This window comes from Phragmites australis, chromosome 11, assembly GCF_958298935.1.
Source record: "Phragmites australis chromosome 11, lpPhrAust1.1, whole genome shotgun sequence".
In the NCBI taxonomy this organism is placed as follows: domain Eukaryota; kingdom Viridiplantae; phylum Streptophyta; class Magnoliopsida; order Poales; family Poaceae; genus Phragmites; species Phragmites australis.
The window spans coordinates 20,216,300-20,287,237 of NC_084931.1; the positions used below are offsets into that span (position 1 = coordinate 20,216,300).

A 70,938-nucleotide genomic window follows, 5' to 3' on the forward strand; every position below is an offset into this window, starting at 1 on the left:
ACCTCGCTGCGACAACGCTCTGGCCGATGACCTCTCCTGCCAGGCCTCTGCCCGGGCGCTCGTCCTGGCCGAAACCTTTGAAGAAAGGCTCACACGGCCATCCGTCCTGCCTGCTGACCAGGATGAAGGGGAACCCTCGAGCTCAGTCGGGGGGACCCAGGCTGCACCCTCAGTGGGAGGTCCCGTCAGGGTGCCGCTGCCCGACGAGCACACTACGCTGGCCGGTAGTTCTCAAGAATCCTCGTGGATCGATGAGATCCGAGGGTACTTGAAAGAAAACATCCTTCCCGGGGACGATGCCTCTGCAGAGAGGATTGCACGACAGTCCATAGTAGATGGGGATCTCTACCGGCGCGGCACGGACGGTGTCCTCCTGAAATGCATCACCCAGGCAGAAGGCAGTGAGCTCCTCACTGAGATCCATGAGGGCGAGTGTGGTGGCCGTGCATCATTTTGCACGCTGGTCGGGAAGGCCTTTCGGCAAGGCTTCTACTGGCCAACAGCCCTCCAGGACGCTTCCGAGCTGGTTCGGTGCTGCAGGGCGTGCCAGTTCTACGCAAAGCAGATTCACCAGCCAGCTCAGGCTCTTCATACCATCCCCCTGTCTTGGCCCTTGGCGGTCTGGAGGCTGGATATCTTGGGTCCATTCCCCCGAGCAATCGGGGGCTATGAGTACATCTACGTCACCATCGATAAATTCACCAAGTGGCCGGAGGCGGTCCCAGTCGCCAAGGTTACCAAGAACACGTCGATCCAATTCATCCGCGGTATCACAAGTCGCTTCGGCGTCCCAAACAAGATCATCACCGACAATGGCACCCAGTTTACAAGTGCCTTGTTCGGAGAATACTGCGAGGACCTTGGGATCAAGTTTTGCTTTGCCTCTGTTGCTCATCTTTGTAGCAACGGGAAAGTCAAGCATGCAAATACCGAGATACTGAAGGGACTCAAAACCCGAACCTACGACGTGCTCGCAAAGCATGGGAAAGGGTTGATCGATGAGCTACATGCTGTGTTATGGGCCAACCGGACCACGCCAAGCCGGGCCACCGAGGAGACGCCTTTCTTCCTCGTCTACGGTGCCGAGGCGGTCCTCGCCTCCAAGCTTACGCTCGGCTCCCCTCGGGTGAATGCATACTCGGAAGGCGAACAGGAACAATGAAGACGCGACGACGTCGAGCACTTGGAGGAGCGTCGATGACGAGCCGCCGTCCGAGCCGCCAGATATCAGCAGAGCCTGAGGTGCTACCATCAGCGCCACGTCCGGGCCCGCTCACTCGAGGTTAGGGATCTAGTTCTCTGACGCGCTCAGATGCGCGAAGGAAAGAATAAACTCTCCCCTATGTGGGAAGGCCCCTTCATCGTGACCGGTGCCCCGCGGCAAGGCTCATTTCGGTTGGTCACAGAGGACGTGCAGCCTCTCCCAAACGCGTGGAACATCGAGCATCTACGCAAATTTTATTCATAAGTGGGCATGTTTGCACTCGGGCCAACCAGGATAGGGGCATTCCCCCTGCCCAAATTGGCCGAGGGCTGCCACCAACCACGTAAGTTAGCACCTGCTATTTATTTTCGTCACTTCTGTACGAATCATTAATATACGCCCATATTACTCTTGTTCCAATTTTTTTCCTCGGGAATCCATATGTTTAATCTGCTTGGTGAGATGCTCGACTTGTGCGGGAAAAACACGCTCTCTCTCATTTTCCCGCTGATAAAAACGGGTGCCGGTCGGTATTCGGCACAGGTAGTGATCGCTGACCTAAGTCTGTTGTGGTAGGCTGTGGTGCCCGGCTGCATGGCAGTACCCTGAGCACTACCGAGCCTATGGGGTTCTCGGGTAATCCTACCGCTCGAACATGAGTAGTCGGGACCGCCTAGACCCCAGGGGCGGGCTGTCGGTGCTCAGCCCAGTCAGTCCTACCCTGGGCACTACCGAACCATTGGACCTCTTGGTCATGTCTCTGTCTGTACACTTCGCCGGTCCAGCCATTCGAGAGGTCTCGGGTCAAAAACGAGAGTAGGCTATAATGAGTACTGCACTGGCAGAGTGCACCAAGCAAATAATCTTTGCCTATTTTTCAAGCTTATAGATAAATGCTTGAAAACCAAGCATCCCGATCATAAGGGCCTTTGTGCCCAGGGCGCTACTCGAACCTCCGGGGTCCTCGGGTAATCCTACCGCTCGGACATGAGTGGTCGGGACCGCCTAGCCCTTGTTTCCATTGCCGGGTTTGCAGTGCTCGGGTGCGAAAAGGATGTCCTAGGGGCTTAAGCGCTCTACACAAAGGAATACATGTTCGTGGGCGCCCCGAGCTCAGGGCATCTACCCTTTTCTGGCCTGGTCGGCCGGAAGACTAACACCTACTCGGTGAGTCACTCAAGTCATATGAATTTTCTTTCATACTTACACAATAAATTATTGTTTCCGAGTTATCCTCGGGCCCCTCGTATGCTAATCTGTTCGGCAAGGCAGTCTCCTCGTGCGCAAAACCCCGCCCTCGTGTTCGCTTTTCTGTAACGACAAAGACAAACAGTAGTCGGTGTACCGCACAGGCGGCGATGGCTGACCTAGGTCCTTTATGGTGGCAGTGGTGCCCGGCCGGCTTGGCAGTACCCCGAGCACTACCGAGCCTCTGGGGTTCTCGGGTAATCCTATCGCTCGAACATGAGTGGTACGGACTGCCTAGACCCCAGGGGCGGGCTATCGGTGCTCGGCCTGGTCAGTCCTACCCCGAACACCATCAAACCGTGGGGACTCTTGGTTGCATTTCCGCCCGCGCGCATCTCCGGTCTATTTGTTTGAGAGGTCGCAGGGCGAAAAGCATTCACTGGTCGTGGCGTGACCCGGCCGTGGTTGAAGGCGACGCCAACCTTCTTGAGTTCTATGAGTATTGTGCGGGGAGTATCAGGTGGTCACCTGAGCAGCAAGGCAAGCATCTAAGCATATTGCACTCTTTGAATGAATTGTGGAGCCTAAATTGATAAATTATGCTTTATGTATGTTCGCATGTTTAGTGAGTTAATGTCAGGTTGATGTAAGTAGAATCTATGTTGATGCATGATTTCTACCTTGATTTATTGATGAATCTGTATCATTGTAACCTGGGCTTGATATAATGTTGTCAATATAAAAGTGATATGAGATGCTTAGCAATGCATAGGTCACCGGTAGAAGTCGAGTGGTGGAATGTTCCATCACTCGCTAGCTATAGGTTTACTTACTGTTCATACTACAAAATTTGATGATGGTTGGATGAGTGGTGAGGATGAGACGAGATGTGAGTGGTGTTAGGGGTATCATCTGCCCTGGAGGAGGTTCTTGGGGTAGTTCAGGGAGGGAGCCCGGATACCATAGACCGCTTTGCATCGGTTAAGCACCGACCGTTGGCCGCCGTTGGCTTAAGCACTTACCGTACTCATCACATGCTGATCTAATGGTAAGCTAAGCCGAATACCTCTGGAGCTGTGATCATTTGGGCCTGAACATCGACGGTATGAGCGGACGGGCTTGTAGAGGTATCTAGTTTGCTCCGGGAGTAGTTCTGGATGCCTCCGTGTCAAGCAATACATGTATCAAATGGTTGGAACTTATTAGGAAAGGTTATCACGAGTACCCCCTTGTGTGGACTTTAGCAGGTTGCACAAGCCGAATGGTCCTCATGTCATGTGGGTAAAGGAGTATCCCCTGCAAAGTATAAAAATATTTCGAAATATTGCGCTCTCGGTCACGAGCATGCTTTCTGTCCATGTGCACCATCATAGAGTTTTGTTGTGGGTTAATGGTGGTATGGGTGCTGGTTGGAAAATGTTAATGTTGCCTCTAATATATTACTTTGGTTCCTTTTACACTCATATACCAGTTGTTTGGTTCCAGTTTATGTTGCTTAAGTGTAGGTGCTCACACATATATTTAGGTTGCTTAATCATATTAATGTACTTAACCTTGTGACATTTTTTTCTTGCTAATGGTTCAATGCATGATCCTTGGAGTCGTTCTATGTATATGTGACCTTAAGTCTTGTGAGTACCTTCGTACTTAGCTGCTTTACAGGTTTTGCAGGTGAGGAACAGGTAGTGTTTGGCTACTTTACGCCTGCCGAGGGTGGTGGCAGGCATGAGTAGTATATCCTACTCTGCTGGCATATTTTGAGGTGGAGCCTAAGGGCATATGGCTCCACCCATCTTTCATTATTTAGCTTTTGTTTCCGCTGCATGGTTTCTCTTTTGTCTAGGAGTTGATCAGTTTTAGTCTCCTTCTAGCTCTTTTGTTGTAAATTGTAGAACTTGTAAATGCTTAAGAACTTGTAATATAATGTTAATTACTTGCTCTTTCTTAAACTCTGTTGTGATGCTATATGTTGTAAAGGTATTTGTTTCGATCCTGGGCACAAAACACATGCCGGGACTACCGCAGCGGTATTATGATTAATCATTGAAGTCGTAACAGGTAAATGATCAACTTAATGATTAATTAGAATATTGTTTGCACGGTTCCTTACAGTAATATTTTGCCTTGGTGGCATGGTAGCTCATCCGGCTTAAGGCCTTAGTGGCTCAGAAGCCTTGATCGGATGCCATTCGGGAGTATATCCTTGGTGGAGCTCTAACGTAGACTAGAGGTGGTATTTATACCATCGATACCATATGATAAAAATCACTTGTGCCTAGTTTGCTTTCTGTACCATCTTTACGCTTCCGCATTTACATTCTTGCAATCTACTGTTGTGCTTTACTTTTCTACAGTACTTTGCTAGGATTACCTATAGGTTGTAAATCTTTTAAGCGGTAGAATAGATACACTACATAAACCTAGAGCATATTTAGATAAAAATTAATATAGATTTATCTTGTAGAGTTTTTAGAGCCAATTAAAATAGTTTTTAAGTTTCCTAATTCATCCCTCCTCCCTCTTAGGACGTTACCAAACCTTACACCGGTTCTTGGTGTGGACTTGGATGAAGTCGACGCATGTTGTGTGTTGAGGATTCGGTATCTTTGGTTATTATCCTAACGGACGATGCCAGTTGTGTGACGATTCGTGAATCGTCGATCTTACGAATACGTGAATGAAGTAAAGGATACTCTCAGTAGCTGAATCACACGTCACACACAGAAATTTATACAGATTCAGTCCTCCTTTAAGATAATATCTCTACATCATATTTATCTTATATTAAACTTCGAGAATGTTTACAAGATGATTTTAGCTAGCCTAAATAGATCTAAATTTAGTCGAGAACTCCCTTCGTGTAGTCTTAGATCGTAAGTGTTGAAGACTCAAAGCCTTAAGGCTTCTGTAGACTTGAATGGTTTGAGTGGATATGTTCTCTGCATGGTCCCTAGCTCCATATATATATGAAGATAATCGTGTGGCCTCTGGACTTAGTTTTATCATCTTTAGAGATAAATTTATCTGTTTACGAGATATCTTAGTACTTGCGGATAGTTGTCATATGTTTAGAGATTTTTTTCTAGATATGAATATATGCTACTGAGAAAATATAAAACCTAAAAGACCTACATGTGTATAAAATACTAATATACAATAATTTTATATTATCCTATGGTCGAGGATTACTATTAGGCCTAGTGGGCAGCCAGGAGCACGAGATGTGCCTTCAACACTGGTACAGTAGTACTACCCTGAGGTTTGGGCAATGCCCGCGGCCTAGACCTGGTAGATTCTGTGTGGCCCGGCCAGAGCCTGAAGCCCAACCCAAGCCCAGCCGAAACAAATCCGAAAGTGCAGGTCTGGAGTAGCTTACTAGACGGGCCGAAACAAATCGGGACTAGGCTCACAAATAATTGGTTTATTTATTTTTGGAAAAATATAAAAACCCCAAAAAGTCACATGTTTTTTGACTTTCCTCCCCAAAAATTATTTTTGTTAAAAAAAACCCTAAAAATTTGACTTTGTTGAAAAAATCCTCCAAAAATTCAAAAAATAAAAAATCACAAAAATTTCTAAAAAAAACTAGAGACAATTCTAAGACCTTCTGTGAATTTTTTTTTTTAAAATAATATCATTTGTATCATATTTCATGGAGAGGAAGTTTAGAAGAAAAAAAGAAAATGTGCAACTCATTTATTAACTAATGTTATTTTAACTTTGTTATGTCTACCATTATTTTTCCTACACAAATAATTGTTTAAATAAACTAATAAAAGTGGTTTCACTAATTTTGGGTGTTATGGATTAGTTAAATTTTGGGTGTTATGGATTAGTTATGAATTAATCTATCTGCAACACATTTACTCAATTCTGCACGTTACAATAACTATTTCAAGATTTCATATATTTTTACAAGATAGAGGATCATGTAAGAAGACTAAAAAAATTTGTTTCATGATTTTTGGATTATTAAATAATTAACTATGTATTTAACTTGAATTAATAAATGAGCTGCATGTTTTTCTTTTTTTTTCAAACTTACTCTCCATGAAATATGATGCAAAGGATATTATTTTTGAAAACAAATTTTACAAAAGATCTTAGAATTGTCTCTAGTTTTTTTTAGAATTTTTTGTGATTTTTTTAAAATTGAATTTTTTAGTGCTTTTCAACAAAATCAAACCTTTAGAGGTTTTTTTAAAAAAACAATTTTTAGGGAGAAAATTAAAATTCAAATGACTTTTAAGGGTTTTGCATTTTTCCTCTATTTTTACGTGATGGCCAGTCGCAGTCAGGGCCCAACCCGAGCTTGGCCCCCGATGGGCGGGTCTGGGCATGGATTTTAGGATCCTAAACCAAGAAACAGGATATGGTCCTCTCAAAACCAAGAAAATAAATAAAAATGAAACAGGAACGTCGGCGGCGACAACACTGCAGAGAGATAAGAGGCTCAAGAAGAGAAAAAAATGGAAGGAAGAAGGGAAGAGAACCATGGATTGCAAAAGAGCCTCAGGATCCTGCTTCTAAGATGGACAATCACTAGATCTGAAAGATAAGCACAAAATCACCTAGCTGAATAATGGTTTAGTGCACAATGCTGGGTAGTTCTTTTTTTTATCTGCCCAAAAGTGGAGGCTCTTTGGCCAAATCTTTTAGTATTAGTGATTTCCTCATGGAAACCACTGATCCATCCGAGTCACTAAAGAACCACCTAGCAATCAGAGAAGACCACTGAGTCTGTTTGTTGCCTGATTGCACTCTTAACTGTGTTAATAGATAAGCCAGTTCTTGTGTTCACCCTGTTCTGATCAGATCAAAATCTCAAAAAGCAAAGAAGAAACGAAGAGCAGTGGAATAAGACATAGAAACATAGCAAATTTGATAATATCTACATTTCCCTAAAGCTACCAATTCAGGTTACAGATGAACAGCATAATACATCGATAACATGACTTGTACCAGGATGAATATTACAACTCAGTAGAAATTATTTCTGAAGAGAAAAATCAGGAACCAATGCCTGGCCTGCTCTGCCCCTCATGAACCTTCTCCCTGCACACATCTTCAAACATGGAAGCTCCCTTCTCCAAAGGCCTGCAGAGAGAGACTGCTCCACCTCAACAGCAAGGGTAGATGGTGACGCACCGCCGCCGCTTGGGCGGTGTGCAGAGGAGAATGAACACCAGAGCAATGACGGCCGCAACCAGCAGCCCCAGGAGGTTGAACCCGGCCTCCTCCTCCGACTCGCTGCTGCAGCACAACTTGCCCATGGTAGCTGGTGCAGTGGAAGCTGAATTCCTTCCTCCTGGTACTACGCAGGAGATGGATGGATGGTGGTTAGAAGAAGAAGGCTTCTTGGTACTGGTATGTGCTTTCTCTCTTAAACTTTGGTGATGATTCTTGGCTTTGAAGGCATTGCACACCCAGTTGTTGAGGCATCGCTATCAGGTCCCCAATGATGCCATCCCCTTCCACGTTCCCCATCCTCCCAAGATGGAGAGGGGACAGCTCAGCTCAGCCAACCACGCCCACCGGTGGCACTTACACCGGAGTTGGACGAAACTGTTAGGCAGATCAACTGCTCAGGTATATATTTGGTAAGTAGATCTTGTCATTACTCTTTCAGTATGGAATGTTCTGAGCTACTTCATCTTACACTTGTCGCGCTTTTTCGATGGCGATAGCGATGAAAACTACAAAAATATTGCGTTAGGGTGAGATGGTTGAAAACTTTCATGAATCCACCTAGCGATGAAAACTACAGAAATAACTGCTGTTCTCTTTTCTCTGTTTAATGAATGGGTAGAGCTCCTGCCGTCGGTTTCGAAAAGGATATGGGTGAAAAGTACACTGAATCTCTGGTATCCTGCTGCTGAAATTCAGTATCGATGGCTCCTTGTCGCAGCCAATGATTGATGGCGATACCGAAAACTAGGTCGGTAACGTAATTTTTTCTGACACTGATGTTCTTGGCTCTGTGAGGTAAACACTTGTCCATCAGCATTAGGCATTGTGGTACAAGATTAGGTGACACATGTTGCTTATCGGCTGCTTGGACTTGCTGTGAGTTGTCATTACATGATGCGGCACATTTTCTTTGCAATGAATAGCCAGGCAAGTGGCGATGTGCCTTGTTTTTCCTTGCAGCTTCGTTTGACTAGTGTGTAGCTTTCTGAGTCTGTTTGGGATCACAATTCATTTTTCATGATAGGAAGGAACAGTTAGGCCGTCTGGGTTCACTGTATGAATCAAGATCTTAAGCTGCATTTGAATCCAAAAGGGGTTTTGCCCTTAGTTTTCTTGGGTTAATTTTTGCCCGGAAACACTCTTGTAAAATCCCATCTTTATTAATTAATACAATACAATTACAATACAATAGGCAACCCTCTCGCCTGTCCATTTCGAAAAGGAAACGGAATCAAAGGGGTGATGAAAAAGAAAGATGTGGAGTTCTATCGTCTGGGATTACATTTTTTTGGTTTTTTGTTGCTTGGCTTTCAGATTTCTAGCACTAGCACCTAACCGTATTTGCCGACGCCATGGCGCATGGGCGGATGGCAGTGGCAGCTGGCGTAGCATAAACAATTTAATCTCGTATGTGTTTAGAACGTGCGGATATAAAAGATTAAGGGTCACTACCTACTCACTACTACAGATCTACAAATTTTGCTGCCAACTGGGGGTTGAAATCACGATCTCTCGGATGGCACAGCTCTAAGGCCCCCCCAACTTAACCAGCCGGCCACTGCAACTCTACTAACGCATTTGCCATGTCAAATCAAACAGCCTTATTATTATTTAGTATAGTAGGGCTGTATCATTACCCCTTTTGTACGAAGTTTCGCGGCTTCCTACTTTCCAAATTCCTTACAAGATTTGTCAAAATCTTGAGGGAAACATACATGGAGGGGAACTTAGAATTTTGCTGCCTTTTGTCACCTTCAAAGTTGATGTCTCTCTGACGTGCTCCTTGCAAATCGTATCTTTTTGTTTCTCGAAACTACCGATATGCCTTTCTCTCATGTTCTCGGAATTCCTCGCTGAAACATGACGCGTTGGTGACCATGTGAGCACCGTCCCTGTTGCTCGAGTGACGATCGCTCATTCGGTTTAGCCGGCCCCGGCCCCCACCGCTTCACAGCCAATGGAGCCTTTGAGCCCTCCGTCCTCTTTTCCCAAAAAAAATCTTTTACCATGGATGAGGGAGAGGAAGAAGAAAAGAGATGGAGAAGAAGAGGAAGAAGAGGAAAAGAAAGAAGAGGGAGGGAGAGGTGAATAAGTCTCATACAAACCTGACTCATCTGCATCCGTCACTAGCCATTTTGTCTCCTTTCTATCCACACGGGTCCCTCTTTCTTGTGGCGAAGTGTTCTCACCCAATAACAAAAAATGAAACTAACATACTTTTATTATGTGATCAAGATCCACAAGAATGACCGTTCATGGCTTATTTGGATATGCATGGATTACACGATATTTCTCTGTTGGCTCCAGGACTAGAATGGCAATTTAATGGATCCCTTCCCGTTACTTATTAGAAAATTTCTCCATTATAGGATTGCCATGGGGATATTTTTCCCACAACATAAATGAGGATTTGTTGGTAATGTTTTTGCAAGGAGCCTCTTCAGGTGATTTGAGCACCACGGGTGGTGGGCTAGCCACCCCAGGTTCAACTTCTACCTTCTTTAAAATTGCTAGAAGGGACGTTTTTCCCTTTCGATCACACTTAGGGCTTGTTTGGATGCAAAGAAGGAATAACTATGTGGAGCTAAATCATGACGGGGAAATTTAGCATGCAAATGACATCCCCATCAAACCCCATGGACATCCCCTCTTGACGTTTGGGGGATAGAGGATGAAAAATTCTACCCAAACAAAAGAAATCCAAAAAAATTTGACAAAAATGAAATAATTTAGAAACGTTGGAGGAAATTCAGAAATTGCTATACTCTATGCAAACATTCATCAAATCCGTGCATGCATTCGATCCAGAAGTTATAGCACTAATCATATCCATTAACATCCCAAGATAGAATCAAAATAAAAAAAATTGAATTGTTTCTCCATAACAAATTGTGCGGCATCACTCGATGTGCTTGGTGGTGGAAGTGGAAGTGGAACTCGTGGAGGAAGAAGCCAGGCCACCGCCAGCCTTGCAACTGCAATCCAAGTTGGTCACACCTTCACCGGCTCGGAGGCCGATGGCTAGGTCGGAGGAATGCCCAAGGGAAACGACAAGTTGGGAGACAAGATGCAATATGGAATGACGAGCATGATTTACCAAAAGCCAATAATCAATTACAGACAAAGGCAGCCCACGCTGAGATCCCAGTCATGCATATGGATAGCTGGTTCTCGGTGTTGTCGAAGCTTGTGGAGCTCCCAATGAAGGCGATGCCCGTGGATCTCCCAACGGCAGCTTGCAAAGCTTTTGATGATAACAGAGCTCCTAGATCTATCGACGAAAGTCACAGAGAACCAATGGAGGTTGAGAAGCACCTGCTGCAACTGACGATGAGCTTGAATCTAAATCAACGTCTCCTACCAGGATTATGCTACTCGCCACCAAAATCAAAACTCTGCTGTCAGGATCCAGCTCCACTCCACCCAAATCGATGCCCTGCCACCGGGATCCAGCTCCTTGCCGCCCAAATCGACGCCATGACGCCGGGATCCAGCTCCTCGTTACTCGAATCGACGGCTTGCTGTTGGGATCAAGCTCCTCTCCGCTCGAATTCGTGTGCTACTACCAGGATCTTAGCTCTTCTGACGTGGGATTGAACTTCTCTTCACAGGGTTCAGGCTCCATGAGGCGAAGAGAGAAAGAGGAGTCATGGGAGAAGTATGTGTTGCAACTAGCGAGATGGAGCGAGCGAGGGGGAGAGAGAGACGGGGAAAGAAATTCACGAGTGCGGAGGAGTTTTTTTCTTCTCCCGTGGATTGATATGGATAGTGGTGGAATGGGCTGGGAATTTTTTAGCCCGTGAGCTATGCAAATGGCCACCGTGGTTTGGCGAGGGACCAAAACCATGGGCTGAATTGCCTCTAGGGTTTGGGGTGGGATCCCAACGGGGTTTGGGGCACCCAAACAAGCCCTTATAGTAGTGCATTCTCCATCCCCGCTATAACCCTGATGTACACTCATATATAAGTAGATAAGTACATTTACGTTTCTGTGTGAATCGTAGGTATTATGTCTCTAATCTTGTATGCAGATATTTTTATAACTACGGCATATAACTTATTTAGCATTATTCTACCATCTCACGTGTTACTAATTTCACGGTGGGGGTGAGGATAGGAGAAAAATGGACTCCAACAGCCAAACAGGGACGAGAATGGAAAGCATCCGAATTCCGGCCCGGAGTGAGCTATAATTTGGCCCAGCCAAACGAGGCCTAAGAGGTCATGGATTGATTCCGCGTAGACACAGACGAATTCTCCATCATTCGGATCTCATCTCTCTTCGCTCGGATGCATGCGTTGAACGTCTCCTCGCCGCCTCCTAATTGATTAGTTGGCCGGCGGTTCGCTTGAGGCTGCGGCAGCGGCAGTTTGTTCGGCGTCGGCGTCCTTCTTCTCCGACGACGACTCCGAGACGGCCACCTCCTCCACCCTGTGCTCATCGACCGGTCTGGCCTCCAGGGGCTCCGTGGTGTTCTGCTGCCCAACTGATTCTCCTGCAAATTCGTTGCATACACACATCAATTTTGATCTCTCCACTCTCCTGTGTTCTTGTGATCGGCAAGATCGATCCACAGACAATATGAACAAATTCTTTAATTTGGGGTTAGAGATGTTAAATTCTGATTGAAAAGAAGTGTTAGATCGATGTGCTCAGTAAACTTACCGTCCTCATTTGTCGGAGCAGGAGACGTAGCCTTCTCGACGTTTTTGCTCTCCTCAACCTTCTTCTCCTCCTGATGGTTGAGTGCTACTTCCTTGGCCTCATCAACCTTGGGCACCTCCTCCACCACCGCCTCATTGGTCATGGTGGACTCCGGCAGCTGCTCCTCCACCACCTTGTTGACTTGCTCCGATTTGGGCATCGGTGCCGCCACGGCCTCGGTCACCATTGCATCAACGGCAGGGGCAGCGGCAGCGACATCCTTCGTCACCACAACCACCTCCTCTCTTTTCTCCTCAACGACAGCAGGGGTGATGGACTTCTCGGCGCATGTCACATCGACGATGCCCGCTTTGGCCTCGCCGGCGGCCGAATCCTTCACGACGTCCTTGATGGCAACGCCGGTGTTGTTGGAGGAAGACGAGGAGATGTTTCTGGTGGAGATGGAGGACTTCCTGCGGAGCAGCTTGCCGCCGGCGCTGGCAGTGGTGTTGCTGGTGGCCACTTCCGCCTTAGAGCCACCGCAACCCATAGCCAGCACTGGCGACGCCGACGCTGACGCCGACGCCGGCGAGACTGAGGAAGAGGAGGGGTAGAGAGAGAGAAAGCCAGGAGAGAGAACGGAGGTGAGGAGTCGTTGGGCGACCGCGGTGGCACGGGCACTCTTATAGTACCCGACGTGCTCGCATGCAATGCAACTGCACACTGGCATGCGTGGAAAAGTCAACCCGACGCGTGGGCAAACATAGGGGCACAAGAAGTTTTTTTTTATACGTGGACGCCGACAAGTTTGGGAAGGCATGGGCAGATCGGCAGCAAGCAGACCTGCCTATCGGGCCAACCTGTTATGGGGCCGGTTAGCTAAGGCTTGATAAGTCTGATAAGGTTAATAGGACGTGTCGTGTCGACTCGTATACTACTTCCTCAGTTTATAGTATGGCTCGTCAATTATCGTACCGTGTCGGGTCAGTCTGGATACGATTGTAACACGCTGGGTATGACAGCACGGCACGGCCGGCCGGTAGCACTCAAAAATAGAAAAAAAATCAAAAATAGTTACAAAATTTAAAAAATAAATAATATAGAAAATAAATAAAAATAAGTTTTATTGATTTGTTACCTTGTTAAAAACCTTTCTACGAGAAGAAAAAAAGAGTACAATATATGCTCCAAAAATTACAGGTTTTATTAGAAACTCTATTTTTTTTCTTGCAACATGTAATATGCTTTCTCAAGTGTCCCATTCCACTTATAGACTTAGCACATAATTCATGGTCGTATATATTATACTTAGCAAATCTTACATGTTCCTCATTTATTTCTCTAAAGATCTTTTCAAAATATTGACATATTGATGATTATGCACACGAGCTATCGGTGTCTTGATCCATGAATGAAAATATGAAATTGATTTGTTGAAGTGGGCAAGTGGCTACTGACTAGCAAGTAGAAGAAGAGAGATTGGTGGCCGATGGGATCACCGGGAGTTTAGGATGATGAGTATTTATAAGCCAAGACAAGAGGTAGGTGACGGGTCATATTTAAAAAAAATAAAGAAAAATAAAAAATAATATGGACACATAATTAATTTTAAAAATGAGTTTTATTGATAGGTTGTCTCGTTAAAAAACCTTTCTAGCAAAGAAAAAATGAGTATAACCTAGCTTAGACAATTTAAAATTACACGTTCTCATCAACACATAGATACAATTTTTTAATGAATCTTCAAACTTAGTGTTCTCTATAGTGTATTGCATTCGTGTTTCAGTTTGTTCCTAATCTTTTACTATTATGAGTATTTTTATTATCTCACTTGTGAGATTTATTCTTCTCTCTTCGATTATCCTTTCAGTAAGACTGAAGTCAGCCTCAGAAAAAACTGTAGATACGGGGATCATTAACAAATCTCGTGTTAACAGTGAAAGCACTGGATAATTCATCTTGTGTGCATGCCACTATTACATTATGTTGAAATTTTCTTGTTCGTGGTTGATAACGTCGCTATCGATGAAGGTTGTTAGCTCCCCTCCAAACATTGGAATTTCGACACTACGATTGTGATGAAGAGTCTATACTTCTTGATGAATACACCAAATATTTTTCCCTATGTTGTCATCTTTTTACTTGTTGTGGGTGCTAGTAGAGGTCGTTGCAGACAAATTCTAACATAATTTGTTTCATATTTACTACAAACATCAAATAACTTAGAACACATATTAGTATAATAAGTAAAATAATCGTGGCCAAAAACATCACTTAGAATTGTGATAACTCTACAGAAATATGTAATTTAACTATAGGAACTAAAATAAAGGCAAACACATACAACAAAGAAATTTCTTTTCAATATTTTAAAAATTTAGATTTCATAGGACTACACAATCTCTTAGAAGATTATCATTTTCCTAGTTTTTTTAAATAAATAGCAATTTTAATAATATTATGCACTATTAAACAAGATGCTGGATAATAAACTAATGAAAAATTCACAATTGAATCATAAAAAAATTTAAGAAACTTTAGTGTCCTTTCAGCAACATACTAATACGCTTTTACGAGTAAAGTTTAACCCCTGTACTCATGATAGTATGTATGAATAAACACATCAAATGTGTTCTTATATGGTATAATATTTTTAAGCATCAAGAAAGTGGAGTTCCATTTTACTGGCATATCCACAGAAAACTTACATAGATGTACACCCATTGCAATACAGTATTGCTTATATGCTGCAATTTGTTGGTTAAAGGAGTTCACAAAATTTATTACAGTACAAAAATCATCTAGTTATTGCTCCAACCTCTTTAAACTGAATTTTACTATAAGATTGATAATATAACAAGTACAACATTGATGTAACAAGAAAGGTTAAGCATATGTACTAAACAATAGAGTAAAAATATTTATTGCTCTAGATTTTGCACCAGCATTATCTAAAGTAATAGAAAATATTTTATTTAGGAGCCAAAAGTCTTCAACTACTTGAGATATTTTTTCATCAATATTTTCACTGGTATGCGCATTGTCAATCAACCAAAAACCTATTATTTTCTTTTCTAGTTCCCAATCATTATTAACAAAATGAACAACCATACTAATATAATCCTCTCTAGCTCTATCTACATATATGTCCGAGGTCAAAGCAACTAAAAATATACATATTTCCAACATTTCTTTAAGATTGCTATGACACACATTGTAGTATTTTATTCATCCCTAGTAGTTGTCTGTCTAGAAATATATGTGAACCTAGAATTATGAGCTTACTTAATGTAATCTTCAAATCCAGCCGACTCACCGATGTTGAGTGGTAGATCCGCTCTTGCAATGAAGCGGCATAACTCTTTTCTAGCATTGGTGGAGTCATACTTCAATGACAAACAGAGTCGTCGGGGTTGTCCTGCAGCACTGTCTGCTTCATGATTGCTTCACTTTTTCGCTTGCAAGTTCTGGCGTGTCTCATCAAGTGTCTTGTTCCACCTGAGGACTTTGCAGATAATTAATATTTGCAAATATAACACCTATCATACCTGACACTTACCCCATCTTCCTCTCTGTAGATCCTTTCGAAGTCTTGCTAAACTTCGAAAGTAGCTGCTTTTGATCTTTTAGAGTCGGTGCTTACTGATATATGTGCACTTGTAGAGTCTGACAATGAAAGTACTGCTACATGTGAACCAGCTAGACATTCACCGTCGAGTCATTCTTCACCTACAACACTGCTATCAAAGGGGTTGTAGTCCCCTGAGAGTCATTGAATAAAAAAATCATGATCGATAGATGTATTATTATGACCATGATCACCGGCGTCTATGATCAATGTCGAATGGCACTATAAAAATTCAAATATTCAAAGATAGAAATAATCAAATAATAAAACAAAGAATGGAAGAAGAAACAAGAAAGAACAACAATGCAAAAAAATTACCAAGACATTAGGATGACTGTGTTAAAATTTCTCGAATTTTTTGCAACAATTCAAAGTAATTTTGCCAAATTATCATAAATTCTCAAGAACTTTAAGATAAAAATATGAGAAAGAAACAAGAGAGCAAATTTTATTGCTGGTGTGGAATAGAAGGGCATAGTGGCACTCTATTTATAGGTACAAATAGTGATTTTTGCAAAAAAAAAAATCAAATTATTTTAGCCTAAACGGTCACAAAACAACTCAAAAATTCAAAAGTAATAAGTTAATGGGTTAAACGGGCCAGACGCAGCCCATTCAACCCGTTAACCCGGGAGTGCCCCTGCGTGCCTGCCCGTGCCCAGCCAGACCGACCCCACACGCCAACGGCTAGGCGTAGGACCAAGCGTGCCTAGCCAGGCCAATGGCGTGTCGGGCTGATCGAGCCTCACTGGGCCGATGGCGTGTCGGGCCAGGCCGTGCCCGTGCCGACACAATGTGCCGTGCACTCAGCCCAGACACGGCCTGTCATCGCGTGTCGTGCCTACAATAGTAGGCCTCAAGCTGAGCTAGTAGGCACGACCTATTTAGACAACTTTAGCAGCAAGTGTTGAGTAATTGGGTTAAGTCTAGCAACTCGTGGTTGCATGATGTGCCGCCCAATTTCCTTCCTTATAAACTCAGTCGGTCGGCATGCTAAACCTAAGTTTGTTTAGGGTGCTTTTGGTCGCAAGGTGAGGTTGGATGGGATGCAGCTATCCTTGTTTTATATGATGGGATGATTCAATTTTCTATTTTATTGGTATGGATAGAATGAGCCAGTTTCTTATTTAGTTAGTGGGATTAGAGTAAATAAGATAAGCTAATTTTCTGTTTGATTGGATGGATCAGATAAGTTAAATTGGTTATGATGCTCTTTCAATGAACTTACCTTATTTAGATGAATTTATGCATGTTTGAATTTGTTTGAATTCAAATTGAATTAAAAAGAAAACAACACATGAAATGATAAAAATGCATATAAATAGGGTATTATAAAGGAACTTACTTTTTCATCAAATAATATAGGTTTCAAAGTATTTTTATAAATTAGCACATCATATGAGAAGAATATTAATGAATTTTTTCAGATTTTTGAGAATTAGCACATCATATGAGATTTTTTGAGATTTTTTTTAAATATTGGCTTGGGTTTTTTTATATCAAACTAATTAAAACAGATTTATATTAAGCTCTAATTTACTCATAAAAATGTTTAGCTTTTGTACTCTAGATAAATCAAGAGTTAAATAAAAACATAAATACATACACATAACAGATATAGACAACGCACGAACCATGGATGGCTCGGTCTGACTGTTTTTGACTGGATCGACTTATCTAGGATATTAAAGAATATTCTCCAATAGCTACCTCATCCACCCCATCCATCCAACGAGAAACCACGAAAAATTTAATGACCATCTTCCATCCATCCATCCATCCAAACACACCCTTAGTCATCCAAACACACCCTTAGTCGCCACCGACTCGTCGTTCGGTGAGGCTCATTCGTCCTCTGCGAACTTCACTGGCCAGCAGGAGGCCATCCAATTATTGGAGTCTTGGAGATGCATATTTAGAAAACGATATTATTTAGTATACAGTACAATCATAACAAAGTTGTATTTTTTTTCATTTTGAGGGAAATCACAAAGTTGTATTCATAGCAACCAATCGTCAGTCTCCTCTTAAATGTCTTAGTTGATTAGTTCCACAAATTTTTCTTCTATAATAGTTCTATACAATGTGAAATTAAACTGTTCTATACATTCCAGTTATTAAAGCAACCTCAGCTGTGTATGTACCTATGGACCGATGATGTGACGATCATCACACGGCAGTAATTCCTCTCTGATTAAGTACCGCAAGCTTACCTACCTCTCAGACTCCAGAGTTTCCAGGAAGCTCAGCTACGCCCAGGTGCTTCATCTCCAATACGCCAATTTCATAGGTGCAATATGTAACCGAGTGACATGCCAACAACAGCCATGTAGACGACAAACAGCAGCGGAAAACCGGCCTGACTCCGTGCAGTGCCAGCCCTTTTGAAGAATACCTATTCAAGAGATGCATACTGTCAGAAACAAACGGTTGAAGGGTAAACTTGTGAATATGTCCAGTGTTAAACAATTGTAAGGGAAGCAACTACGGATTGTAAAGGACAGCAAACACAATCTGTATATGGATATATACAAGCTCATGGTCGTGAAGTATGTTCTGCCCTAAAAAAAGCAAAAAAGTATGTTCTGCCTCCGCTGGTACTTCAGAAACATACATAACTAACATGCAAAGTACGACATAGACAACTTGGCAACAAGTCTTCAAAAGTTGCCTAAATTAGAAATTTGAAAGCTATGAGCACGAACTATAAAATAACATTTGGGTATCAATCAACTCTGCAGTTTACAGACTTTAATTTGACTCAGATGCTAGCAGTCACCATTCAATATAAAACATGATTCCAACTTGTCGATAGTAGCCATTTATTTGGGCTTGTGAATTCTGATCACAGTGCCAATTTATTAGATGTCAGTAACAGAACTGCAGGTTTTGGTTATTGTTATGAAGTTTGAATAAGAGGTGCTTTCCTTTGGATAGGAATAGAATGGGTCAACACAGTGATATGGACTGTTTGGCTATGCAAACTGGAAGACCATGCACCACCACTAATGACCTAGATGTATTTGACAAATTTTGCGCCATGTGTCCATCATTTGGCTTAATTGACAGATGAAAGCAAAATATGGCAGCCCCTTGCCAAAGTCAAAAGTGCATATACAGGAACTTAGAGTTGTTCTTTCAAGCTTCAGTTATCACAACAGAAGAAAGTTTCTGCGAAAATGGTGTGTATGAACGTGCAGTTAAAATTTTACCATCTCTTTCCTTAGTTTGTCCCGCTCTTGGATGGTAGTTCTGGTCTCTTCCCTCAATTTTACAATCAATGTTTCAGCCTACAGAAAAAGACGATCCGACAACGTAGCAGTTCAGGAAGTGCCCTCAGAAGAGATTCAGTAATCCCTAAACTCAACTCAAAATGTTAGCACTAAATACTTCTTACCTCCTCTAGTTTTGCTTCAAGATTATTAAGCTTCGACTGTAAATTCTGAACATCTTCGGTTATCTGCTAAAGAGTAACAAACATAGTTAAACAGCAGAATGCAAAGTAAACACATCATTGTCGATTAATAACCAAGTGACTGTATTTAATATTCATCACCAAGATAAAATAATGTAATGCAATTTGTTGGGAATACTTGTCATGCACATAGCTAAATGAACTCAAGAGTATCAAATAAACGGTTTAAACGGCAGATTTGGTTCAAGAATAAGCTAAAAAGAGTTAGCAGAACATACACAATACTTGAAAAGGAACCTACATGAGATAGATGAAGATTCTCAGCATTGGCAGGCCCTTTATCACTTAAAATTGCAAATTCTCTTGGAGCAGGAGTATCTTTCAGTGGTGGAGATTCGTTTAAGGTTGCACTTGTTTCTGTTGAAGAGTAAAGAGATCCAACAGAGACAGCAGAGGTTTCTTTCAAACTGGGAGCAGATTCTGTCAAAGTAAATGGAGATTCTTTTGATGGGACTAGAAAATCTCGCAGAACAGTAGGCCTTTCTTTCACAGGGGAGGGAATGTCACTCAAAATGGCAGGAGTTTCTCTTAAATGGGGGTAGCTTGCCTTCAGGGGCTGATGAACTTCATTCACCACATTAGGTACTTCATTCATATTATCCAGTATCTTTTCTGCCACAGGAACCTCAACTGTTGACTTGGCATGGGCAACTCCAGTGATGAGTTGCTCTTCTTGAGGCTCTTGAGGCTGAGTCGTGCTGACAAGGACAACTCTCAGCTTATTCTCCTCGATATACCGGCCAGTTTCTTTGGAAAACTACAAAGGAGATTCAGCCAAATTAGAAAATTAGCATAAAAGATGCAAAGCAACATCACATAAGCCAAAAGCATAAATTGTTGCATACTTACAAAAGCACGAACAATGTCTTCATCAGCTGTACCAAAAGGAACAACTGTTGTCTGCACAAGGAACTTGTCTTTTATTTGCAGATCTGGTGGAGCATTCTTTTGCGCTTGCATAGTAACTACATTTAATGAAACAAAAGTTAAACAAAATACAAAATAAAAAGTCAACAAAAATCACATCCAAGAAAACTAAATAAACTGGAAAAAAGGAACAAAAAATGCATAAAGCCTTTTTCTCTTCATCAAAAGCAAAGCATGTCATGTTGTTTTAATGAAATGACAGGTGCTAAAGTAGAAATCAGCTTATCACGATTACATCATAAGAGTCAAGCAATGGACTTTGTCTCGGCAAGCTATAAATGCTAACTTTGCATAACTGGAAAATTAGCATATGAGTTGATTTCTTAAGAAGAATCCACCTATATCTATTAGGAAAAGAGAACATCTAGCTTGCATGACAGTCTACTGCAGTCACTTCTGAATATGCCAAAACGCCATTTTCACTGTCAGCCAGTAGAAGACAACATTTACCTACGAAATGACAGGATGCCCTTGGAAGAATAACTCCTACATTTGGCCGAACACAGTATCTTTTTGGAGAAGTTGTTTTGATCTGGCAAAATTTCGGTAGCAAGATTAGAATTTGTACTAAATGCTCAATCGATGATAAATATGAATAGTTCCATTTTCACAAACCAAGCCATGTAAACAAAAAAAAAAATGATAAGTGCAAATGTATGAAATCGTTGGTCCACAATTTTCCAAAAAAAAAAAAACCTAGGTGTGAAGGGCTGACCACACATAGGGAGCTTTGGAATCAAGCATTACCAGACACCAGTATGAAAAAGCTTGCGCTTACAACACAAAAACATGAATTAGAAAATAAAATTGCATGACCAACCTTAAATGCAACATACTGATCTGATCTGTTCGCTAGATGGACAGAGCATGAACTCTGCTTCTTCACCTCAACTGATAACAAGAGAGTCAGATATATATTCGGAGATGGTATAAAAGTAATTCACCGGACTACATGACAATTTGAAAGTATGATCTAAGACTATATGAAATTCTAGTACACATTCACTAACCTCTGAAGAATAAAATGCCAACACAGTCACAGAAGCACAGCTATAGAAAACTAAATCCTATAAGCAGTGAGAATTGCTAATGCAACAGCGTTCAATATACCAATAAAGAAATACAGATTTTGGCTTTCTTCAAATCTGTTTGCAGACTGGTGATACTCTTCTGTGTAAATGAACCACTCCATAAAGCTGGTAACTGTAAATCGTAACGTTTCTCAAGGATAAACCAAGGGCAATTTACAAAGTCTTGATGCTTACGAATTGCTTGAGACTACAAAACAACAGAAGCAACCAGGATTACAACTTCTAAACAACATACAAGAAACAAATACTACCTGAATAAAACAAATGCCCAAAACATTGAATGGTAACTGACAGCACTGTAGGTACCAGTACCCACGAGGAAAACATGAACAGTACAAACCCAATTCCTCTTTCATAGCCATTCCAATTTCTCTAATCGCCAGTACATTGCCTTAGTAGGTATTTAGCATGTGACAGTGATCCCATTTATTATATTTCTAAATCTCAGGCTGTACCAAACACCATTTTCGGATTTTCCCAGTTGAGCTTCCACAAGTTTCTACATATGAGGCTTCTCCTTTTTTCTAGTTGAGCTCATCGCAGCTGTATACATGTACAAGACTACTATCAGCCTTAAGCTGCTAACCACCCTAGTGAATACTGAAAAGTGAGAGAGTAAATCCAAATGGAAACACTAAGGTTCCAGCCCTCACCCTAGAATCATAAACACAACAGATAATTTTGGATAATATGATAGACCCGAGTTTTCTATGCAAATATGAATGACATGCAGTTTACACCCATTCAACAAAAGCGCAATCACTTCCTTCTCATGAATATATAGGTCATTTGCACAGAACATCTTGCATGTTTAGACACGGTCAACAATACACCCGTATGGTACAAATACAGAAATAAACTAGACGGGTCCCATATTGACACCAGTCCTTAGCACGTAACTAAATGCAGTGTGACTGAATACAGCAGTCAACTAGAGTTCTTGCTACAACAGTACATTGCTTGACTACCTCACCAGCACTACCAGTCTTCCACCAACACAAAGCATTCATCCTCCTGTGATTCTTCAAAGGCAATATGAATCCATACTAGAAACGTTAACACCCTCAGAAAGTTGCTAAAATTTGTATATATAAACCTTATGCATGGTGTGCTTATTTATCTCTCTGAAAGAAAGAAGGAGGGAGTACATCAAATTTTCTAATATTGCAAAACAAAATTAAACAAAAAAAAAACTAGCAAACAAAATGCTGTATAGCATGGCACAGACAATCAAATTCGTTCTAGTTCTCAACAAGCCTGATAAAATACATTGGTTCACATTACCAAAAAAATCAGTGGATCTTCCTATTTCTCAAACCTGTTCTTGAGGAGATCTATTTTCAAAGCTTAGCCAGACATATTACACTCTGTCACCAAGGATACACTCCAGTGGTCCAGTAACATTTCGTTGCCAGTCCATTACCTTTTCAACACCTGTATGTTGCCAAAATAGCTATCTTGTATTCTCGCAAGTTTGAACGAAAATTCCATCTATTCTATTTCTGCATCCTAGGTTATGCGTAACCTCATTTGTCCTGTTGAGCCTTCTTCACTTGTTTCTACTTCACTGTGTTCCTTTGTTTGAGTTTACTTCAACCAAATTCGTATAGACAGACCACTCTAAGTCCTAACCATCTTAGTGGCACAGGACATCAAAAGCAAATACACAGTTCGTTTCCAACCTATGCCCTTGAATAATAAATTAAACAGATCGATTTGGATAAATCTGATAAACCCCAAGTAATCTAATTGGGCACAGCCAGCAAGTGGGGTTGCTCACTTTGTCCTAACCTTTTGCATCACATAAAACAGCATGTCATGTTTCACCACCTCTCTGCAGTCTAAATTCTAATGCATACAATCAGAATATGTACAGCACAGAGCACACTATGTTCATCTACTCCTTGTTTTATCACAGTGGTGAGTAGTGAGAAAACAAGCAAGGCATCAAGAACTAAATTTACATATGTATCAAGCAGATATCACGTGGCCACTCACCGCACATCAGAACTACTCGCAGCACAGGAACTACAACTTCACAAATGACAACCACCTACTAGCACTAGCACCACCAGAATGCACTCGACCATCCATTAAAAATACCAATCATGAAGGGGACAACAACCTAAACGGATTCGGATGCGAGTACAATTTATGTTACAGAATGCTAGTTCCACGGTAAGTCCCTAAAATTTGTTTGTATAAACCTTACATAACTGAATGTTATTGCTGTTTTCTGTTGCAGTAAGTGGGGAGAAGAACTTAATAATCTAGTATTCTCCCTAGACTGTTGTATTCCGAAAGTACCATCTGAACCCCGAAAAAATCGCTAACCCGCACCAAAAATTAGATTACAACGGTACAAACGCAAAGCGAAATTTCAAATTAAAAAAAAAGGAACACGCAGGGCAATGACCAGATCGCATGACATTGTAGAACAATTTTCGTACATTTTAGGCGGTAAATCGCAATGGAAGCATGGTTAAACCCGCGTTACCCACCCGTCAGAACCCCAATTCGACCCAAGCGGGAGAACACGAAGGGATCAACCGAACTACACATCACCAACTAATCAGCAAGCAATCGGAGATTCATCTGGCCGAGCAACCCATCCTATTGCGGATGGATCACGGCAACTAGAGCCGTTGGGTTAGAGAGGGAGGATGGGGGGGGGGGGAGCGAGGGGCGGCACGTACAGAGAAAGCGGAGCTCGCGGGGGTGGATCTCGACGAGGTCGTCCTCGCTGCCCATCGCCGCCGCCTCCCGCTTCCCGGAACAGTCGGTGGTGGACGGCTCGCTCGCAGTTGGTGGAAGCGAAAACGAAGGCGACGCACGGGGACGGGGACGGGGACGGCGACGCCACTCCGCCTCCAACGGTTTCGGTTCGGCCGCCGGAAAGTAATGGGACGTGCGTTTAGGTGGGTACGCTCTGATGGCAGCGGGCCGGGTAGGGGCCTGCGAGTTTTAGACCCGGTAAGGGTGAGGACGGGTATAGAAACCGTTCTTTGGGACTATTGGATCAGACCCTGATTTGAGTTGGGTCTGGGCCAAGGCAGATTCTGCATCCGTGGATGCCCCATGGCCCTGAGTACAGCTTAAGTGCCCACGGGTCTCCATGCATCCCGGGCCGGTCAAGCACGTCGTGCCCATTAGCACGCACATGGCCACCAACCCCAGCCGCCTTTAGACCCACGATGAAGTCCGACACGACCGGTAGCTGATGGAGGCTAGACAGGACAAAGCATGCGCCCATCGAACCTATGGTCTAGCACCTCTATGAGGTCAAACGAGGTGGGGATGTCGGATCAGTCCCACTTTGCACCCTGCTGGTATACTTGTTCAGTCTTCCCGCTGATCTCCATCATTCTTCCTATAACCAGGATCGCCCATGCATTACGCCCCTTCAATGGTTGCACATCACCCGCTGCTCCTTCTAGGGCCAAGCACAGCCAGGCCCCTAGTTGCTCCTCCCACAGTGATGGCACTGGGTATAGGAGACAACAACATGTTGCGGAGGGGTGGTCTATCGCGACGAGATGTGAGACAAGACAAGTGGAAGAGACGCTGGCGATGACATGGAAGTGAGGGGGTGGACCTGGTGGCACTGGATATGTGGAGGCGGGGGTCACACACGAAGGGTGATGCCACCAGTGGGGGAGGTGGAGGGCGTGAACACCAGCGGGGAAGATGACAACTTACACTAGGTGAATGAGGGAAGGGATTGAGAAGGATCGAGTGAGACCGAAAAGGGGGGTTAAGAGATATGTGGTGGGAGAATCCGATTGCAAAATTGCATGAGGATACGTGGTGGCCAATATTCTTTCATGGAGAGATCCAACGGCTCATGTTTTGATGAGAAACGTGGAATTGCATACATATCAGATTTTGGGTTCCCGTCGGATCTCGGGTCCCCACCAGGGTCGGGACCAGGGCTAATGGTGGTTTTGCACTCAATATGAATTTCAGAGCCAGGTCAGGTTTGATGTTTCAGGTTGGGTGTGTTCTCGCTCCACCCGGCCCTAACCTAACATGTTGTCACCCTTAGTATGCTCCTGGCGACATAAAGCGGGAGGGGTGACTTAAGGCCTTGAACTTTTTTAAGTACAAGGATGTACACATGCACACCACACTCATACTCACGCACACCTATGTGAGTGCGTCCTAGAACACACTTAAATAATATTAGAGGCATATCTTCATATAGCGTGGGCACGCGTGACCACTAACACACCCATGTGTGCATGTACAATTCCTCTTGGGATTTAATCCTAAGAAAATACGAGCATCCGTATTGAGTTTAAAACTCAAACCCGGGTGGGCAGTTTCACCATAAAGACCATAACTAATTGAACTATGCTACTTTTGAGGTGCATGTTTTTTTAGTGTTTTTTTTCAGTCGATGAACCATCTAGGTAGTGATTGATGGCGCTTATCTTTCTTCTTCCTCTCTCTCGCAGGCGCTTATCTTTCTTCTTCCTCTCTCTCGTAGATGTTAAAGTTGTATCGAACTTCTCATACCATTTCTTAAAAGATTGTTTAAGACTATACAAAGATTTTAATAGCTTACATATCTTGTCCTCATGACATTCTATTACAAATCAATCAGGCTAGTCTATAAATTTTCTCATCCAACTCTCCATTAAGGAAAATTATCTTAATGTACATATGATGAACGAGACGATCATATGAGGCAGTTAAGGAAAGTAGAATTCTTATCGTGATCAGTCTAGCGACATGTTAATAAGTATCAAAGAAATTTCTGCCTTTCTTTTAGATATAACATTTGGCCACAAGCCAAGCCTTATACTTTTTGACAGTACTATTAGGCCTAAGTTTCTTTTTGAACACTAACTTATCGATGGTTAGTCCCTGACAATGATTTCATGATATGTTGGATAGTGGGTGCATGAATGACGTTCAAGAATTGATGTGTGCGTGTAGAATGGACTCAGGGACACAGGGAGTTATACAGGTTCAGGCCTTCCAGAGGATAATAGCCATACGTCCTATGTGTTGTGTTATGGAGGATCTCAATTAGTTACATAGTTAGTTCTAGCTGGCTGCTAGACTTGATCTCCCTTTTCTTACAAACGGGGTTCTCATCCCTTTATATAGTAAGGAAGAGGAGAACTTACATGTGGGTTCAAACAGAAGACCCTGCTCATCCTAATATCTAACCCAAGTCATCATTACGGAGCACCGTCCCCGACCACTTGCTTGATCGGCCTGCTGACAACGTCCCTCCTGTCGTGCGGTGCCGCGTCGACCTACAACAGTCCTACTCCATAGCATTTAATGCTATGAGATGGGACAAGACCCCTCTATGCTGTCCATGACTTCGTCCACTGGAGTTGGCGCCTGAAGGAAAATACTTGAGTTGATGTCAATAAATATGATTAGTCAGGTTGTGTCAAATCTAGCCCTGCGACCAGTGAGGTTGATCATAGGTTTATGTGATGGTGCAAGGAGACTGGTCGCATATGCCTTGTACTGGTCGTGGGAACCATACCCTAGTCACGCGACCGGCCAGTTTTAGGAAATATACATATTTGGCCGGTATATCCCTCATAGGCCCGTTTGCTAGGGTACCCCTTTACTCAATATATCTACAATAGCCCCCCGAGCTTCCTCGTGATCATGGCCTAGCTTGGTCACGCCACTTGGGCTCCGAGTAGACGTAGTCTGCCTAGGGAGCTGTCATTGACGTCGTCAGTCCTCAGAGTGCAACTCTGAACTCCGCGTCACATGGGGAGGCTTAAATGTCCCAAGAGGGAAAAAAAGAGAGTACGAGCGAGAGTGATATTGACTGCCGCTAGACCTGAAGGACTCTTGGTTCCTTCTGTATGCCCCCTCGGATTTCAAGTAGTTTGAAGGCCGCATAGGTTGGGTTGTCGCTGTGGTTTTTTAAGAAAGAGGAGTGTTTGATGGCCTTTCGAACCACCCCCTTGCCTTCCTTCTCACCCTCAAGCTTTTAGTGCCTAGAGTCCATTTGCCTCCATCACGTCTTGCATTTTGCTCCGTAGTGTCTGCAGGCCCTGAGGCCATGACATATTCCCCTCCCTCATCCCCAGAGAGGTCGATGACCTCGGATGGCTCGGTGGGGGCAGAGTCGGCTTCGGTTCCAGATCTGCTCGTCGTGTTGCTTCCGGAGGCAGCGGTTGTTGTGGGTATGCTTGCGAGGTTGAAGTCAGCGACCATCGATCTCACGCCCTTCCAAAGAAGGCCGCCCCCTTCCGGTCCGTCTCGATCTCCTGCCCGGGCGGATCTCTCAGCTGAGGTCATCGATATCTCCGATGATGAAGAGGGGGTTTATTGGGACCTTCTAGAGAAGGAGATCAATGAAGAGGAAGAGTCAGAGATGAAGCGGAAGGAAAGTCTGTAGGGTGCACCGGTGGCGGTCAATAGCCCCAGCAGGGTCTTTGCGTCAGTCACCTTCCCTGGACCTTATGTCGATCATCATCCGATCCCCGGAGTGGTGAGCTGCTATTCCAAGGAGAAGTACATGAGGTTCTTTGACTCATTCAGGGGCAAATAGAGGCGAGAGTTCGACGGACCCTTTCTGTCAACTTTGCACTAGCCGCTTCAGCCAGGGCTATGGCAGGCATGTAATAGGGTAATTAGTCCAATTGGATACAACTAGTCGGAATGTAACCTAACCTTTCCATGAATGAAAAAAACATGAGGGTTGAACGTCTATTCTTGTTCTATCCGCACACTAGTCAGGTTCTTTGTGCGTGGAACAAGACACAACTTGTCCAGTCCGTCGGGGGCGAGTAGCGCTAGGCACTAGTGAGGACTTGTGGCTTGGTGGTCGTTGTCTCCGGCCTCCTGATCGTTTGGCATCTTGGTCACTAAGTTTCATAGTGGTCCTTGAGTGTGGTCGCGTGCTGTGGTCGGAGAATCAATCTGTTGAGAGCCCATGGTCTCGTTGTGAAGTCCTGCAAAACAGAGAGTCTATTTTTTTTTAATTTAAGAACTTACAAGCTATATTCCACGCTCGTCCAAAAGGTCCTACAAAATAGAAAGATAAGCCCATCTTTGAGTGACCCTACATATAGAACCTGCGCAATAAGGCGATGTTCCAAGAGTTGTGTAATTCACAGCTGAGACCCTCCATGGCTAGCTTGATCGCGCTAGGTCAGGTGATGACAACCACTTTGTAGGGTCTCTCCCATTTAGGGGAGAGTTTATTCCAACTGGCCTTATTCTAGATTTGCCTAAAGACGAGGTCGCCTACGACTAGTGCTCGCTTCCGCACCTTTCGGTCATGGTAGCGTCTGAGGCTCTGCTGATAATGGTCGGCTCGAATTAGAGTGCGATCGTGGAACTCTTCGATCAGGTTTATGTCATCCTCCCGTTGTGCCACCTGGTCGTTATCCGAGTAATTATTGACTCGGGGCGACTAAAGGGTGATTTCAGAAGGGAGCATTGCTTCGACACCAAAAACCAGGAAGAAAGGGTTTTTGGCTGTGACCCAGCTAGGGGTCATTCACAATGACCAGAGTACTGTGGGAAGTTCATCCACCCAGCGTCTCTAATAGCTTTTAAGCTGGTCAAAGACCCAAGTTTTGATCCCTTGCAGTATCATTCCATTTGCCCTTTCGACATGTCTGTTGCTTTGGGAGTGAGCCACAGACGCATAGCAAACCTTGGTCCCGATCTCTTCGTAATAGTCTTGAAAAGCACGACTTGTGAACTAAGTTCCGTTGTCCATGAGTATGCGGTTTGGACTGCCAAACCACATTACCATCCCTCGTTTGAACTTAATCGTGGATGTAGTGGTGATCTTCCTAACGGGCTTGGCCTCGATCCACTTAGTGAATTTATCGATTGTCACAAGCAAGAACTCAAAACCGCCTGGGGCTTTAGGGAATGGTCCCACGATATCGAGCCCTTAGATAGCAAAAGACCAAGAGAGTGGTATAGTTTGCAGTGCCTGGGCTAGTAGGTTGGTATTTCGGCCGTAGTATTGACACGGCTCGTACCGTTTCACTAGCTCGCAGGCATCCTAGAGGGCAGGGGACTAATAGAATCCTTGCCGGTATACTTTTCCGACCAGGGTGTGGTATGAAGTGTGGCTACCACATACGCCTCCATGGATATCAAAGAGCACTATGTTCCCCTCTTCCCGAGTGATGCATTTTAGTAAAAGGTCATTGCTCCCTCGGCGGTAGAGGTGTCCCTCTACCAGGGAGTATCTGCGGGCTTGCCGCGAGACCTTTTCTGCTGACGCGTCATCGTTAGGGACTACTCGATTCTGATGGTAGTCCAAGATCTTATCCATTCAGGTTGTACCTGAATCGAGCAAGGCGACCATATGATGGTCGCCCGAGGTCAACAACACCGAAGGAGGCATTTGTAATAGCCCAGACGGCTTAAGTATGTCATTAAGCATCATAAACATCATTGGCATCATGCTTAATTGTTTTAGTGAATTATGAACATGCATTTTCAATTAAACATAAATTGTGAAAATCGATGTTTTTGGTGCATTATTAAGCAACTCACAATGTTGCTATACAACATAGGGTTGGAAACAATTTTAGAAATTAGTCCATCCAATATAAAGAATATAAATGAATTTTCCCAAATTTTTGGGGATGGTATTGAAGGCATAAAAATTACCACATGTTAGAAAAGGTTCATGTTTGGGGAATTTTAGTTTGAAATTGGCTCAGGCATTATGGGTCAAACTAGTTAAAATGGGTTGCACATGAATTGTAGTTTCACACAAAATTTGTCCCATAATTTTTGGACCATGGGAAGGTATTCTTTTGAATAGAAGAAGTGGGATGGATATTTTATTGGTCGGCTACTGTTCTTCACCCATCTCTCCCGCTCTCTCTGCGCTCTCTGCCTCTGGCCGCCGTTTTCCTTGACTTTGGAGGCCAGCCACGTCGTTGGTCGAGTCGAGCACGGCATCGTGCTCCTTCCTGAGGTACTGGGCATCGCCCTTATCTTCTCCCCCCTCGCTCTCTCTGCTCTCCTCTCTCTCTCACTCAGCCGCCCAGCACAGAGCAGCAGAGCAGAGCGCACCGCAACGCCGCCGCCCAAATCCGCTGCACCCGAGCATGAATCCGTCGAGCTCGAGCTGCAAGAAGCAAGAGAGAGAACCCAGGGAGCATCACTGACCGCCTCTCACGCGGATTCCACCTTTCCTCGGCCCGATTCACCGCGCGGGCATCGTCTTCCTCGGCACCGGCCAAGTGGCTCCGCCCCTCACAGTCGAAACCTTCGGTTTGAAACTTCTCTACTTGACCGATCATGTGGTGAGCCTCTCCTTGCTCACCTCTTCCTTTTGCGTGAGTCCGTTTCCTTTGGGCACGACGCCGGCGTGGCTCTTCGCGAGAGCCAAGCGCCATCACCCATGGCCGCACGTCGCCGGCCGTGCTCCGGTCGGGCCCAGCGGCTGATGAGCACACAGTTGAGTCCACGTGCTTGCGTAGATGCTTGACCGAGCCGCCGCCAATGATTGCCGCCGTTTGTCGTCGATGGTCGCCCTCCGGTCGTCGCCGGCGACCACACAACCCTCAACCGAGTCCCCCGTGTCATGCTGGTGCCGCCGGTGCCCTCCGCTGATTGCGTCGTGCTGCCATTCGCCGGCGACGAGTTCGCCGTGCCACCGACACTGTGCTGCCCCGACCCCGTCAATTTTGACCCGAGTCAAAACCCGCCGGGCCCGCTGTAGCATCTAGGCCCCTAAGAAAAAGGTAAGAGTTTCGGTGATTAATGACAATCATATCATTGTGACTAACATTTCAGCCTTTAAGCAGCATAAAGGATAAAGAAAAACTTAATTGTCAATGATGCCTTTACACTCTTGCCCGTTAAAAGACTTATATGTTGATCAAAGGACCGGAACTTGAAGGATAAGGATCTTCTAGATCTAAGTGTCACAAGGAGATGAAGGACACTTAGAGTAGTATAGGTTCTTTTTCTACTTAGTCTTTTGACCGTACTATAAAGAGGGGTTAAGAGTTGTAGCTTGACTTAGGAGAGTCTAGACATAGTCGATGCACACTTGTGACTTTCCATTACTAGGCTAACCTCAAAAAATCATTGGTTCCTAATCTCGAAGGTAGAACTCAAAATTGTTTTGAAATAGATAAAATCAGCAAAATTTCAGTTCACCGGATGATCCTCTGTATCAGAGTGAGTTCGCCGGAGTAAATTCCTAAGAGTTCTGACTTGAAAAATTGTTGAAGAGCACGCCGGATAGTCCGGCGTTCGATAGGTGAAATCACCGGATAAATAGAAAGCAATGAAGTCCAGAACTAATTCTACACACCGGATAGTCCGGCGTAGCAAAATATGATCACCGGATGAATTTATACAGAGAGGTTGTAAACTATCATCTGGCCCATTTCAATGCGCCGGATGATCCGCTGTAGGACAGGATTAATCACCGGAGGTTTAACGGCTAATGGAATAGTTAACGGCTATTTTGTCAGAAGTATTAGCACCGGATATTCCGTTGTGAAGCGTGTTATTCACACTGGACCTTCCGGCGTTAAGAAAAAGTTTTGGGTTGTTAGGCAACGGCTAATTTTCGATCCTTAGCCTATAAATACCCACTCATTTGGACCTCTCTCCACCTCTTGCGACATTGTAGCAGCTCATACACTTGGTGTGTCATTTAGAAGCAAGAGATAGAACACTTGTGTCAATTCCAAGTTCTTAGTTGAGGATTAAGGACTTCCTTGAGTGCTTGAAGAGTAACAAGTGTGCATCTAGCTGTTGTCTAGGCTTGGTCTTTGTCAAGTGAAGCTTGAGGCTTGTTACTCTTAGTGGTTGGCAATACCTAGACGGTCTTGATGATCGGAGGATTTCTCGGTGAGCTCTTGGAGGAATTGTGGGAGCCCCGGGAAAAGAAGATGTACTTGGTTTGATACCTACCAATCCGGAGATGGAGAAGGGGTAATCAAGAGAGAGCACTTGAGCCTTGGTGACTCAAGGGGGAGCTACATCCTTGGTGGATGCTCCAACGAGGACTAGGGGGAAGTGCCAACTTCTCGAAACCTCGGAAAAAAATCGGTTTTGTCTTCTCCAACTAATTACTTTCTCGCATCTTATTTTGAGCTTTGTTACTATTGCAAGTTCTTCTTTAAGATTATCTCTCTTGGTTATTTTTGCTTAGTTAGTTATATTGTCCTTGTTAAATCCCATAGTCGCATTTCCTTTTAGTTTTATTTGCTTAAGCGGTAGAAATTTTAATTAATATCCCAATTCACCCCCCCCCCTGTTGGGCTATTCGATCCTTTCAATTGGTATCAGAGCCTCGTTCTCTTGATAGGCTTAAAATCCTAGAGAAATGACTCCGGGGAGCGGAAGTAGCGTGCCAAGGTTCGAGGGAAAGAACTTTGCCTATTGGAAAGTTCGCATGGCGAGCTATCTTGAGGCTATTTCCCCCGAGTGTTGGCAAGCAACCTCTGTTGGGTTTGATCAACCTTTTACCGAACAAGAAGTTAGGTGGAATGCTAAGGCTAAGAATGCTATATTTGAGGGAATTAGTGAAGAAGTTTTCTCTAGAGTTAGAAGTAAGGAATTTGCTCATTACATTTGGGTCGCTCTTTGTGAAATTCATGAGGGATCTAGGAGAATTCGTGAAGAAAGATATCATGTACTTATGAATGCTCTAAATCAATTCCAGATGCTTCCAAATGAATTATGCAATGACATGTATTCTCGTATGAACATGCTTGTGGAAGAAATCAATTCTCTTGAACTCACTCAATTGTCCGATGGAGACGTTATTCGTAGGATCTTGATGGTACTTCCCAAGCCACAATATAATATTGTTATCTCTCTTCTTCATGAAAGGGACATCAATGACATGACCATCATCGATGCCGTTGGAAAGATATGTGCGCATGAGATGTTCTTGTTTGGAGATCATGAGTCTTCATCCAAGAAAAACCTTGCTCTCAAAGCAAAGATGGTCGACAACAAGAAGAAGATCAAGCTTCCATCATCATCAAGTGAAAGTGATGAAGATGACGATAATGATGAAGATGATGATGATGACTCCGACACCGAGCTTGCTCTTCTCATGAGAAGAACCACAAGGATGATCTCTAAGTTTCAAAAGAAGGGCTACAACTATGATCCCAAGAAGAACAAATTTCGTCCGAAGAAATTTGACAAGTTCGGTGGTGGAGACAAGAAGAAGTGCTACAATTGTGGTAATCTTGGTCACATATCATATGATTACCCTCATCCTGACAAGAGAAACAAGAACAAGTCCAAGAAGCTTGATGCAAGTGAGGATGAGGACAAGTACAAGAAGAAGGATCAAGACAAGAAGAAGAAGAAGCTCTTTAACAAGAGAGGTGGAGGACGTAAGGCCTACATTGTTGGTGAATGGGTCTCCGGTGAGAGCTCAAGTGATGACTCAAGTGATAATGATGACAACAACTTCGCGGGTCTTGCAATCGTCAATGATGATCCACCTCTACCTCCACCACCTATGTGCCTCATAGCAAAAGGTAACAACAAGGTGAGTAGTGAGGAAGATGATAGTAGTGATGATAATGGTCTTTCTCCTAATGATCTATCTAAGCTAATGAATGACTATGCTACCATTATCAAAAGGCAAAAGGCTAAAATCAAGTTGCTTGAAAATGCTAATTCCATGCTTAGTTCTAAACATGATGAGTTGCTCACTAAACACAATAATTTGCTTAAAAAATATGATGAAGTAGTTGAATCTAACAAGTCTCTCAAAGCAAGTAACTATAAGCTAAAACTTGAGCATGATGGCCTAATATACAAACACCAAGAACTTGAGTATGCCTATGATGCCATTGATCGTAGCTTGGATGAATTGGTTGATAATGATGTAGTTAAGGTCAATGCATCTACCTCTTGTGATGATCTTCTTGATATATCATGTGATATTACATCATCATCTAAGACTAACCATGCAAGGGAGCAAGAGTTTGAAAGTGAGATTGCAAGTCTCAAATCTTGTGTGGCCCGGTTGACTAAAGGGGAGTACAAGCACAAAGAAATCCTCATGAAGAATGTTTTGTACTACAACAAGAAAGGACTTGGATGCTTCCCCAACCCGGTAAAAAGGGTCATAAAGACACCGGAGATCAAGAATTGTTTCATCAAGGAAGTTGGTTCATATTACCAACATTGTCAAGTCACCGGATACCACACAAGGGAGTGTCCAATTCCTACTAAACCTCTCTACCTTGACTTATTGATGAATCCTTGTAGCCTTGATGATATAGTTGGTGTCTAGCTTCAAGGATTATTCAAAATGCTTAGCAATGCTTAGGTTCTCGGTAGAAGTCGAGCGACGGTGCTGCCGTTGTTCACGAGCCTAGGGCTTAATCACTATTCATAGATACAAAGATGAGGTTGAGATGGATGGTTGAGGTGTGAGATTGAGACGAGATGTGGGCTGTGTTAGGGGTATCTTCTGCCCAGGAGGAGTCCTTTGGGTAGTTCGGGAGAGGAGTCCGGGTGCCATAGACCGCTTGCATCGTTTAAGACCGTCCATCGGTATAGTTGGCTCTAGCACTTTCCGTACTCACCACATGCTGATCTAATGGTAAGGTAAGCCGATTATCATATACCGTGCTGACACTTGCCTTGCGGCTCTATGACGCATAAGAGAAAAAGAAAAGGAGAAGCAAGGTCGCGGGAAGCCGGAGGTGTCTAGGACACGCTCGCGGTAACCCCGGTGCCATAGGGGTATTGCAAGTGGGTGGTTCCAAGTATGAGAAAGGTTGACTCGAGTACCCCCTTGTGTGTACTTTCGTGAGTAGCACAAGCCGAATAGTCCTCAAGTCGTGTGGGTAAAGTTGTACCCCCTGCAAGGTGTAAGAACAATTCGAATTGCCGCGCTCTCAGTCATGAGCATGCTATTGTTTCATTTGTATCGGTCTTAGAGTTTACGAATATGGGATAAGGTTATGGTATAATGGTTTTGGTTGGTGGTTTGTTGATGAGGTACTATGGTTACTATACATACATGTTCAAGTTGTGATTTACAGGGTAGAAAGGTAGTTGTTTTTTAGTTAAGTATAAATGCTCACACATATGTGTCTAGGTTGCTTACCTCATATGTTTTACTTAACATTGTTGCCTACTCTTGCTAACAGCTCAATGCATAATCCTTTGAGTCGAGCTAGTATATGTGCTCTATATGGATTAAGTCTTGTGAGTACCTTCGTACTCATGCCTATGCTTTCAGGTTCTGCTGGTGAGGGTGATGCAGTGTTTGGCTACTTCGTGTCTGTCGATGCAGATGGTGGGCAAGAGTAGTGCATCCTACTCTGGTGAGGCGTAGCTGTTGGGGTGGAGCCTAAGGGCATATGGTTCCACTCTCCTTTTGTTGTGGTTAAGGTTTTATTTTTCCGCTGTGTAGTTTCTCTTTGTGTAAACTGTTGCAAATGGTTGCATGCTTAAGAACTTGTAATATAACTTTAACTACTCGCTCTTTCTTAAGCTATGTTGTGATGTACATGTTGGAAAGGTATGTATTTTGATCTTGGGCACAAAACACGTGCCGGGACTACCGGGATGGTATTCTGATTAATCATTGAGGTTGTATTTATGAATAATGATCCTCCTAATGAATAATTAAAATACTATTAGGACGGTTTCTCACAGTGTTGCCTCCAAAGGTGTTGCCTCGGGTGCTCCGTTTCTGAGCAGAGCATCCCCTTCACCTTAGTACAAGACCGCGGTGGTTGGTAGTGAGAGTCTTTCTTCAAACATTCCAATCGGGACAGGTTCACGAGAAGAAGCTAGATGGGCCAGCTCATCGGCTAGAAAGTTGTCCTTGCTAGAGACGTGCTTGACCTCAAAGCCGACGAAGCGTCGCTCTAGTTTTCTCACTTTGGCGATGTATACCGCCATTGTCAGGTCAGAACACTAAAATTTCTTTTGCACCTAGTTCACGACTAGTAGCGAGTTCCCTATCACCAATAGTCATTTAATTCTAAGTGTGGAGACTGCTCGCATTCCGGACAAGAGGCCCTCATATTCAGTAGTGTTATTAGTGGCTAAAAAATATAATTGAACTAAGTACCTGAGGATGTCGCTGGTAGGTGAGGTTAGAATCACTCCAACCTCGGCTCCCTTTAGTATAAACGATCTATCAAAGTGCATGGTCCAATGTTCGTCTACCTCTGGTCGTTGTACCTGCTCGGGCTCAAAGGACGACCACTCGACTACAAAATCGGCCAGCGCCTAGGACTTGATAGACGTTTAGGGGATGAACTGGAGATTGAATACCCCAAGCTCTACTGCCCACTTTGCTCTTCTTCCTGTCACATCTCTATTATGGAGAATTTCCCTAACTGGGAATGAGGAAATCACTTTGATTATGTAAGCCTGAAAGTAGTGTCTGAGAATGCGAGAGGCTATTAGGATGGCGTATAACAGTTTCTGAGCCTGTGGGTATCGAGCATTTGCGTCATGCAAGATCTCACTAACGTAATACACAGGTCGGTGAACTGTGGTGTTGAGGCAACATAGAGCAAAAGCTCCTTATCACGGTCAGTATGGGAGGGGAGGAGAGGTACCTTTTGAGCTCTTGGAATGCCGCCTCTGCCTCCAACGTCCACTGAAAGTGGTCATTTTTCTTTAGGAGTTTGAAGAGCGGCAGTCCCTTCTCCCCTAGCTTGAGATGAACCTTCTCAGAGCAGCAATGCATCTTGTTAGTTTCTGAACCTTCTTTAACCTGGTCGGGGATCTCATCTAGTTGATGGCCCTGATCTTATCAGGATTCGCCTCTATCCCTTGATGAGACATGAGGAATCCGAGCAACTTCCCTGATGGAACCCTAAACGTACACTTCTCTAGGTTTAGCTTCATGCGGTACTTTTGGAGATTGTCGAACGTTTCTTGAAGGTCTGCGATCAGGTCTGTCTTGGTCCTGCTTTTGATGACCACATCGTCCACGTATGCCTCGATGTTTCTTCCAAGCTGTGGTAGGAGAATGAGTTGAATACACTATTGGTAAGTGGCACTGGCACTTTTTAAGCAAAAAGGTATTTTTACATAGCAAAAGACCCCAAAGGGTGTAACAAAAGCCGTATTTTCCTCATCTTCCCTAAACATACTAATCTAATGGTACCCCAATTGAGCATCAAGAAACATAACAGATCGCTGCCAACCATTGAGTCAACTAGCTGGTCGATTCAGGGAAGAGGGAAAAGGTCCGTTGTGCACGTCTTGTTAAGGTCATTGAAGTCGACACATATTCTCCACTTGCCAATGTGCTTTTAGACCATGAATGGGTTAGCCAACCATTCTGGATACTGTACCTCCCGAATGAAGCATGCTTCCAGGACCTTGTCAATCTCCTGACGAAACTTTTCCTTCTGGTTGGTTGTGAATCAACATGTTTTTTGCTTTATTAGTCGCGCGTCTAGTCGCACAGACAACTTATGCTCGATCACATCCCTGGGGACTTCGGGCATATCAGACGGACTCCATGAAATGACATCCGCATTCGTCCGGAGGAAGGTGATGAGCATGATTCCCTATTTGGGGTCCAATGTAGCCCCTATCTGGACTGACTTAGTCAGGTTGATGTCATCCAGGCTCACTGCCTGGAGCCGATCGTCTGGGCTGGTGACGACATGGACCTTTACCAGTCACCCGCTGGGTTCAGCAGTCACGGGTTGCGATCCGGGAGTCGGCTCGACCATGTCGATGCTCCTCTTGTCACAGTGAAGGCTGTTTTGGCGTTACCAACAATGGTGATGGCCCCTGTTGGCTCAAGGATTTTTATCACTTCGTATGCATAGTGGGCAATAGCCGTGAAATGGGCCATCGTTGGTCATCCGAGGATCGTGCTATACGCGGTCCCGAAGTTAGCCATGTCGAATAGGACCCTTTCGGTTCTGAATTTGTCCAATGAGCCAAAGGTAACGGGCAGCTCGATTTGTCCTAGAGGCTTAGCCGAGGAGCCCAGGGTGATCCCAAAGGGTGGAGATGGCCTCAACGAGCTCCTCGGAATCTGTAGGGCGTCCAGCACATCGGCAAGGAGTAGGTTGATCGAGCTCCCCCCATCAATGAGTACTCGGCCCAGCCAGATGTTCTGCATCGTGGGTTCGACCACAATAGGGTAGTGACAAGGGCGTCTAATGCACGTGGGGTGGTCAACCTACACCTCGCGGACCACCGACTTGTATTCCCTGTTAGAGGAATATGTCGTGGCGCCTCCGAAGATGTGGTGGACCATGTGACCGGCCAGCTGGTATCCCAGTGTCGACTGGTCAGGGAAGTGAAAGGACAATGATGTCGCCTAGAGGGGGGTGAATAGGCGTTTTACAAAAATTCGTCCCCTTTTACCGTTGGCCTAAACATGCAGTGGAATATAAATTAACGGATTTTTCACAAGTGAAAAACCTAAATATGCTAGACTCAACTAGTGCACAATCACCCTAAATAAGTGTGGAAATTACAATCCTAAGGTGACAAAAATTACTCTAAACTTGCGAGAGATATGCAATAAAACTTAAATTGAAAAAGGCTGAGAATGCTGTTCATATGCTTAGAATTACTGTTCATACGGATACTCTGGTGAAGACCGGAGTCTCCGGGTTGTACAGGTCCGGAATCTCCGGTAAAGTCCGAATTCTCCGGATTCTGTACAGAACTGAGCCCGAAACTGAATATAAAGGATGGGTAGAGAGTTCTAGCTCAAACCAAGTGATGTCGTGTGTTTCCGGAGATGATTCCAAGTAGATCTACGGAGAACCTACACTCAAATATACACAAACAAGTAGATCGAGCAATATGCACAAAGATTTGAACAATAACTCAAAAGTAAAGAAACAAGAGAGGAGAAACAAGATTTGTTTCCCGAAGTTCGAATTCATCACCGTGAATCCTACGTCTCCGTTGAGGAAGCTCCAACGAGCCGGGTCTCTTTCAACCGCTTTCCTCGATCCACTCTTGATTTCTTCCCTTGCGGAGGCAAAATCGATCCCTTCACAAACTTCCGCGGCAACCCACAACCTTGGATGCTCGTTGGCGACGCCTAGCCTCCTAGGAGGCTTCACCTCCAAGAGTAACAAACATGACGACGAACTTCTTGCCGAGAACTCAAGTGCTCAAGATTGGATTTTAGCTCACTTGCACTCAATCTTCCAATCTCTCAACCCAACTCACTTTTCTTCTCAAATCAGACACTAGAATGGAGTGGGAAGGAGTTTTTTGGCTCTAGAGGATGTTCTTTTCGTGCCCTTGCAGCTGCCCCAAAGGATGGGGGTGAGGGGATATAAATAGCCCACTTCAAAAAACTAGCCGTTAGGCTCTTTTTTGAACTTTACCGGAGTATCCGGCCTACACCGGAGTCTCCGACCACTCCAGGTACCGGAGAATCCGGTCTTCACCGGAGTCTCCGAGTACAGCACAGCTGACCTCCGAAAAATGGTGATAACTTTTGATCCCGGAGTCCGATTTCGACGATTTTGGACTCTATGAAAAGCTTATTTAGAGGGCTACACATCCCAAATTAATTCATGACCTAAATCACATAGGATCAAATTAGGAACACTCCAAAACCCATTTTGGACACTTCCACACTTTCCGCTTCGGACTCTTAACAAGAAACTCTCACTTTGGGTTTGGTTGGGAACTCTTGAGCACTGAGACGCGATAATTAGCTCACGTTGCATCCCTCTTAATAGTGCGGCATACCTATACTCAAATTCAAAGATAAAACTCGTTTGAACCACTTTGAGCTTTTGAAAAACTTTCAAGTACCGCTTCTTTCTTTCAAACCATAAGGGTTGCCAACTTTCATATATTCTTCACTCCATCTCTTCTTGATTCTTCATATGATTGATGTGAATCATTCATAGCTTCCCATGGCCTCGCACGGTCCATCGGCTCAAAGCCTTTACTCGCTCTTCACCACCTCCTTGGTCCTTCGGCGCCAAGCCATTTGCTTGCCCTTCACCACGGATGGTCCATCGCAGTCGAGTCTTGCTTGCCCTTCACCGTCTTGCCATAGAAAACCACTTTGTATTCGACATCTTCAAGGAATTCATATTATCAAATATGGAGTCCACTCTTGTTCTTCTCTCTTGGCATATATGATTTCAATTCAACTTATGCCTTCTTATGGATCCTAACCCCAACTCACTCTCAAGCACAAAGCACATGGGTTAGTTCATAAAACCTAAATGACAATATTTATACCTTAAGTTACTTGATCTCCACAAGTAACTTATTAGCCTTCATGCATATTGTCAATCTTCATATAGAACCTAACCCCACTCATTCTTAAACACGTAGCACACGGGTTAGTCCATAAAACTCTATTAACAAGTCATACCTTTAGTTACTTGATCTCCACAAGTAACTTAGCCTTCAAGCTTATTGCTAGTCTTACTGAGCTTCTTCTTCTTCTTATGAGCATCACCAAAATCTCAATGACTTTGATGCAATTCTTTGGACTCATGGCATTTCTCAAAGAATCCATGCTTCATCATTTATGCATCTCCTATGGAATAACCTAATAGCAATTCTCAATATGATTGTTAGTCCATAGGCATTGTCATCACTTACCCGAGCATCACCTAGAGCTCATTCATCTTGATGCATTTTCATTCTCCCCATTCACCTAAAGCTCATGCATATCTCTCATCCATGCATCACCTATGGAACAACCTACTAACAAACTCAACACCATTGTTAGTCCATATGTATTGTCATTAATTATCAAAACCACACATAGGGGCTAGATGCACTTTCAGGGAGGCCCCGTCCTCATCATCCTTGTCGTGCTTATGCTTACGCTCCCCGAGCTCCTAGTCGATGATGCCTCGAACGACCTTGCACCCGGTCAGGTCGTGGGCATCTGTATGGTGGATCGGGAAGTTCGGCCTTGTGCTTGCTCTTCTTTTCCTTTCGGCCGACCCCTTCGGAAAAGGTGGGCTGGTCGAAAGCAGGTCACGGCATGGCGTCAATCTGCCACTCTCAGGCCTCGGTAGCCTGTGCGCACTTGTCCGTGAGGTCGAAGAGCTCGGTTGTGCTTCGGATTACCCGGGTGGCCAGCTTCTCGACCATTTTCTAGTCTTTGACCCCCCCCCCCCGCTTGAATTCTATGATCATAGATTATCTCGTGATCCTTAGAATGGTGTTTCTGTGCTCGGTGAAACGCTGTATGAAGTCTCGCAGCTACTCTCCTTGTCGCTACCGGAGCTGATATAGGTCATCCTCGACCCCTGGTCGGGTGTAGATCCCCTGTAAGTTGACGATGAACTCGTCGCACAGGTCCTCCCAGGAGTGAATGTTCCATGGGGGGGTCATTAGCCAGGATTGGGCAAAACCGGTCAAGACGGTAGGAAAGTAGTTTGCCATGACCATCCCATGGCCTCCCGCAGCCTGTACCATGGTAGTATAGATATGCATAATTCCTCCGGGTTGGTTAAGCCATCATACTTTTCGGCTAGGACTAGTCGGAACTTGTCTGGTCAGCGCACCTCCCTTAACCGGGCGGATAGGGTGTTGCACCCTGTCCCGTAACAGGGAGACACTTGTTGTTGGGCGGCGGCACGAGTCCAGGGGGAGAGACGGCGGTCTTGGGGTTTCGGCGACAGGGTGGAGCCGTCCAATGCCTCCCTGCAGGGGGAAGGAGTGTGGTTGGTTTGCTTGCCCCCTTCCTGCTCTCGCCTATCTCGGTCCTCATGCTCTTTAGTGGCCACCTGGCTCTGGATCACGCCACGAAGGTCACATTGGCGTAGAGAGTCGCGTAGGTCGGAAGGTTGGCGGTCCTGACGTGGCGGTGGTCCACGAGTACCCCCTGTGGTTGAGGGAGCATGGGACTTATTCCACTGCGGGCCTTGTCGTGACCCTTGGCAACCATGACCCTCACTGGCCTTTGCGATGGGCGTAGTGCATCTTGACGCAGTCTGGCGTCGGGCGGTATTGTGTGACCATGCCCTTCGCTCTGGCCCCAGGAGATGAGCGAGCGCGCATGTGTGTTGTCCTAGTCATCTCATTCACACATGCTATGTGGGTGAATGAGATAATTCTTTTTTAGTTGGTCTCTCTCCACCTCCACTAACAATATAAAACTAAAAGATATACACACCTCCATTTAGTTAGGCCTTTAAAATTCATTTTAAATTCCTCTTGAATATTACGGGCTAGGCCCATATATATCTAACAAGTACCACATTTGCGACCTGGACAAGGTGACAACCTGTATAGAACGATGTATCTACATGGGAAAAAAATCTAAAATTAGATAACATATGCGACCGTATTTGCCAAAATAGACAATATAACATTGTATTTACAATTTTAGCATCCGTATTCGGCACCTCATTTACCGAAAACTGACTTTTGGTACACCGTACGCTGAAAAAACACGGGCTCGACCATTCGGCACACGAGGTGCTGAATATGGCCTGTACCGGCTGTGGGCACTTTGATGCTGTCATTTTATATCGAGAAGTGATGCATCACGTAACACTTCGTGTTTTCTATTTTATGCCGGGACCGGCTGTGTCACGTAACATCCGCCGATAGATATAGAAAGAGGCATGTTGCCATTTCATGTTTGAAGCTCTGTTATGTGGTCACTCCGTGTCTAAAGATAGAGTCAGGATAGAGGTGTTGTCATTTTATGCTTAAAGCTTTGGTCACTTCTTGTCTAAAGGCTGAGTCAAAACACTAATGTTAGCAATTGCCAAGTATCGATAAAATTAGAAATTATTTGCTAATTTAAATGTACATTTCAAAAATCTTAATTCACCATGTAGTCTCAAAGGCTGTAAGTAGTCTTAACACTTAGCCATGTTTGAAGATGCACAATTTAAAATGTAGTAGTGGAAATATTTCTCCTTGTATCATTGATCTCAAGATGCATAGTGCATAGCTGTTGATTACCTAGATCATCTCAAGATAGCGGTAGAAAGTGGCGACGTAAACTAGTGAAACAATGCTAGTTGTGCCAGTCCATGCTATCAGGGTAAGATGGTGATTGGAAGATGTGAGGATGGGTATAAGCAAACCCACCATAATCTTCAGGATCCTCAGTGTCCTCCAGAGATGGAGACCTCGGAGGGAGGGGGCGTTGTGGCATGAAATCATTGTCCTCGTTGTCATCTTGAGCTATCACGGTAGGAGCACGTCCTATTTCCTTGTTGGTCGTACACCATATCGATGTGGTGCATGAACATCCTCTTGTAGTATTCCTTGAACCTTCTCTGTAGTGCTGCTGGAACATCGAGGCATTGGTGACATGAAATCATCATCCTTATCAGCCTCGTTATTTTCTGGTTGAATAGTAGAGCGTTCCCTTGTACCTCTTAGGTTCGCTGATCTTCGTCGTCTTCTACGCGAACCAGGCATCGCACCCCCGCTGAAGAGCATATACATCACCAAGAAGTTTGAGATTTCTTTGTTAATCAACTTAGCGTCTTTCAGGAATGCCTAACGCAAAAGATGAGCATTTGAACCAATGGAAAAAAGATAAGCATGGTGACCAAATAGAAAATGACAAACCTGGATGTGGGATGTGAGAAACCAAGTTGAAATGTGCATTGGTTTTCTTGTGATGAGTGATTGACATTGCCATTTATTTGGTTTGATGATCTTCGGTTTTTGCATGAGCTTTGATGTGATTTGAATTGATTTGAGAATATGGATTTTGGACTAATTGGAATTGGAGTTGGAGATATGTGTTTGCTTGTCTCATGGTGTGCAGGTGATGGATGCAACTTGGTGGTCGACGGCGGGATGATCGGGGCCAAGCGGAGTGCTTGGTGCCAGACGATCAAGGAGGCCGGACGGAGTCAAGGGTGATCCTAGCTGAACACGTGGAGGTCAAGCAAAGCATTGAAGGTGGATGGAGACGGCGTGTTGACAAAGTCAAGCGAAGGGGATATCGATGCAAGTGACAAGGCGGCCCGAGGGATCGGGAGCGGGAGAGACTTGCCGGCGGTCAGGATCGCATGACGGAGTACACGCGTCGACATCGAAGCGCTTGCTTAAGGTGTAAGCAAGGCGGTGAGTCACGCTTTGAGAAGCGTGCAGGCGGTTTTGCGGTTTGGCCTCAAAATCGTGGGAGGACTGGAGGAGTATGTGGCACCATCGCAAAGCTTGCGTCGAGACAAAGCTAAGTCGTGAAGGTGCCGCGACCGTCCGATGAATGGAGAAGAAAATAGATCAAAATGCCCTCGGTGGTTGGTAGGAGTGCACTACAAGAGAGGGGTATTTTAGGAAAAGCTAGGAAACTTAAGGACCAAGTTTCATAGGCCTATAAATAGAGGGGTAGGGCTAGAGAAAGCTTTGAACCAACCACTTGAGCCCCCTTGTGCCACTCATTTGAGAGCCTTAGAGCTAGGGTTTTAGAGGAGAGAATGATGAGTGCTTAGCCTATGTAATAGGTGAGAGTTTTGAGAGATAAATCTTTGTAATCCGCCTAAAATAGGGCTGACCTCTTTGAATAATTAAGTTTATGTTGTTGCATATGCTTGAATTCTCCTTCTTCTAGTTTCTCTCTATTGGTTCCCTTGCAAGTTTGCAAGTTTTTCGATTTTCGGTTTTGATTTTCGTTTTGGTTTTTCAGCTGAAATTTCAGCACCTTGTGAGATCATTCTTCTTGTTGCTAAAGGTATAAAAACTCACATACGAGTGTATGCTCATGGGTCTTGAGTCCCCTTGCCACTAGACTATCATCTTGGAGGATAACCTTATCCGGTGTCCATCTTATCTAGTTTCTTTGGAAGTTGCGAGTTTTTGTACACAAAGACACATGGAATGGTCCTGAATGGAACATATGGTTCATATTCCATCTGTGGAGTCATGTTGACATGGAAGTAGTCTTCTTGCTTTGTCTCTTTAATTCTTTTGCTTCCGCTTGAGCGTTTTGAGGTGCGTTGGGTGAGAAATAGGAAAAGGCCATCTATTTCGAAAGAAATTTGTTGAGGCGCCTATTCACCCCCCCCCCCTAGTCGCCATTCTCGTTCCTACAGGATGCATACTACTTGGGCAACATCGCCATCATTCTTTGCCTCATAGAGAGAGACCTAGCATAAAAGGATGGTTGGCTAGTTCGTACACTCTGAGATACATTTGACGTCACTCATGCAAGAGGGCCATAAGGTCGTCGGTGGTTACATATTGGAGCGGAGAGGTTAATGCAAAACTGAAGGGTCTTGCATACAATTTAGACACGACTTGGATTAGGTTGTTCTCCTTGAAGGGATGATCATTCCCTCCATGCACAACCTGTAATGAGGCATTTAATGCTATATCGATCGTTGTAGGTGTTCACGAAAAGCATGTACTAGAAGATCCCGCTATGGATTTATTGTTCCTTGACTACAACGTTCTGGCTCTGCACTAAAGCACGAATCCCTTATTATTTAAGAAATATTAAATATCATAATTAATATGTAACAGTGCTTAATAAATAAGAACAAATAAAGTTATATGCCATAATTATTTAACAAACCTTAAATAAATTAAAAATAATTACATTAACAATACAATGAATAAGACATAATAGAGATGACTACGAAAATAAAGTGAATAATATATGTGTCATGAATAAGTACAAGTGCACTGCCTACTCAACAACGATGACGCCGCACGCAATCCCCAAGAGTGTAAACGTCCGACGGGTGTGTGGCCCTCATCCCAGTGGCATGCGTTGGCCCCTGCCACGTGTGCCCTTGCTCGTCATCGTCCTGCCCTATTGGACCCCCACTGAACGTGTATCCAGACCTACTAACTCGGCTCTGCATGTACCATGATGAAGGATCCTCATACGAAAGTGTGGATGCCTCTAGTACATGCTCCGATGGAGTCCGATGTGTCAAAGTCTCACCATGCTGGTACCACTGCAAACCCCCAGGTGCATCGGGATATTGGGGGTACTAGCCGCTTAGAAGCTCAGCAAAGCTACCAGCCTGCATTGCAGTAGCGCAGTCAAAATCATGTGGGCCACTCCAGTTAGGCGTCTGCTGCTTTGAGTCAATGACATCCTCGTGATGGGTCGATACTACATGCGGAGGTGTCATCGTAGTCTGAGGAGGTTGTGTCCACTACGGGGGCTGCGAACCCAGTGTACACTGCTCAGGGATAAGGTACACACTTAGGCCCCTCGATCGCTTTTTAGTTGCTTCCGATGTTGAAGGAACGCATATTTGGAAGCCATATACTCCTCAATGCATCGATCATGAAGTACGGTGATACATACTGTGACCTGTCGTTGCTGCCTATGTCCCTGCAAGCGACGAAGACATGGGAGCACGAGATATGGTGCAGTTTTGGCTTATTGCATGTGCACTTTCACCTCATGAGGCCCAATTTGACATTGTTGCATAGTGTCCCCCACGCTATACCTTGAAGCATACCTGCAACGGCACATGACCTCAAATTCATTATTGGCCAGGTCGTAGATCCTAGTCCAATGAAAGTGTGCCTTATTCCTTCTTCTAGATATGATTTCCTCCACCTTATGTGCGAACTGTGTGCTGCACTCCATAGTAGCTATACCATAGTCTCAAAATTAGTCCATCATTCTATAAAATGTGAGTTCAATGATGGCACACAATGGGAGACCCCGTACACCCTGTAGTACATTGTTGAACGCCTCCACTATGTTCGTTGTCATTATGATGTACCTAATATGGGAGACAATAATTTTAGAAGGGATATTTGTATAACAAAGGGTAGAATACGATCATTAAAATGTTATGTGCTAACCTGGCACTAAGAGTGTCATGGATTAGGGCCCAACGCTCCATCGGCTTTCCCGGTATTTACTGGCTAAACGTAGTACGTGAACGACTAACGATAGTTTGCCCCCCCCCCCCACTATTTGCTTCCGCGGATGGTCCTCATGTGCTTCTTGCTCTACCATCATCTTGCGAGTAGTCTCATTTGACTCTCTCCATATCTCGTTGAACTTCGCCTGCTGGTTCTAAAGACACAACCCTTTGAACCTTATAAGAGCTTTGTTGTGGTACCTTGTGTATAAGTTCGCACCCAAGTGTCGCATGCACCATCTTCTCTCCACACCAGGCTATACAATGGAGTAGTTTGTGTTGTCATGCAGCACATTTAACATATGCAAAAGGCCCTTGTTACGGTCTAAGATGATGCAAACTCGTTCCCTATTGGCCATGACATGTATCCTCACAAATGTGAGAAACCACAGCCAGCTATCATTATTCTCACTCTCAACCATTGCAAACGCGAAAGGAATGATCTGATCGTTTGCATCCGCCGCCATCGCTGTCATCAGGTTACCATGATACTTGCTGCTAAGAAATGTGGTATCCACGCATCAACCGGCTTGCAATGTCTGAAAGCTTCAATGCACTGTACAAAGGACCAGAAAAACCAAATGAGGTATCAGTTAATGGTGCTATATGACCCATCCTCCAGCTTGATCGGCTCATCCTCCATGGCCCACTGAGTCCCTGGATTCGTCATGGCAATCTTCTGCAGCAGCCTCAGAGCATAGTTGTAAGACTCTTTGAAGCTTCCAAACAACATCTTCAACGCCTTCTGCTTCGCTCGCCACACGGTGTAGTAATTGATCAGCATGGCCGTCTTATTTTGTACCTCCTCCATAATGGATTTTGGCAACAAACATATGTTTGTGCCAACAAGGATGATGAGGAGTTGGGCTATGAACCTCGCATCAATGGCGTGGCTCAAATTCCTAATAGCCTCTTCGCTGCATGTATGTAGAGTGTGCCTACTGAGCACAAAATATTTCTTATATTTTGGCTTATGTGCTCGTACGAAGTAAGGACAATTCGGATGCTTGATACACCTGACCTCATACTCTGTAGGGTTAGACCGGCCACACTTGTGGTCCCTTCTTGTGATTACAACATAGTTGCTAATAAAGTGGATGACCTCCTCCTTGTTACAAAACTGTGGTCCGACCTGGATGTCGCTATTCCGGTATCCCCAATTGGATAGGATGTTATACTCAACGATGACACGATCCAGCAATCCAGCAGCCTAGCATCACGAAAGTACTGGATCGCCGATACTGGGTCATCATTGTTAGCAGCTTCTTTATCCTTATTACCACCGGCTCTATTATCCATGCATCCCCCATCTACCTCAGAATGGTCCACTCCAACTCGCTCTGCACCGGAACTACCCTCCCCGACATGCCCTCCCTCCTCTTCATGCATCACATGCTGGCCTGAACCTTCCACGCTAGTCACTGCATCACCTTGCACCAGTTGTGACACTATGTTTATGTACACCCCTATTTCAAAGTTCTCCTTCAATGTCTTGTGTGAGTACAAAGCGCATACGTTGTTCCTTTTCATCTCGAACAACGTATAGACAATGACCGAACTGTTTGGAACAAGTCGTAGCCGCACACCCTCTAAGACAACATTATAGACCATTGGTTAACATGTAAAAGGCTCATAACATGTGATTTCAAGCCATCTAGATAAATAGGTACCTCAACTGTACTCTCTATGTGCTGGTAGTTTTGAATTGATACGAGCCTCTTGTGCAAAACAACGGGACATTTTCCATAATAAATATGGATAGTCATAACGTATCGGCTAAACAAACATACATGTAATAAAATAACTACTTAGATATATATACAATACACAACTAATTACGCCCCTGAATAAATAATAAATATATTAACTTAAGTGATTAAGCTAATTAATAAAATTAGTTATGTTAAACTAATTATTCTAATTAATTATATAACTCTAATAACTCTGATTAAATTACGTAAATACTCTAATTATACTGGTTAATGACATGCATACAATTATACTAAGGAAATAATCTAATTACACTACTTAAACTAAATCAATAATATAATTACACTGACTAATTAAATTCATATAATCAAACTATTCAAATAATCTAAATACTCTAATTTATCAACTTAATATAATTTAACAAATTAATCAATCTACTTGCTTTAATTACTATTACTAATCTAAGTATTAATTACCTACATAATCTAAGTACTCTAATTTATCAAGTTAATATAATTTATGAAATCTAATTGATATGCTTAAACAATCTACTTACTCTTATTATTATTACTAATCTATATTAATTACCTACATAATCTAAAGTACTCTAATTTATCAAGTTAATATAATTTATGAAATCTAATTGATATGCTTAAACAATCTACTTACTCTTATTATTATTACTAATCTATATTAATTACCTACATAATCTAAGTACTTACTATAATTGATCTCGCATTGCTGCTCCTACTCTCCTCGCGTTGCTGCTCCTCCTCTCCTTATTATGTTGCTGCTCCTCGCCTCGCGCTGCGCTGCTACTCCTCCTTGCCTCGCGCTCCGCTGCTTACCTTTGCTGCTCCTCACCTCCTCACTCCTTATTTTATAGTACAAAATGGCGTAACGACGCACAAAAAAGAAAGCAACATGCATGCATATCGGCCATTTACGCATAAAGCAAACACCGAAGCGACGGTGACGCGACAAAAGCAGGACATGACAGCCGGTCCCGACCATATTCGACACACGAGGTGCTGAATATCGCACCGTAGCCTATATTCGGCACCTCATGTGCCAAATACAACTGATATTCAACACATGAGATGTTGAATATGGGATATAGTGCCATTTTCAGTACCTCGTGTGTCGAATATGGCCGAGCCAGCTTTTTTGGCATATGATGTATCAAAAGTCAATTTTCGGTAAATAAGTTGCCGAATACGGATGCTAAAATTGTAAATATGATAATATGTTATCTATTTCAATAAATACGGTTGCGTATATTATCTAATATTGGATTTTTGCCATATATATATATATATATATATATATATATATATATATATATATATATATATATATATCAAGTGTTTCCTAGGTGTTAATCTATGTATTTCTATGTGTTTTCTAGGGCTGAAAATAGGTTAAATTTTTCCCGCCCACTCGATCGTCCTAACCATTTTAGATGCTAATCGGATCTCGGATAACAGATATTAAAAAAATATCAGATACCGAATTGGATCTTAGATAGTTGTATTGGATATCGAATTCGGATATAGGAGTCAGATATCCATATCGGATATCAAAAATAAAATTGGATATATCCGAAGACTATGCGATAACTATCCGAACCTATCTTCTGAAGCTTATAACTTCTCATACGGAACCGGATGGAGACGATACTTATATAAAATTTTCAGTTCTGGATGAGATTTACAAGTTTGTAGTTGATTCTTTTTTCATTTAAAGTTATTAATATGTTTAAATAATTAATAGAAGCTTCAGTCAATATATTAAGTACTCATAACTTCTCTGCTTTTGCTTAAACATAACTCATTTCATGAAAGTATATTACTTATTAGCTTCATTAGATCTCTAATGTAGTTGAGTTTTACATACATATATAGAATGATAAAACATCATAACGTATGCAATATATATGATTGTTGATTTTACTCAATACCTAAAGAAATATTTGTAACCGATATTATCTACATCTAGCTCATCATATATTCAACCTATATTTATAACCGAAACTATTTACATTCGTATCTATATTTGATTTCATCTATGTTTGGTTCTGATCCGATTACAGGCTGGTGTTTCCTGCGCTTCAGAGACTGAAATTTTGGCCGTTAACGTCGGTTGAGGTGTGCACTCCTGTTTTCATCCTTTCTCTGGAGGAGATTACTGTACCTTTTCTTTTTGGGAGGAAATTGTTGTCGTAAGTAGGATCACCCTTGCATGACAATGAGACATGTGCAGCTTAATTGTCATGAGTGTTGGTAATCAGGTTTGCGAAAAAGGTAACTTTCTTCGAAATGGTAAAAAGATAACACATGAAGAACAGTAATCCAGACTACCAACTTTATATGGATCCTTAGGTCATCTCCAGCAGAATCGGCATTTCTAAGATCCAACTGCTACAGTGATTTGCAGGGTACTGCTCTAGCAGAGTCGGTATCCGGTACTGTTTACAGAGGCTGACAGCGGATCCGGAGAGAGAAAAAGTATAGTAGAAAGTAGAAAATAGGTAGATGCTGGAGATAAAAAAATAAAAGATACTGTAATAATGATAGGGGATACTATAATAATATTTTAGAGGATGAAAATTTAAAATAGCTACTAGAGATGATCTTACCAAATCGTCGCTCTATCTCTTCGTATATTAATAAGCCAAGTAATTTTCACCTCGAAGTGAACAACGTTCATGTGCAGTGAGCTGCACGGACTACTTTTGCTGGTCATACATATCCACATTGTGAGTGTACGTCAACTTCGAAAGATCAACCCACAATTGCTTGTTTCTTAATCCTAGCAACCCAGTTTCGCAAATCCCTAGGTTCTAGCCATTTAGTCCACTGTAGTCGACAGTGGGATTTAAGAAGTTAACATTCATTTTATTTTATCTTTCGGAACGAGACGATTGGCTATTGTTCAATTTCAATGCAGGTGGGGGTTAGCCCGGATGAGTGGATATGTATTGTTCAATTTTAAGCATATATAATCCCAGCCCACGGGTTTCGATCCCAGCAAATTCATATAAAACAATGGACAGGCATAGTTCTCTGGGAATTTCTAGAACCGGATATCCTTAGCTCTAAACATTCATAGAGCTAAATATATACGTACATCAAAGCATTCGGTGAGCTATTTTATAATAGAGACTTAGCCTACAAACTCTGTATCTAGAGCTGAGAGTTGGAACTCTACCAAATATAACCTAAATAACCAACCAAACTTTAGCGGAAACCTGACTTCCATACTCAACTAGATAAGTAAGGTGTCCCACTATTAACTTGGGCTATGCAATGTCCAGGAGACATCTATACTCAGTTTAACCTTATACTATTTTTATTCTTTTTTACTTGTCGTTTATGACATTGTATGGTCTCTAACACATACTCATTCCGATTGTAAATATAGGTTATTTTAGACTTATACACAATTATTAAGAAAGTAGACCAAATGATTTTATTGTCTTTTATTTATTCTGTATTGAAAAAGATAACTTATTTATTTATGAGAGTAGTAGTATTTATTAAAAAAAGATAATACAAGAACAAAAGAGAAAAAAAATGCATAGAAGTTTGAGAATAACTTATATTTAGAAAATAATTGAGGAGACTAAAATGACCTACATTTGCAACCAGAGGGGGTATATTTTAGCATTACTTTTTATAATATTTTCTTAGTAAAAACTACTAATAATAAAACCATATGAAAGGAATAATTTTCATGGTAAATCCATTCATATTTTTTTCATGTGTCAAATCCAAACTATTTTATGTGTATTAGTGGTAAAAAAATTAAGGTTTGTTACATGCATTTTAAAGTAACATCGTTTTTAAAAAAAACTAGTACTATTTTAGCTAGGTTGCGCGTAGCTTACATTCATTAACATGAGATTTTGTTTTAGCTAGTTCTAGGTGAGACAGGAAGTAGGCACGGCACAAGGCAACCCGATGCTCAGCCCGACTTAAGTCCCACCACTAGTTCTAGGCACACATTCCATATCAATTTCAATTAATTACTTTTGCAATTTATAGGACACCTTTTCGGCCCAAATTTGAGTGTCTTCCTTTTCTCATGAAAATAGTCCCCCGCCCCCTAAAAAAATAACTTACTACGCCATCGTCCTAGTAACCATTTCCAATCACATCTGTTAAAACATTTCAAAAGAAAAAAATAGTAACCATTTTCACTGCCTCTATCTGTCCATGGCTGGTCAACTCTTCTCGTAAATATAATAATAATAATAATAATAAACAGTGATCCAACAATACGAATCTTTATAACCATCCCTATCTCCATCCAGATCTTGACATCACTGCAGTCTAACCAAGTACAACATGTCGATGCCCAAGCTTGCCACCATGCGTCTGTACGTCCTCGCCGTCTCAGTGCTACTGTCAATGGCAGTGCAGGAGTGCGCAGCGCAACGGAGCAGCGGTGACCACTCTCCCCTGGTCGCCCCCCTCGCCAAGGACCCCGCCACCTCCCTCTACACCATCTCCATCAAGGACGGCGGCGCGCCGCTAGTCATAGATCTCGCCGGCCCGCTCGTCTGGTCCACGTGCCCGCCGGCCCACCAGACGTTCCCCTGCGGCTCCCGCGAGTGCGCCGCCGCCAACGGGGTCAGCTCGCCGCTGGGCTGCGACAACGCCGACGACGGTACTGACGGAGGCCGGCATGATAATAGGCGGCCGTACTGCAGCTGCACCGCGCACCCCTGCAGACCGACCACCTCCGGCCGGCCGTGCGCGACGGGAGATCTCACGACCTTCGCGATGTCGGCCAACGCCACCGACGGCCGGAGCACGCTGTACCCGGTGTCGTTCACCGCCGTGGGCGCGTGCGCGCCGGACCGCCTGCTGCGGTCGCTCCCCGCGGGCGCCGCCGGCGTCGCTGGGTTCGGGCGCGCGGCGCTGTCCCTGCCGTCGCAGCTGGCCGCGCGGCGCGGGTTCGGGCGCAGGTTCGCGGTGTGCCTGCCGGGCGTGGTCGTGTTCGGGAGCACCCCGATCTACCTCAAGTACTATCCTGTCGAGCTCACGGCCACCATCGCGTTCACGCCGCTCGCCAAGAACCCCCGGAGAGGCGGGTACTATCTACCCGTCAAGGACATCTCCGTGGTCTGGGACGGCGTAACCACCCCGGCGTCCCTCCCGCCGCGCGCACTAGAGATCGACGCCTGGACCGGCCGCGGCGGCGTCACGCTGAGCACCGTGCAGCGGTACACGACCATGCGCGCCGACGTGTACCGGCCCTTCATCCGGGCGTTCAACGCGAGCATCGGCAAGCCAGGGTACGTCAAGTCGGTGGCGGCGGTGGCGCCGTTCGAGCTGTGCTACGACACGTACTCGTTGCGGCGGCTGAAGCGGACCGGTTGGAACGTGCCGACGATCCACCTGGAGCTGGGCGCGGGCGCCTCGATGAACTGGATGGTGAACAACGGAAACTCCATGGTGCAGATGGGGGACCGCACGGTGTGCCTCGCCTTCGTCGAGATGGGGCCGGAAGCGGGGTACGGCACGCCGGCGCCGGCGGTTGTGATCGGCACGTACCAGTTGGAGGACAACCTGCTGGTGTTCGACGAGGACAAAGAGGTGCTGCACTTCAGCGGCCTTCTCTGGGGCTCCGGGGCCACCTGCAGCGGCTTCAACTTCACCTTGGCTAGCTAGTAGTTCAGTACGCATTAGGCAGGCAGGCATGTGTGGTCTGTGTTAATTTTTCTAAGGGTTATTTAACTTTTTTGTCACTTTTTAAAGTGGCAATTTATATTCTCATTGATATGTGAGGTTATTAAGTCCCTAAAACCAAAGTGATTAATTTTTGTATAACCCACTCCATAAAAATGATAAATAGTTAAATATCTCACTTTTGGGGTCCAATCCTCATATTCTTCGTAAACCTAAATGAGCTCGATTTCAAGAGTTAGATTAGAGGTTTCGGAATTTAGGAGTCTTCCATGGCTGCCAAACTTAGATGAGACTTAGAGAGAGGTAGATAGGTCAGACGAAGGAGCGGTGGCGGATGCAAGGTGGAGCAGTGAGGCGACAGACCGTTGGTGGGCCAATGCCGGGTAGTAGAGCTCTAAAATGGAACTTTTTGTTTTGTTTTTAAAAAAGTGTTGACTTTCCTCATCGGCTTAGAGCGTCCCTGACCATTATAGCTAGTTGGTAACTACAATGTCCCCGTGTTACTGTCACGTCAACTAGAGATAGCTACTTAACAATCTAACTTTAGCACAAACCCCAAAAGTAGCCAAAGACCCCACATGGCAGTAGTATTGTATTAGTTCGTCTACAGTCTATGTCGTGCTCTCACCCCCTCACCCATTGGCAACCGCCCACAGCCAAGCCGGCGATAGCACGGTGCATGCGACCAATGTGGCCCGATTTCTCATCCTCCACCACAAGCCAGCCCGACAACCCCACCCGAACCACCACAAGTCGACCGCAGCCCCCTTATCGACGACCGTATTAGGCGGATCAATGCCCCGACGCTACGAGAGGTTCAACGCAGATGAGGACTCCTCCGCGGTGCACATCCATTTGAGAGGGGGAAAGAAGATGAGAGCGACACGCATGGGTCCACCGAGCATGGGAGTGCATTCTATCGCCTATCGCTAGGTCAAATGCTAGCATGTTCTTTATTCTCCCCCTCCCTCTCTCCTCCAAGTGCCTAGAAATCCAAGTCACTAAAAAGTAGCAATGGTGGTAATTTATGTTAAACTAATTAAGTGTCTATGAGTTGTAACGAAAATATAAATATTAAATATGGTAACATTAAACACAATCTCAAGATGTGGATGTGTCATGAGAGTATCACCGAACGAATATATTGGCAGCGATGCTGTAGTTTGATTTCAGATAAGATTAAAAAGATAAAGAGATTATCTGCTAATTTATATTCTAATTTTTTATTTTTATTAGTAAAATCGGTCTCATATCCGTAGACGGTAATCGAGGCTGGGAGGGTGGAGGACGAAGATGGATAGTAAAAGTGAGTAAATTATTTGAATTTTAAAGGTTTTTATTAGATAAGAGGTGAGTATGAAAAAATATGACGTAAGAATTAGCTCGTGTATTATACGGTAGAGATAGAGATTGTGCAATGTAGATTTTCCTTTCCATGCATGCCGAATCCCAATGGCGGGAATAATCTTTTGGAGTAGACGACCGATTTAAGTATGTTTGTTTTAATTTTGATTATACCCAAAATAAGAAGTCTGGACAAATAGAAGTCTCTGAAACGATTCGAAAATCTTCTAGCACTAAATCCACAAAGTAGATTAGGACTCTGCGTGTTAAAGTTATGAGGTCGCAACCGAAGTTCGGTGAAAACTACCGAGAATTCCTATACGACGGGCGGTCATTTTAAGCCCCCAAAATGGATATTGCCATGGCGCTCTATTATTGGTCGAGGCAGATGGGGAGGGGAAAATTTGTTGAGAGTTTCTGAATTTCAAATGCATTTTCTCTCAAGACATACATTCAATTAGAAAATCATTTGAATTGTAGTGTTATTTACAATTAAACAAAACAAGATATGTGTTGATTTTTTTTAAAAAAATGAGTATAGTATTTGAACAATTTAAATATACTATTCAACAAATCTCATACAGAATTTTGATTTTGTCTTTGCACATAGTTAAATTAGGTTTCATAGATTATTGAATCAAGAGTTTTAAATTGTTGAGTGCATATGGTAGGTGCTTCAGCAAATCACATATAAAATTCTGAACATACTTTTGCCAATTGTTGTATTATGTTTTAAAAATTGTTGAACCAAGTGTATGAAAAGCAAAATGTTAGAAGCTTAGACCACGGCAAATTAATCATATGGATTAGAGAAAAACAAAAAGGACAAAAATAGCATGTCGTTTCAGGCTAACTAACTCACGTTGGATATATATAGAAGGTCCCACAAAACCAACAAAATCCTATATGGCGGGTGAACGACCATTTCCCTCAAAACAGTCGATGACATAGGGCTTGCAGCTGGGCGTGGTGAGTGGTGAGGAGATTTTTTTTAACTTCAAATGCATTTAATGCCCATTTAATATTTTTTTCAATATTTTGTATGTAATTAATGCAATGAAATAAGATCTATATTGAATAGCATGTTTCATTTATCTTTTCTGTTTTTAAAAAGTTGATTTCTATGGAATTTTCAAAACATGTTTACTAGAACGATTCAATTTCTCTTGTGGAACTTTGTTTATATACTATGGAACTTTTCAAACTTTTGGCTGATCAACATTGGCATCTTATGCATGGAACTCCAAAATATACCTCATAGAACTTGTCAATATTTTTTATGGGCTTCCCTTGGTCGTGGAACAACTAGATCTCGATTATCCTCACCACGACAAGTATGAGGATCTTGTTGAATGTGATGTAGGGGCGTCGTATATGCATGGTCGCGGCCTTCGTCAAGGTGACCCTTTGTCACCCATGCTTTTCCTCTTGTCGTGGTGTTTGAATGGACTTATCAGGAAAGCGGATGTTGCAGCCCTTTTTCGCCAATTGCCCATCGCGCCATCATTCACTGGCTATCGCTGTACACCAATGACATGGTCGCTAATGATCTCACCCTGATGCGGGATATTCTCTTGTGCTTTGAGGGAGCTTCCGGCTTGGCAACAAATTTGTCCAAATGCCACATCACCCCCATTTGGTGCACCAGGAGGACCTTGACACCGCTCAATCATACTTCCCATGCACGATCACAGAATTCCCCTACAAATATATTGGTATCCCTCTCTTCGTCACCAATCTTGCAAAGGTCGATCTTCAGTCGTTGGTCGACCATGTCACAGATCGGCTCCCGGTCTGGATGCCTGACCTCCTCACCTCTGAGGGTTGCCTCATTCTCACAAAATTGATGCTAATATCGATCCTCATTTACCTCTATATTGCGATGAAGCTTCAATATCGAATATATTCCGGGGGCACTGAAGTTGTTTCCAGGGGCCATTGCCTTGTTGCTTGGGGGTAAGGTTTGTCATTCAGTGGACTTAGGAAGTCTTGGCATTCTCGAACTAAAGATCCTAGTCCATGCACTTCAGATGCACTGGTTGTGGCTCAACAAAATCGCCACCTCTCTCCCTTTGTCGTCTATTGCCATGGGTGCTAACCATGACATGGCGAGCATGTTTGAGGCTTCTGTAATAATTCAAGTAGGCGATGGCTGTCGGAGGATTAACTCCAGTCGCAGGGATCCCGAGAGACCCCTTTTTAGAAATTCGGCCGGGGGGATGATCCTGAATACGTTCATCGAAGAAATAAATGGGAATGAATGCAACAGCCGGTGGTGGGGGTGTTGACCTGGTGCAAGAAGAAGTAAATGCACCGAAATTTAGACAGGTTCGGGCCGCACGGGGGCGTAATACCCTACTCCTGTATGGATACTATAACTGTCCCGAGGAAGTCCCTCAAGGATGTTGCGGGTTACAAGAATGTTGGTCTATCTAAGAACTTGAGGCTCCTTGTTCTTCTGCTACGATTGGGCTCATCCTTCCTCACAGTGTTCTCTCGTGCTGTGTTCTTGTCTACCCGTTCCCTCTAACCGTCTTCTTCAGCTCTGCCCTTTTTACTTGGTCTCTGTTTTGCTATTCTTCGTCTCCTCTTCTTTCTCCGTTTGTGCCGCCGGCTGCTTTAAGTACCTGCCGGCCGCGACATGCCCCGAACGGAAGGAGGGGGCACGAGTTCCGAGACGCCATAAATGGAAAGGGCGTCATCATTTCCTCTGGGCGAAGTGACCGGGTGTGGAAAATACGTCGCACGCCCAGTCATCCGTCACCATAAATGCCCTAGCAACGGGCGCCGTGGAGAGGGCCCACCGGGCAGCCGCAGAGCAACCCGGCGTGCCCGCCCTGTCTTGTTTTTCTGCCACAGCAGCGCGGCAGACGGAACGCCTTGGTCCTTATGACGTTATCCCGAGACAAGCCAGATGGCACGGGACGGGACCCGTGCAATTAATAACCCCACGCCTCTCTGCCAAAACATGGCAGGAACTGACGCTGAGCGCGGCGGGAGCAGTTGGAGGTGACATGCCACGCACGCTCATTAAATGTGACCTCGGGCCTTTGACTGGTTGACACCTCATCGGTAGGCCCCTCGGGGGTCTTTCTGGGTCATCGGGGTACCGAGTGCTCGGGGGTACTGTTCACATCCCCGAGCACTTTCTTCCGAGAATGCCTTTCCTTGTCCTCGGGGTGCCGAGTGCTCGGGGGTACTGTTCACCTCCCCGAGCACTCTCTCCCGAGCACTCTTGTACGGACCCTCGGGGAACCGAGTGTTCGGGGGCTGCCGCATGCAGCCCCGAGCACTCTTGTACGGATCCTCGGGGAACCGAGTGCTCGGGGGCTGCCGCACGTAACCCCGAGCACTCTCTCCCAGAACTTAGCTCTCCTGATCGTCGGGGGACTAGGGTGCTCGGGGGTGACCGTACACCTCCCCGAGCACTTTCTTCCCGGTACTTGGATTCCGTGGATCATCGGGGAACTGGGGTACTCGGGGGCCACCGATTGTGGCCCCGAGCACCTTCTCCCGGGACTTGACCTTTTCTCATCCTACAGGAGAGACCTTACGGGATGGCGTCATGTGGCGGATGGCTGGCCTGGCCTCAGGATTCGGGGACCCCCGGTTCCTGATACACCGACAGTAGCCCCTGGGCCCATTGGCAGGCAATGGCCTAGAGACTGCGGATGGGCCCTTCGTCGCGAACGAGGCCGAAGCCGGCGCGGTCGCCACGTGGCGAGCTTTCAAAAGGTGGTCTCTTCGGTCCGGGCCTTCGGTACGGCCCAACGGGGAGCTGAATGGACACGCGTCCACGCAACTCCCGAAGGGTATGACAACAGGACGGGCGGTGCGTGATGACAAAGCAGGCGGCACGCGCAGTAGCCGCGCAAATCGAGAAAAATACGCCTGGCAACCGCTAACACCGCACGACCTGTGGGAGACTCGCCTGGCGGTTGCGTCGATCGAGGAAAACGTCCCACCGAGTGTGCTGTGGCAGGAGACATTTGAATTCCCTGAGGTATAAAAGGAGGAGGGGAGCGAACCGCCCTCCTCTTTACGCCATCTCGTGATCCAGCCCCTGCTTTCTTCGTGCTCTTGAGCCCTTAGACTCTCCCTAGGTGATCAGAGCACATCCCTTTCTCCACTGTCCAGACCATCTCCCGCCCCGACGAAATACCGAGAGCTGGAGGAAGCCGCCGCAACAGGACTCCCGACGGCGTGCTGCCGGAGTCTCGCCTGTCGAACGAAGAGGCGGCGGGGAAGATCAGGAAGTTGTTTGTCCCCGAGGGCCAGCAGGGGGCCCTAGTGGTGACACCGGCGAGCTTCCCGCCGGTGACAACCCGCCTGGGGCGCATCGTTCTGTTCACCTCCTTTATGGCGGCCGGGCTGGTGCCACCGTTCTCCACGTTCTTTCTTCAAATCCTCGACACCTACAGGATTCAGCTGGTGCACCTGAGCCCCAATTCGGTCGTCATCCTGGCGGTCTTCGCCCACTTCTGTGAGATGTTCGTGGGAGTGCCGCCATCGGTGACACTCTTCCGGCATTTCTTCGCGCTGCGATCTGCCGGGAAGAATAGGGGTTTCTCTACCGCGGACGTCGCGTCGCGGGGTGCTGCAGCTTCCGGCTGCGGGACAGCCTGGGGGAGCGATACATCCCCCAGGTGCTGCGAAGCAAGTGGGAGGAATGGCGGTGCGATTGGTTCTACGTCGACGTCGACCCCCACGACCGTCTCACCCTGTCGGAGGTGGCTGCGGAGCCCCAGAAGGTGACCTGGGAGGTGCCGCCGCCGACGGATGCGCGGCTAGAGCCAGTCTTGGAGCGCATCGGGTTCCTGCGCGACACCGGGCTCACCTCGGTGATGGTGGTGGCGGACTTCCTGCGCCACCGCTTGGCGCCCCTGCGGGAGCGGGCCCGGCCTTGCTAGCTCTACACCGGCCCTGAGGACATCACCCGGACCCAGATCGGCGAGGACTGGGACCTGGGCACGACGGAGTTGAGGGGCATTCTCCGGGTGGTGACCGGGGTGGATGAGCTGAGCCGGGCGGAGCTCCCGTGGAAAGAAATGGCGCTCTGCTCCAATCCCGAGCGGGTGGCGATCCAGGCGAAGCTGCCGGAGTTCACGCCCAGGGGTTGGTCGACCGGCCGAGGCGCCGGAGTCCCGAGGCCACTGAGATCCCCGGGTTGGATGAGGCGGCCGGCGAGGAGGCCGCAAGCGGTCCGGCGTGGACTGGTGGCCCGGGCGCCGCGAGCGGCGAGCCGCCGGCTAGCAGTGGGGCTGCGGCGGGCAGCGGCCACCGCACCGGAGGACGAGGCACCGCCGGCAGCGGGGCGGCGCCGGCGCCAGAGGACCGAGGGAAGCACCCCCGGCTCTTTATTCCTGTACCGGAGTCCCCGCCGTCGCTGTTGCCAGGCGAGGGGGGAAGCCGGGACGGCCAGCCGCCCAGCGTGGGGCCGTCGGCGGGGGCGGCATCTGCGGTTCTGGAACCGCACTTTGGTCTGCTTGGGCCCGATCCGGCACCCGGAGACCACGCGGCGGCCCCGCAGAACCCCCGACGGAAGAGAAGGAGGTAGGATTCCGGGCCAGCGCCATCGAGCCCGGAGTTCATGATTCCGGCAGCAAGATGGCAGTACCAAAGACCCACAACCACGTAAGTTTCGTCCTTCATTCTTTCTTTGGCGTGCCTTGCCCGAACTAAGTTCTGGATTTTGATCTTGTTCTTCTCCTGCAGGCCGCCTACGGGCGCTGCTGAGAGCCAGGGGCGGCCAGAGGCGCCGAGTTTGGCAAGCACGGCGGCGGAGACGGGGCCAGCGAACACGGCGGCGGTGCCGGGGCCGACGGACGCGGCGGCGGAACCGGGGCCGACGGACGCGACGGCGGAGCCGAAGCCGGCGGACGCGGCGGCCGAGAAGGGGCCGGCGAATGCGGCAGCCGAGACAGAGGCGCAGCCGCCGCCCGAGCGTTCGGCACCGTCCGAGCCCGCCCCAAGTGCGCCGAGCGCGGGGCGGGTGATAGTGTGGCAGTTTTTGAGGACCCCGAGCCCCCCGGGGGAGGCTCGCAGGGGACCCAGCGCCCAGCCACCGCCCAGCCAACCCGCCGAACCTCTCCCGATCGTGCTTGGGAGCGCCCGGGAGGTGATCAGGCGGCTGGAGGCGACCGTAGCGGAGGAGATGGCGCGGCGAGAGGCGGAGCGCGCCGCTCTGGCCACGGAAAGAGCGCAGCTTGCCGCGGCGCGTGCCGCCAACGAGGACGAGCGGCGCGCCATGGAGGAGGGCCGGAAGGCCTTGGAGGAGGTCCACGTGGAGGTCGCGCGGGAGAGGGAAGACATCGCCCGCCTGGCCGAGGTGTCGCGGCAGCAGGCTGCCGAGGCCCTTGCCAGGGAGAGGCAGGCGCAGGAGCAGGAAGAGGCGGCGGTGAACCACGAGAGGGCAGTAGAAGCCTTCTAGGCCGACCTAGCTCGCCAAAGAGGCGAAGTCGACCGGACCTGCACCGACCTCCAGCACTGGGCGGAGGAACTCCAGCACGTTGATGGGGATCTCCAACGCCGGGAGAAGGACGTCGCGATCCGGGAGACCGACGCTGAGATAACAGCGGCAGACTTGGGCGCCTGGGAGGACCTGCTGGCCCACCGGGAGGCAGAGGCTACCGAGGTGGCGGTGGCCGCTGCTGCTAGGGAGGAGCGGATCGCCAAGTCCGAGGCGGAGCTAGCCACCCGTGAGCAGGCCCTGTCCGTCCTGGCGGGGCAGGTAAAGCTGGCCGCGGGCCATGCACCTGGCGCCGACTCTTCTGGCGCGGTCGGGGGCCAGGGGCTCGAGGAGCGGCTGTGGATCGCGAAGGAGGAGCTCGAGGCCGCCTCGGTCGCACGGGCCAGTCTGCAGCTGATGCTGGAGGACACCCTCCGGCGGATGCAGCGGTCCGTGGCGGCGGCCGGACTCGGGCAACTTATCATGGAGACGAAGGGGGAGGCCCTGGCCAGTACGCCCTAGGCTTCCAGCAGGTCTGCGAGCGCCTCGAGGCGCTGCCCTGGGCTGTCCTGGAACTCGCCGCCCGGGAGGGGCGTGGCTTGGCCCAAGCAGTGGCCGAACACATCCTGACTTGCTACCGGAGCCGAGACCCAAACTTCCCGCTGGAGCCGACTCAGGAAGGGGTGGTTGAAGCCGAGGAGGAGGCCTCCCGGGGGGCAGTTCAGAGCACTACCGCCGCGGTGGCGGCCGGTTTCAAGTGGGAGGTGCCGCCGCCCCCAGTCCCGAGGAGCGGCAACGAAGGCTCCGACTCCGACTCCGACTAGGCTTTTGTAGTAGTTTTTTCTTCTTCTTTTCTTTTTGACTTGATGTAAATATGGGAGTGATCCCTCAGAACAGCTATCCTTCTTTGTGAATATAATGAAAGCCTTCCTTTGGGGTCGCAACTCCAGTATTCCTCTGAGTGCTTAGTGTATTTTCTGATGTTTTCTCATGATGCCCCGAGGAGTACTCAGTCGGACCGACCCCGACCTTTCCTTCCCCGAGAACGAAGTCGCCCCGACCATCCTTCTCGGTGCATTCAGCCCCCGAGCCCTCGCGAGTCCGCAATGGCTAAGTCAAAAGACAAAGGCATGAACTTCCTTGCTCGGGAGATAGATCGATCCAGCACGGAGCACGCCATGACCGGTGAACACTTTTCCACCTTGCGACCACTCAGTCAGCAGACTGGAGACGCGCGCGGGCGGGAATGCGACCAAGAGTCCCCATGGTTCGGTGGTGCCCGGGCTTAGGACGGACCGGACCGAGCACCGACAGCCCGCCCCTGAGGCCTAGGCTCCGGACTACTCGAGCGATAGGATTACCCAGGGCGCCCAGGGAGTCGGTAGTCTCAGGGCCCTAAAAGCGGACCGAACACCACGACCACCATGAAAGACTTCGATCGGACATTACCGCACGTACGGTACACCTTTCTACGGACCGTTCTGTCGTTCTAGGAAAAAGTGGACACGCGGTAGGGTTTTGTGCGCGAGGAGACCATCTCACCGGGCAGATTAGAATACGAGGGCCCCCGAGGATGACTCGTGAACAAAATATTATTGAATGTAAATTCATCTGAATTTAACCACTCATCGGACAGCTGTCAGCCTTTCGGTCAACCGATCCAGGAGGAGCATGCGCTCCGAGCTCGGGGTGCCCGAGGACTTGGTTCCCACAGCCGGGGCGCCCGAGCATCAAGGGGCGCATGAGGAGCCCGGGGTCAAGCGATCTCGACCACTCACGCTTGAGCGGTAGGACCACCCGAGGACCCTTGGGGCCGAGCAGCGACCTAGGCACTGAGGCCCTCACGGTCGAGCTGCTTTTGCACTTAATTGTCGATCTACGACTTGAGAAAAAATAGAGAAATTCTTTGTTTGGTGCGCTCTGTTAGTGCGGTACTCATTGTAGACTGCTCTCGTTTTCGACCCGAGACCTCTCGAATACCTAGATTGGCGGACAAGAGCAGACAGAGGCATAACCCAGAGGTCCTATGGTTCGGTGGTGCCCGGGTATGACAGACCAGACCGAGCATCGACAGCCCGCCCCTGGGGCCTAGGCTCCGAACTACTCGAGCTGCTCGAGCGATAAGATTATCCGAGAACCCCAGGGACTCAGTAGTGCCCGGGAGCCTACCACGACACCGAACACAACAGACGTAAGCCAGCGGCAACTGCCTACGCGCATACCGATCGGGATTCTTTTATCAGCAGGGAAAAAGAGAGAGCGAACTTTTCTCGCACAATCGAGCATCTCACCAAACAGATTAAATATATGGAATCCAGAAAAACGAAATTGACATATGATTGCGCATTAACATTCATACTGTATTGATAATTTTTTACAAGGTTGGGTGACTTACCCAGTTAGTGGTAACCCCCGGTCAACTTGGTCGGGGGGGAAGCCCCCGGCCTGGTTGACTTGAGCTACGAGCATGGCCATCTACGGGTAGAACTTGCGCAGGTGCTCGATGTTCCACGGGTTGGGGAGCAGTTGCCCGTCTTTTGCAGCCAGCCGGAAGGAGCCTTCTCGCGGGACACCGATCACGGTGAAGGGGCCTTCCCACATAGGGGACAGCTTATTCCTTCCTTCGCGCGACTGGATGCATCGGAGAACTAGATCCCCCACCTCGAGAGACCGGGCCTGGACGTGGCGCTGATGGTAGCACCGCAAACTTTGCTGGTAGCGGGCTGCCCGGACGGCGGCACGCCGCCGGCGCTCCTCCAAGTAGCTCCTGTTCGCCTTCAGAGTAGACATGCACCCGAGGGGAGCCTAGAGTGAGCTCGGAGGGGAGGACCGCCTCAGCGCCGTACACGAGGAAGAAAGGAGTCTCCCCGGTAGCGCGGCTTGGCGTGGTCCGGTTGGCCCATAGCACGGCAGGCAGCTCGTCGACCCACCCCTTTTCGTGCTTTGCGAGCACGTCGTAGGTCTGGGTTTTGAGCCCCTTCAGTATCTCTACGTTGGCGTGCTCGACCTGCCCGTTGCTCCGAGGATGAGAGATGGAGGCGAAGCAGAGCTTGATGCCGAGATCTTCACAGTAGTCCCCGAACAGGGCACTTGTGAACTGAGTGCTGTTGTCGGTGATGATTCGGTTCGGGACACCAAAGCGACTGGTGATGCCGCGGATGAACTGGAGCGCCGTGTTCTTGGTCAACCTTGATGACTGGGACCGCCTCCGGCCACTTAGTGAACTTGTCGATGGCGACGTAGAAGTACTCATAGCCCTCGATTGCTCGGGGGAATAGACCCAGAATGTCCAGCCCTGAGATCGTGAAAGGCCATGATAGGGGGATGGTGTGAAGAGCCTGAGCTGGCTGGTGAATCTGCTTTGCATGGAACTGGCACACTCTGCAGCGCCGAACCAGCTCGGAAGCATCCTGGAGGGCTGTAGGCCAGTAGAAACCTTGCCGGAAGGCCTTCCCGACCAGCATGCGGAACGATGCATGGCCACCGCACTCACCCTCGTGGATATCAGCGAGAAGCTCGCCGCCTTCTGCCCGGGAAATGCATTTCAGGAGAATGCCACCTGCACTACGCCGGTAGAGATCCCCATCTACTATGGCATAGCGTTTGGACTGCCGAGCAATTCTTTCGGCAGACGCCTCATCCCCGGGGAGGAACTTTTCCTTCAAGTACCCTCGGATGTCGTTCATCCACAAGGCATCTTGAGAACATTCAGCAAGCGCAGCGCACTCGCTGGACGGCGGCACCCTGACGGGGCTTCCCACTGAGGGCGTCGCCAGGGTCCCCTGAATTGAGTTCGATGTTTCCCCTTCGCCCTATTCGGCAGGCAGGACGGAAGGCCGTGTGAGTCTTTCTTCAAAGATTCCGGTAGGGACGCGTGCACGGGAGGTGGCCAGGCGGGAGAGGTTATCGGCCAGAGCGTTGTCGCGGTGAGGGATGTACCGTAGCTCCAGGCCGTTGAAGCGCTTCTCCAGCTTCCTGATTGCCGCCACGTAGGCCGCCATTTGAGGATCCGTGCACTGGTACTCTTTGGATACCTGGTTGACCACCAGCTGGGAGTCTCCCTTGACTAGTAGGCGACGAATCCCGAGGCCCACCGCGGCTTGGAGGCCAGCGATGAGACCTTCATATTCCGCCATGTTGTTGGATGCGCGGAACTGCAGCTGCATGACGTACCGGAGTTCTTCACCCATTGGAGAGGTGAGAACCACTCCAGCCCCCACGCCTTTCAACGAGAGGGAACCGTCAAAATGCATGATCCAGTACCCGGGCGCATCGTGCCTGGGATATGCAGAGATCTCTTCTGGGATGACCTCAGGGACGGGCGTCCATTCTGCCACGAAGTCAGAGAGTGCCTGGCTTTTGATCGCCTGGCGGCTGACAAAGTGCAGGTCGAACTCCGCCAGCTCCACTGCCCATTTGACTACACGCCTAGTGCCTTCTCGGTTCCGGAGGATGGGCCCCAGTGGGTACGTGGTAACCACCGAGACCTTGTGCGCTTGGAAGTAGTGGCGCAGCTTCCGGGAAGCGATGAGCACGGCGTAGAGCAGCTTCTGAGCCTGGGGGTACCTTGTTTTGGCCTCCCGAAGGACTTCACTAATGAAGTACACCGGTCGCTGTACCTGGTGAGCCTGGACGGTGGCCTCGCCCGAGGGCCTGCTACAGCCCCCAGGCTCGGCGATGTGGTCAGGGCTGACCGGGTGCTCGGGCTCTACTCCCTGGTCGGGAGGAGCCGAGTGCTCGGGCTCGGCCCCCTGCTCGGGGGGAGCCGAGTGCTCAGGCTCGACCCCCTGCTCGGGAGGAGCCGTGAGGACGGCGGAGTGCCCTGGGGCGACCGGGAGCTGGGACCCAGCACCTGGCCCTGCGCACTCGTCGCACTCCACCACCAGCACCATGCTTACGACCTGAGGAGTGGACGATACGTAGAGTAGCAGTGGCTCACCTTCGGACGGAGCCACCAGGACAGGTGGTGAGGTGAGGTACTTCTTCAGATCGCGAAAGGCCTGCTCAGCCTCCGGCGTCCAGTCTAAACGACCGGTCCTCTTCAGAAGCTTGAAAAGGGGGAGCCCCCGCTCCCCAAGTTCGGAGATGAAGCGCCCGAGGGCCGCCATGCAGCCGGCGAGATGATGAACCTCCGTGAGTCAAGCCGGGGGTCGCATCTGCTCGATGGCCCTGATCTTCTCTGGATTGGCCTCGATCCCTCGGTTGGAAACCAAGAAACCGAGGAGCTTACCCGCAGGTACCCCAAAGACACACTTCTCGGGGTTGAGCTTCAGGCGGGTAGTGCGGAGACTATTGAAAGTCTCGGCAAGGTCTTCGAGCAGGGTGGCACGGTCTTGGGACTTGACCACGAGATCATCGATGTAGGCCTCGACGTTGCGGCCAACCTGCGAATCAAGGGTGATACGGATAGCGCGCTGGAAAGAAGACCCAGCGTTGCGCAAACCAAAAGACATTGACATATAGCAATAAGTCCCCACCGGGGTGGTGAAAGTAGTTTTTTCTTCATCCTCTATGGTCATGTGAATCTGGTGATAACCAGAGTTTGCATCTAAAAAACACAAAAGATCACATCCCGCGGTTGCATCTACAATCTGATCTATGTGGGGCAAAGGAAAAGGATCTTTAGGGTAAGCCTTGTTTAGATCAGTGTAGTCCACGCACATGCGGAACTTGCCATTGGCCTTCGGGACGATAACTGGATTCGCCAGCCACTCGGGGTGGAGGACTTCTCGGATAAATCCGGCGTCAAGGAGCTTGCTGACTTGCTCCCGGATGAATTCCTGGCGCTCGGGCGCCTGCCGCCGAACCTTCTGCTTCATCGGGCGTGCGTTCGGGCGCACAGCCAAGTGGTGCTCGATCACCTCTCTAGGGATCCCGGGCATGTCGGACGGTTGCCATGCAAACACGTCGGCGTTAGCCCGGAGGAAGGTGACGAGCGCGCTTTCCTATTTGTCGTCCAGGTCACCACCGATTCGGATGACCTGGGAGGCGTCTTCGTCCACCACGACCTCCTTTGTAGGAACGGAGGCGTCGGCAGTGAGTCGGGGTTTGGATGAAGAGGGTCACGGGCCCCCTGGATAGCCTTCGACCTTGGCCTGAGCTGAGACCAAGGCCAGGTATGACTGCTCGGCGCAGGAGACGGCGCCACCGGAGTCGGCGGTCACGGAGATGGGGCTTGCTGGGCCCGGCATCTTGACCGTGAGATACGCATAGTGCGCAGCCATCATGAACCTAGCGAGCGCCGGACGCCCGAGGATGGCGTTGTAGGGGAGGGGGAGCTCCACGACATCGAAGAGGACGTTCTCCGTGCGGAAGTTGTCCCGACTCCCGAAGGTCATGGGTAGCTCGACCTGCCCGAGGGGCAGGGAGTGCCCAGGTGTCACCCCGTAGAACGGAAGCGACGGCTTTAGGCGCCTGGAGGGCACCTGCAGCTTCTCGAATGCCTCCTTGGAGAGGAGGTTGAGGCCTGTGCCCCCGTCGATCAGCACCCTGCCGACCCTTACATTGCAGATGGTGGGGGACACTACTAAGGGTAGTCGCCCCACGCCTGCAGTACTGGCGGGGTGATCGGCTATACTGAACGTGATCGGAGCGTCCGACCATCTCAGGGGCCTTGTGGCCTCTTCGCTCGGGGTTGCCGAGCATCCCTCTCGCCGCATGGTCTTGATACCACGCCGCGAGGAAGGCGTATAGGCGCCTCCGTCGATGAAGGCGACGGTGTGCTCGGGCTCCTGAAAGTCGAGCTCTGCGTTGCTGGGGGCGGCCTCAACGTCGCCTCCCCCGCGGGACTCGTCGCGCTCCCTTTGACGCTGCTCGACGAGGCCCTTGACCGTACGGTACTCCGTGAGGTCATGCCATCTGGTCTGGTGGATCGGGCACCATTTGCCAGGCTCGGGCCCTGCAGGAGCGGGGGCCCTTACTGGAGCAGGAGCCCGGGCGGGGGCCAGAGCCCTTGCGGGAGCCAGAGCCCTCGCGGGAGCCAGAGCCCTAGGAGGGGCCCGGGCCGGGGCTCTCACGGGCGCAGGCCGTCTATCGACGGCTGCCCAGCGTTCTTGCCGGCGGTCGGGCTCTTGGGCCGGCCTATGGGCGGGGCCCTGGGCCGGCTCGACGGGAGCAGCCTCGCACCTCCTTCTCTTTTTCTTTTCCCGCCTGTCAGAGCGGGAAGAACTTGGTTAGTCGGCAGCGGGGCGCTCGGGGCACGGAGCGTGCCAAGCCCGCAATTCCGCCGCCTTGGCGCACTTGTCGGCCAGCACGAAGAGTTCCACAGTGGTCTCGATCTCGTGCGTACCTAGCTTCTTGAGCATCCGCTCATCGCGGACGCCCTGCTGGAAAGCAACGATAACAGTGAGGGGGGTTATCCGTGGGATAGTGTTGCGGACCTGGCTGAAGCGCTGAATAAAGCGCTGCAGTGTCTCCCCCTCCTGCTGCTTGACGGCATGGAGGTCGCATTCCAAGCGGGGGCGCGTGAACGTGCCCTGAAAATTAGCCACCAAATGGTGGCAAAGATCATCCCAGGAGCTAATAGATCCTGGAGGTAAGTTCATGAGCCAAGAACGGGCAGAGCCCCTCAAGGCAACAAGGAAATAATTAGCCATCACCTTCTCACTGCCACCAGCCGCCTGGACGGCCGTAGTGTATATCTAGAGGAACTCAACGGGGTCGATGGACCCGTCGTACTTCTCCAGCAGCTCAGGGCGGAACTTGGAGGGCCATTTGACCCAGCGGAGCTCGTTAGTGAAGGCACGGCAACCGGTTATGTACCCTGTGGCGCAGGTGGCGTTTCTGGGCGGTGAACGCCGGCGAGCCAGGGAGCACTGGCGATCGTAGGCCAGCAAAGAGGAAGCCTGGTCCTCAGCTTCGGCCTCCTGCCAGGTCTCCCGCTGGCGCTCGAGAGTGACACGCGCGTCTTCGAGATCCCTCCGCTCGTTGAGACACAAGCGGATGTCCTGGGCTCCGGACGCGGCCAGGGGGGCGGTGCTCCGCCTGGAGGCCCCCCAGCCTGTGCGAACGTTACCCGACGATGGGCCGGTTCTGGCGGCGCCACACTAGGTGGTGGCACGAGAACTATCGGCCAGCACCTGACGGCGAGCGGTGCCGACCAGGGCAGCGACTTCTTGGAGCCAGCGGCCCTTCGGGGTTTCCGACATCGCCTAGACAGGCGGATGCCTGAGGAGAGCGTGCGCCGCAAGCAGCGCGCTCCCGAGGTTGGCCTCGCCGAAGGCGAGCCTACGCCGGAGAGGTGCCCGGCGCTGTCCAGATGCGGACCTCGCGGCAGGAGTTTCGACCACCAGCTGGGGGTCGGATGGTGCACCGGCGGCGGCGGCGGCGGCCCTGCTGGGCCCAGCTCCCTGGTCCCCTTGGGAGGGGAACGTCGCGCATGCAGATCGCGGCTGCTGCTGGGACACAGCAGTGGCTAGGGCCTCCTGTGCGAGGGGCTGCATTTCCCCGCTGGAACTGGAGCCGGAACGCTGGAGGCGGTGACTACCGGCTATTTTTTCTACGGAAGAAAACAAACAAACAGATTCAGGGATGCTTCCCCCCTACCTGGCGCGCCAGCTGTCGGAGGATTAACTCCAGTCGCAGGGATCCCGAGAGACCCCTTTTTAGAGATTCGGCCGGGGGATGTGAA

General features: G+C 47.1%; 2 protein-coding genes across 4 annotated transcripts; one reads left to right on the top strand and one right to left on the bottom strand.

Moving 5' to 3' along the window:
* Positions 1-17,870: 17,870 nt before the first annotated feature.
* LOC133885731 (vesicle-associated protein 1-1-like) lies at positions 17,871-24,269 on the bottom strand. 3 transcript variants are annotated; one of them, XM_062325471.1, is made up of 8 exons: positions 24,045-24,269; positions 21,078-21,148; positions 20,708-20,789; positions 20,180-20,295; positions 19,572-20,087; positions 19,253-19,318; positions 19,068-19,145; positions 17,871-18,250 (listed from the first exon to the last, which is right to left on the bottom strand). In XM_062325471.1, the coding sequence occupies exons 1-8, from the start codon at positions 24,097-24,099 to the stop codon at positions 18,140-18,142; spliced, it is 1,095 nt and encodes a 364-aa protein (XP_062181455.1). In that variant the 5' UTR covers positions 24,100-24,269; the 3' UTR covers positions 17,871-18,139. The 3 variants fall into 3 exon arrangements, with proteins under 3 accessions (XP_062181455.1, XP_062181456.1, XP_062181457.1); XM_062325472.1 differs by having other exon boundaries at positions 19,253-19,315; positions 24,045-24,267; XM_062325473.1 differs by lacking the exon at positions 20,708-20,789 and having other exon boundaries at positions 24,045-24,113.
* A 28,892-nt stretch (positions 24,270-53,161) lies between these two features.
* On the top strand, positions 53,162-54,554 carry LOC133885554 (chitinase CLP-like). The gene has a single exon (XM_062325281.1). The coding sequence runs from the start codon at positions 53,171-53,173 to the stop codon at positions 54,497-54,499; it is 1,329 nt and encodes a 442-aa protein (XP_062181265.1). The 5' UTR covers positions 53,162-53,170; the 3' UTR covers positions 54,500-54,554.
* The last annotated feature ends 16,384 nt before the right edge of the window (positions 54,555-70,938 follow it).

What these genes read in the sequence shown, in the direction of transcription:
- LOC133885731 (XM_062325471.1), bottom strand. Translation starts at nt 24,099, where the DNA reads ATGGGCAGCGAGGACGACCTCGTCGAGATCCACCCCCGCGAGCTCCGC. An exon ending in AAGACATTGTTCGTGCTTTT is followed by an intron (nt 20,088 to 20,179) that starts GTAAGTATGCAA and finishes TCTCCTTTGTAG; the next exon opens with TTTTCCAAAGAAACTGGCCG. An exon ending in AGAATCTTCATCTATCTCAT is followed by an intron (nt 19,319 to 19,571) that starts GTAGGTTCCTTT and finishes GTTACTCTTTAG; the next exon opens with CAGATAACCGAAGATGTTCA.
- LOC133885554 (XM_062325281.1), top strand. Translation starts at nt 53,171, where the DNA reads ATGTCGATGCCCAAGCTTGCCACCATGCGTCTGTACGTCCTCGCCGTC.